Genomic DNA, 72,089 nt, shown 5'->3' with positions numbered 1-72,089 from the left:
GCTACCAATCTTGGCTTGTACTTAGGCGTAGCAGTAGGGGACGTAAACTTCTTTTTGAAGACCCATTTACATGGTAACACTTTCTTATCTTTTGGCAACGGAACAAGTTCCCAAGTTTTGTTCTGTTCAATGCTAGATATTTCACTTTTCATCGCAAGCTCCCACTAAGACTTATCACCCGACAGCATAGCCTCTTTGTAACAAGACGGCTCACCACTATCTGTCAGCAACACAAAATCAATGCCAGGAACAAAGCGCTCTGGCAGATGTGAGATCCTCTCTGATCTTCTTGGCTGACTACTAGTGCTAGGCTGCTCAGTAGCACTTTCAAGTTGAGCATTAACTTGTGGAATGTTAGGCATAAGAGGCAAGACATCACTGAATGTAACTTTGCGATATGCAACCTCCTTCTGCGACTGTTTATGCATCTTAGTCTCGTTGAAAACAACATCACTGCTACGGATTATTGTTTGACTCTTTAGATCCCATAGACGGTAGCCAAACTGACCATCTAGTCCATAGCCAATAAAGATGCATTTTCGAGACTTTGGATCAAGCTTAGCATGAAGCTCCTTAGGAACATGTGCGTAAGCCTCACAGCCAAAAGTCCTGAGTCTGTGATAAGAGACTGGGTGTCCCGACCATAACTCCTCAGGCACTTTGAAATGCAATGTAGCATTCGGAGTTCTATTGATCAAGTAAACAGCTGTCATCAAGGCTTCGGCCCAAAATGATTGAGATAAACCAGATTGTGACAGCATAGGCATTAGCCTTTCCTGGATCGTACGATTCATATGCTCTGCAACACCATTTTGGGCAGGTGTATATGGAGCTGTGAACTCCCTTTTGATACCCTTTTCTGCACAAAAGTCTGCAAATTCTTTGGAGATGTACTCGCCACCATTATTTGACCTCAAAGCTTTTACTGTCTTGCTAGATTGGTTTTCCACACTCAACAAGAATCATTGGAAACAGGAAAATGTCTGATCCTTAGACTTTATGGCATACACCCAAACTTTACATGTAGCATCATCGATGAAAGTAACAAAGTACTGTGCGCCACCAAGAGACCTCATCGGCATGGGGCCACACACGTCACTATGAACCAGATCTAAAGGCTATCTTTCTTTGTCAAAAGAGATATTTGTTGACATGCGCGTTTGTTTGCCATACATGCAATGCTCACAAAACATAAAATCAGAAAAGCATAAATCAGGTAAGTAACCCGAACGAGAAAGAGTTTCCATTGCTTTTCTGGACATCTCGTGGGCGGGCCCCGGGGAGTTTCTCCTGCCCGCAGTCCTGGGTGCTCCTCATTTTGCGCACGGGCGTTTGGTGTGAACACCCTAAGCCTGGGCCTAAGGTTTAGAGAATTCTCCAATTGTGGTTTTAGGTTTACCAAAGTGTGTCCCTTGCAATCCAACTCTGTTTATAGTGCTTGAAAACAGTGTGTGTCGATGGCTATGGCGATGGCAGCTGCTCCCCTCTCCTCTGCTGCTTCTGCTGCTGCTTCTTCTTCTTCGTCGTCGTCCCTCTGCTCTCGTGCCTCCTTCCGCACCACCACCCTCTCTTCCTCCCCTGCTCCTTCCTCCTCCTCTCCCCCCCCCCTCCTCCATGCCTCCAGCTTCAGTCGCCCTCGCCGTTCCCTCCGCCCCGAACCCCTCATCATCCCCGTCTCCCCCGACGATTCTTCCCGTGACCTCCCCCTTGGCTTCCCCTCTCATCACCTCAGCGTACGTTATCCCTGGTTTTGTCCCACAGTTGCTTCCCTTCTTCGATTCTCCTTTGTTTCTGCCCCTTCTCGTGCATTTCCATCCGAACGCTTGCCCGTTTGCGGGTACTTTGGAATCGCTCGTTGTAATCCCTTCGTTAAATTGCTCCCCTGCTCTCGTCAAAGCCGTTCTCCAGAGCCCCGAATCATTGGCTCGCGCGATGAACGATTGGCGTCTTGCAAGCACATCCGCTGGTGCGCTTCCCTCTTGAATGGTGCAAGAGGCAGAGGATTCTCCACGCAGAGTCTTGAGGGAACAACACGCAGAGATGTATGTATATATACATACATCTCTATATATATATACATACATATATATATATATATATAGAGAGAGAGAGAGAGGTATGAGTAGCTATTGATACTACATTAACTTGGGGTCTCCTAGAGAGGGCATCAGCCACTAGATTGTGTTTCCTATGGATATGAGCAATATGAAAGTTGAATTGTGATAGAAAATTTGCCCACCTCATTTGTTTATCTGAAAGTTTTGTTTGGGTCATAAAATACTTAAAGACTTTGATGGTCAGTCCTAAGAATAAAGGGTGTACCCATAAGATAATGTTTCCAGGACTCTAAAGCATGTAAAATAGCTAAGAGTTCTTTTTCATAAAGGCCTAGGGTCTTTTCCTCATTGTGCAACCTTCTACTTTCATATGCTATGGCATGCCCTTCTTGGAGCAAAACAGCCCCAAGGCAATCACCACAAGCATCACATTGGACTTCAAATGGGTTTGAGAGATCGGGCAAAATCAAAACAGGTTGTGTAGTGAGCTTTTGTTTCAAAGTTTCAAAGGCTTCCTTTTCTTTTGAGGTCCACATATACTTAATATGTTTCTTTGTGGAGTCATGCAATGGACCAGCTATGAAGGAAAATTTCTCTATAAAACGTTTATAATATGCACACATTCCAATGAAACTTCTTAATTCATGGAGATTCTTTGGTTCAGTCCACGCATTTATTGCTTCCAACTTTTTAGGGTCCATTTGGATCCCATCTTTGGAAATAATGCGACCTAAATATCTAATCTCCTTAAAAAGAACTCACTTTTCTTTTGATTAATATAAAGTTTATTCTCTCTCAAAACTTGAAATATTACCTGGAGGTGCTCCTTGTGTTCTTCCAAGGATTTGGAATAGATGACAATGTCGTCGAAGAACACACCAGTAAATCTCCTATGAGGCGTGAAAATCCTTTCCATCATGCGGTTGAAGGTAGCAGGAGCGTTAGTTAGACCAAAAGGCATTACTAGATATTCATATAGGCCAAAAGTAGTTCTGAAGGCCGTCTTTGGAATATCTTCTTGCACAATTTGGAAAATAAGTAGAACCTTGTAGCTTATCAAACAAATCATCAAAACGTGGCACTGGAAACCTATTCTTAACCGTAATCCTATCAAGTGCACGATAGGCCACACACATGCGGTATGTACCTTCCTTCTTCTGCACAAATAAGATTGGTGAGCAACAAGGAGATGAGCTAGGCCTTACCATGCCTTTCTCAACTAGCTCATTTACTCGCTTTAGAATCTCCTCTTGTTGAGCCTGAGAGACTTTATAAGGAGGTCTATTAGGTGGAGAACTCCCTGGAAAGAGTTCTATGAAATGATCATCATCCCCTCTTTTTGGAGGTAACTCACAGGGAATGTCTTCTATGAAAATATCTTCATTTTCCTTGAGGAATTGAGATAACTCTAATTCCTCCTTGGAGCTTTTGCTCTCACTACGAGAAACACAATCATCATTTACAAGATCTTTGACAAAAATCATGTAAACAAAAATAGAACTTTTCATCGATCTATCTAAAGCTTGACTATTTACAAGGGGTATAGTACGCCATTCTTCACAAGCTTGTATATACATATCTTTTTCCCGACATTTGAAAGTGATTTTCCTTTCAGGAAACTTCATGGAAACAGCCATGCAATCAAAAGTGGTGCTCTAAGCAATACATCTTCTCTCTTGAGAGGGGAAATATAGAAATCTTCCTTATCCACATAACCTTGGATGTGGAGCCTTAGCTTTCCAATGAGAGGAGTCACTGGAGCTTCTTGCCCTTTGAAAGGCCCATCCGCATCCACCAGAGAGAAGAGAACTCTCTAATCACACTACTAGAGAAGGAGAGAATAGCATTGAAAAGAAAGAGAACATAGTTGCAAATTATCATTGTGTAGATAGCAAATAACACTTATAATCACACACTGCAACACCATAATCATATGCATGCACAATTCATAATTCAAGCATACAATCCATGAATCAAACACTCAAAAGAACACCATTGAGGACTGGATTCACTTGGAGCCGGTCCCCCCTCCAAAGAAGCTTTGCATTATCTCTTCTTCCAAAAGGAAGAGATCATTACAATGCACTTTTGTACCTTCACCAAAACATTAGCAACATGGATATGGAAAATCACATGTGCTAGCTTGGGACCTTGTGCTACGTTTTCCTCTTCTCAAAGTTTCAATGGCTACTGGAGCCACGAATCCTTATGGAGAAAAGGACAGGATTGATGAGGCTTGGGCTTGGAACATGAGTTGAAAGTGTTCCCATATACTAGTACTTAGCTATGCTTGGTTGCACATTAACATAAGCTTATAGTTTGCATCAGAGTACTTAAGCTTGAGAGCTTGTTGAGAGCTTTCACTTGTACTTTTCCACACTCAATTAGCCTGAAAAATGAGCAAGATATCCTCCCTCTTTAAAGATTTCGATTTGAGGAGGTTAAGCTGGAAAGCCATTTTTAGCATCCACATGCCCTAGAGAGAGGTAGAGGCTAGGTGTCAGGCGGGGGAAGTTGCGTGCCAATTTCTTGGACTCCCATTGGTGGAATTAAATCCAACTTGGACCATGAGGTGCCCCCTTTCCACTTTTGCTAATTCTTATCCATGAGCCCCTTTTGGACGCCGCCCGTAAGCCGTAATTTAGCCTTTTAGGTCCCTTCAAAACCCCGTTTTTGCTTCATAAAATCCTGGCAGGATCTTAGGAAAATCTTTCATGCACTTTTGAAGTGGAATTCACTTTTTGGCACTTCTCTTGCCTTGAATCCACTTTCATAAATGTCATTTGTCCATCTAAGGGTGCTTTCATATGCTTTTTCCCATCTCAAATAGTCCTTTCTAGAGAGAGAAAAACTTGATAAACCTTTTTTGGTGTAACCTTTGTACAATTCTTTGGAGGCATAATGAAGCATGCTAATAAGCCATTGTGCTTCATTGGAATCACTTACAGAGATTCCCCTTTTCATAGATTATACCTTCATTGTGTCCTTTTCATTTTGACTAAGGCATAATCATTAACATATAATTCCCAACTCTTTTTCCCGGCATCTTCCCCTCTTAAATGGCCAGTTTAAGATGAGGAAAATTATTCTGGAAAGTCAGAAAATTATGACCCTATTGGTTGAGATTTTATACTGTCCAATGAGAACCCTTTATACATAAAGCAAGTGTGTGAGCATTATGACATGTGTAAACTTACTATATTGGTAAACTTCCCATGCCTAGAGAGAGAATAAAGTATTTTTATGTTCATTGGTTCAAGTGGCCAATGAAAGCTCTTGGCACAATTAAGGCTAGAGTGTGAGCATTGTGACATGTGTCCACTTTCTTTATTTGGACAATGTGATCTTTTTTCCCAAATCTTTCAAATCCTCTTGGTTGGAGAGAAGAAAATAGAATGGTTGATTGTTATTGGCTAGAAAAGGGTCTAGACAATGAGAGCGATTCTCTTTATGAGGCAAGGCAGTGAGGATCATGACATGTGTCCTAGAGTTTTCCTAGAGCCTTAGAGGTTTCATTAATGTATTTATATCCTTAGTAACAAAAGCTTTAATTCTTATTGGCTCGTAAAATTAGCTAGCCAATGGTTATGTACTATAGCTATAACAGGTGGTGTAGCATTGTGACAAGTGTTCAAAGGGTTGAGGCATACCTTAGAGCTACCTTAGATATTAGAGATAAGTGTGATTTAACTCAAGAGTCAAACTTGCTATTTTTGGTTAAGAGGTTGTTCCCATGCGAGGTACACTTGAGCCTTTAAACCTAAATAAATCATCCTAGTAAAGGTATATGAACTACGTCTCTTATGCATTGTGGCTAGCACTACCTTAGCCTAAAGGTCATAGATCTAGATCCCAAATGCCATCCTTTTAGCTTATGCTTAAATCAACTCAAATGTCTTTTTAGTGGTGACACTAATTTTTAGTACCTTGATGAACCTTCTTTGGTGTAACTTTTGTACAGTGGCATAATGAAGCATGCTATTAAGCCATTGTGCTTCATTGGAATCCTTACAGAGATTCCCCTTTTTTTTAAAATAGATTATACCTTCATTGTGTCTTCTTCATTTTGACTAAGGTATAATCATTAGCATATAATCCTCAACTCTTTTTCCTGGCATCTTCACCTCTTAAGTGGCCAGCTTAAGATAAGGAAAATCATTTAAGAAAGTCGAAAATTATGACATTACCTCTCTCTTGAAAGTCATAGTCGTCCTCGACTATGGTGTAGCGAGATAAGCCATTACTAAGTCCATTTTCCTTTTGGGTAGAGGATCCCTTTTAGCCCCTAGACATCCTTCTAGAGTGGGTGACTAGTCCACTTGGCACTTGAGAGCTGAGTGGCTGCCGCAAGTATGTCTTTCATATGGCCACATGTCATCATTCCAAAGTAGAGGGCAAGTCCAAAGTGGGTGACTAGTCCACTTGGCATTTGAGAGCCGACTGGCTGCCGCACATATGTCTTTTATATAGCCACATGTCATCATTCTAGAGTAGAGGGCAAGTCTACTTGGCACTTGGGAGAAACTTTCTGCCTCAAGTATGACTCATAGTATGCATACACATTTAAAACAATTCAAACATAAAAGAGTTAGAACATTTGTTCATTATAAAATAACATTCATGTACATGCTTTCTTGCTCTAAAGAGTCATTGTAAGCCTTAAGAAGGGTTAAACTATCCTTCAATTGGATAATTGCACAATTCACCTAGCATATTCAAAAGGATAATTTTCAAATTTAACAAGATACCTTCTAATAATCTTACCATTCCTTAGGATCTTGTCTTCATGTCATAAGATGCTTTCCGGTTAAAGGATTTCTTCTTGACCTTCGAATTCTAGAGGGCCTTCTTCAATAGGCTCACTTGGGGGTAGTCCTTTGTAAGCTTTCAATAGGCTTACATGAAAATCATTGTGTATAAGCCATTTTTTGGGTAACTTAAGTTTATAAGCCATCTCATTTATGGGCTTAAGAACTTGAAAAGGGCCATAATAGCTTTTAGCCAACTTTGCATAATACTTTTGTTGGCCCGTAGGTTGCCTTTTACCCGACGTAAACCTTAGACGAGCCTTTGGGAATTTAAGTAACACCCAATCATGTTCTTTGAAGGTCAAAGCTCTTCTATGCTTATTTGCAGCAACCTTTTTCCTTTCTTATGCAATGGATATAGCTTGCTTGATCTTTTGGAAGGAGTCCTTCAAATCACGACTATATTCATCTGATGCAAAGATCTTATCAAGTACCTTTAATATCAATGGGCATTTTGGTCTACCTTCTATCACCTCGAAAGGTGTCTTACCTGTACAGGTATGTATAGTGTTATTATAAGCATGTTCTACTAAAGGTAGATACCTTTCCCATTGATCTTTTTGATCTACATCCGTAACTTAGGCTTTTAGTAGATCAAGTATCGTTGAATTAGCAATTTCACTTTGGCCATCCGTTTGAGGATGATATGCTGAAGAGAAATTGAGTCTAGTGCCAAGATTTTCAAATAGGCACTTCCAAAAATTACTGGTCATTCTAGGGTCTCTATCTAACACTATTGAAGTAGGTAAGCCATGATACTTAAACACTTGTGATATGAAGAGGGTTGCCATATGATGTGCCTTAATAGTCTTTTTGACAGGTATAAAATGAGCTTGTTTACTAAACCTGTCTACTATTGTCCGAATTCCTGTGTTACCATGGATAGACTTAGGTAATCCAAAGATAAAATCCATGGATATACTCTCCCATGGTGAATTTGGAATAGGCAAAGGCTGTTGTAAGCCTGCTTGTTTCCCTCTATCATACTTTGTCTTTTGGCATACAATGCATTTTGACACATACTCATTTATGTCCATTTTCATTGTAGGCCAATAAAAGTATGTTTCCATGGCTTTTAAGGTAGCTTGAATCCCTCTATGCCCAGCATAAGGTGGAGCATGAGATTCGTACATTGTCTTTTCTCTAAGAGCTCTAGTTACACATAGCCTATTGCCATAGAGAAGATAACCATCTTCAAGCACAAATGGTTCTTCTTTCTTCCCTAGAGCAATGGCAGACATGACATCTCTAAAATCAGAATCAGTAGCATACTCCTCTATCATTGATGATAGATCATTGTGAGTGGCTATTTATACTGCATTAACTTGGGGTCTCCTAGAGAGGGCATCGGCCACTAGATTGTGTTTCCCAAGGATGTGAGCAATATGCAAATTAAATTGTGATAGGAAGTTTGCCCACCTCATTTGTTTATCTGAAAGTTTGGTTTGGGTTATAAAATACTTTGATGGTCAATCCTAAGAATAAAGGGTGTACCCAAAAGATAGTGTTTTCAGGACTCTAAAGCATGCAAAACAGTTAAGAGTTCTTTTTCATAAATGCCTAAAGTCTTTTCCTCATTGTGCAACCTTCTACTTTCATATGCTATGGCATGCCTTTCTTGGAGCAATACAGCCCCAAGGCAATCACCACAAGCATCGCATTGCACTTCAAAAAGTTTTGAGAGATTAGGCAAAATCAAGACAGGTTGTGTAGTGAGTTTTTGTTTCAAAGTTTCAAAAGCTTCCTTTTCATTTGAGGTCCATACATACTTAATGTTTTTCTTTGTTAAGTCATGTAATGAACCAGCTATAAAAGAAAATTTGTCTATAAAACGCCTATAATAATATGCACACATTCCAATGAAACTTCTTAATTCATGGCATCAATGCCACATAGCTAATTAACCCCTACTTTCTCAAGTTAAGTCCACCTTCAACCAAGTTTTATCCCTCAACCCTAGCTTATGCAAAATAGATCTAATGAGTGAGCTTTTGAAAAAATATAGGAGGCCGAAAGGCATCGAGAGCTAGAAGTAAAGTTTCAAAGTCTTCAGTTGTCATCCTCAAAAGAAATAGAGTCACTAAAGAAGGAGATTATTGACCGCATTGCTGAGCTGGCAAACCAAAAGACCGAGATGGAAGCACAATTTGATAAATTCATTAAGAAGGCAGACAATTATTCCACCTTGCGACACTCGGCACACAACATATGAGTTTATGTTAAATGGGGTGATTGTTTGTTGTTGCAGAGGATGGTATGAGATGCATGGTATACCAAAGACATCCTTTTACCGTTACAAGGAAAATTTTGAGTCCGGTGTGTGTCAATATCTGCATGGAAACACAAGGGTATTGAGCAGAGGCCTACAACATACTAGTGAGGCAAGAGCACTACTTGATGAATTTGTGAACATGAAGTCCGAGCCTGTGCCACACAAAATTAGAACAATGCTAGATGGCTCAAGGGAAACCAGGTTGTCGATTCCATCAATATTCAAACAAGTTGACATTTTAAAGGAAATCAATGCAACACTTGAGTAGTTGGGACATGAGAAGAGGCTATCAAAGTCATCGTTTAATAGAATTTGGAATAAAGAGTACCCACAAGTGTCCCTAACAAAGGCAAGTGAGTTCTCCAAGTGCACCTTTTGTAGTGGTCTCAAGGCAAAACTAGAAGCCAAAGACTTTACTAGCACTATGGTGCAGAACTCTGCTCTACAATGGCATTGCTACCGAGGATGACCGCCTAAATTACTTGAGTAATGTACGTGTTGCTTGCCACCGCTATCATTAAGCTCCAATCAATTGCTTGCCCACTATCATTAAGCTCCAATCGGTTGCAAAACCATTGGATAGGAGTAGCTTAAGTGAGAGCATTAGGTGTGTGATCCTAAGTGCTTCTCTAAATTAGAGGTTACAAGAAGTAGCTTTAGGCAAAAGCCACCCATTGAACGGTTGAGCATCTATCGCATTCCTTCTATTTCATTTCATGCTTATGATCATTTCTTTCATGTTTTCTTTGATGCTTTATGTTATTTCAATCTTTTTGCTATTTCATGTTTATGTTCATTTCATGCATTGTGTCATGCTTTCTATTTCCTTCTTATTGTAGTATGCTAGTGTGCATTGCATAGTATTGTACACTAAGCATACATTAACCCTTGCTAACAATCATTAACCTTTCACTAATTGAAAGATCCACACTCTTATGTGAGGAGGCTATAAGCTAAGGACCTCACCCTTGAGGTTGGCATACGTGTACGGTAGGCGAAAATATTTCCAATTCATTGACAAGATGCTTGTGTATTTCATTGCAATGTTAGTGAAAAGGGGGGTTGTACATAAATATGAATAAACCTACACTTGCACATAAATCTACACACAAGGTAGCAACTGCACACATTCTGCACATACACTCAAAGGCTACACCTGCACACATATCTACACCTACAAACATAAAGGCTTGCACATCAATCTACACATTTGCACCTACACACATAAAGGCTACACATAAATCTGCACATTTGCATCTACACACATTTTGCATTCTACATATACATTGAAATGCTGCACCTACACATAAATCTACATACAAGGTAGCACTTGCACACATTTTACATTCTGCATATGCACTGAAAACTTGCACCTGCACACACACATAGCCCATTTGCATTTGGACCTACACATTCACTTCACCTACACATAAAGGCTGCACCTACACACGCACGCGCACACACACACACACACACACACACATTTGCTTTTATTTTGAAAAGAGCAAGCACACATAGATATTGAAAAAGGCATTTAAAAAGGAGAAGAAGAAGAAGAAGAAGAAGAAGAGAGAGACAATTAAGTGGAAAAATCAAGAAACACATAATTGGGGATCTGAAGACTTATATGACCACATAATAGTAGCCTTTATACAAGCAAATCATGTGGAATAGGTCACAGAGATAGACACAAAGATTGAGGAATTTGGGCTCACTCTAGAAGGCAAGGCCTTGTCATGGTTTCAAATGCTCAAAGCTAGCATAAAAGAAACACCCAAAAGTGTAGAAGAAGACTTTGTATAGCTACTTTCTCCAAGATAGGGATACAACATGATGCTGTAGCTAAAATCTATTCCTTCAAACAAGTAGACTATGAGTCGATTAGAGATTGCATGAACATATTGAAGCAGCATGTTTCATGCTATCCAGAGATTGAGGTATCAAACAAAAGCAGATTGATCTCCTTGTTCCTGAAGGGACTTTGCAATTCAACTTGGGAGAGCTAAATCCTAAAAAAGAGGTTGATATAGTGCTCAAAAAACTTGGACAGATTTATCATCCAGCTTGTAGGCCACAACAACCTTATGTTAGTGTTACCAATTTCATTATTTTTGGACAATTTTTGACAACTATCTTTTGTGATTTTGGATATTTATTATTCCAAACATATAATTATTTAAGATTTCATCAAAATCAACACCTTTTTCTTGCTTAAAACCTTTAGCTACCAAACGAGCCTTGTACTTTGGTTTTGCATTGTCACTTGTGACCTTCAACTTGTAGACCCACTTACATGGCAAAGCATTTTTACCCTGTGGTAAAGGAACTAGCTCCCGAGTCTGATTCTTCTCAATAGAATCCATTTCTGACTCCATAGCTCGCTCCCACTTAAGCTTGTCATCTTTGCTCATGGCATCTTTGTAACAAGATGGCTCCCCACAATCCGTTAGCATGACATAATCTAAGCGAGGTACAAATCTCTCAGGGGGATGAGAAATACGAGTAGACCTTCTCAGTACCACTGGCTCTTCTTGAGTTGGCATTTCAGCCTCAATTCTATCTCTTGGAACCATTTGGCTCTCCACTAGTGAACCAACAGTCCTGTCCTCTTGTTGACTAGAATGGTCATTGCTAGAGCCTTCTCTTTGCACACTTTGTGATTCAACATTTGCCCTTTTTGGCAAGACAACTGGTGGCATGATATCCTGGAATGATAACTTCCGTGTTTCCACTTCTTTAAGCTGTTTATGCATCTTATTTTCATTGAAAATAACATCGCTACTGCAAACAATTTTCCTAGCTTCTGGATCCCATAGACGATATCCCATTTCGCCACTTTCTCCATAGCCCATGAAAATGCATTTTCTAGACTTTGGCTCTAGCTTGCTGCGTTTCTCTCTAGGAACATGCACATAAGCTTCACAGCCAAACACACGTAAGTGATCATATTTCCTGTCCAAGCCTCTTCAGGAATTCCACCATCCAACTTTGAATTCGGTGACCTATTAATCAAGTGTACAGCCGTCACCATAGCTTCAGCCCAAAACCCTTGAGTAAGACCCGCGTTAGAAAGCATACTTAGCACCCTTTCATTTATTGTCCTATTCATCCTCTCTGCTACACCGTTTTGTGCAGGATTACCAGGTGTAGTGAGTTCTCTTTTGATGCCACGCATTTCACAGAAATTCTTGAATTCATGAGAGACATACTCTCCACCATTGTCAGTTCTAAGGCATTTAAGCTTCTTTCCTGACATGTTTTCAGCAAATGCAAGAAATTTTTGAAAGCATTGAAAGGCATCATCTTTCCTAGCCATATGATATGCCCACACCTTCCTGGTCAAATCATCAATGAACGTGATAAAATATGATGCTCCCCCTAGCGATCTAACCAGCATAGGTCCACAAACATCACTATGAACCAAATCTAAAGGTTCACTTTTCTTCTTATTTGACAATCTTTTATGGGCTGAACGAGCATGTTTACCATAAATGCAATGCTCACACATAGAAAAATTTGAAAAATTTAACACAGGCAAATAACCCAAACGAGACAATGTTTCCATTCCTTTCAAAGACATATGGGCTAACCGGCCATGCCACAAAGAAGCATTTGGCAGCTCGGTTACAGCAATTACATGATTGCATACAAAGGAAACATGAATAGGATAGAGTGTGCCACACTTGGCTCCTCGAGCTATGATGAGAGAGCCCTTCTGAATCCTCCAAGACTAGCTACCAAAGGTTGTAACATAACCAATGTCATCCAACTGGCCAGTAGAAATCAAGCTCTTAGTGAGCTTCGGCACATGACGAACATTCTTCAACAGGAAATTAGAGCCATTTGGAAAATTAAACTGCACATCTCCTGCACCAACTATGTCATAAACATAGTCGTTTCCAAGGTGAACAGATCCACGCCTGCTGCTATCATAAGTAGAGAACCAACTCCTATGAGGAGTTACATGAAACGAGGCGCCAGAATCAAGAATCCACTCTTGACCACAGTTCTGATCTGCTGCCACCAACACACTTGCAGGAAGACTTGACGTGAACAGAACTTCACCATCATCTTTGTAAGTAACTGCATTTACCTCTTCCACCTTCTCTTTCCCTTTGTTGTTGTCTTTCTTCTCTTCCCCCTTTCCTTCCTTCTTTTTCTGCATATGCTTCCACTTGAAGCAGTCTTTCTTCACATGTCCTCCTATCCCCCCCCCCCCTCAAAATTGAAGTGTACAGATCCAGATTCAAAATAGGAAATGCAACATTGTAGTACAAACTTCTTGAACAAAACTACTCCTAAAAGGGCCTAGTACACATGGCACAACACAGAAATAGATACAATTTAAGTTGCAAAGGTGAATCATACACAATAATAATACAACATAGGTTTCTCTCAAAATTGAAGTGTATAGATCCAAATTTGAAGCCTGATGGGGGTTTGGGGGGTTCAAGGGGGTTTTGGGGGTTTTGGGGAGGTTTAGGGGGTTAGGAGGGGTTTAGGAGGTTTGCAGGGGGCGGAGAAGTTGAACCTTTCTTCCCCCCACACTCTTTTCTCAAGAAATGACTTAAATATTTAAATCATCATATTCGTTCGGAAGGTTTGTTACTTTGAAGCAAGTGAGATTCTTGCTCCCTTAAAAATTGACTCCATGTCTTGCATGAAATTCGTGCTGATTTGTAAAGCATAATTTGTCATAAGCTGACTATAGTTTTAAATATCTGCTTCCTAAAGCAAATGTTGCTCCAGCACGATTAGAATCTTGCTGTCGCTGAACTTTTCTCGTCTGATTAGTGCATTTCCAAAAGCCAGAAAATACTGATAGAACTACGCAGGATAGCATCTTGCAATAGAATTTGCATTTCAAAGTTCGCTCGTAAATCTGGGCGTTCACGTGCTATCGGACTTTAGAAAACTGGGATACGAAACAATGCACGCAGTTTTTTTGGCTTTCTGATGTGCAAGGTTGACATAGTTTTAACATAATTTTCCCGTAGGCGGTCTTCTCTCACCTACACTATGAATCCGAATCCCCTAAAAGATATAATTCTTGTAGCAATTTCGAGTTGGGGAAATATACAGAACGCGCGTTACAATCTCTCCACAGCTTTACCGACGCAAGTGCAATACCAACAACAATAATAAAGTTAGAAGAAGGAAGACGATTAAAAGAAGTCGATATCACCAGAGAAAACGATCAACATCTCCATTTTTTCCAAATATATTAGAATGTGAGCGTTCTGGCATATTCGCGAGCATGAACGTTTCTTTTCTTAGGGAAGCCGAAATGATTCAACTTTTTTTATAAGAATTACGGAATCCAAGGATGCGAATTCGATTTTATCATTGACAAGAACGAAGAAGATAAAAACAAGAAAACAACCGCAAGATGAAGGCAGAACCAGGAAACGATCATATGCGAGAGCTACGACAGATACCGTTCAGAGTCGACAGTTTTAAGAGGACCCTGGAAACCACAACAAGCAGGGACAGCTTCGGGCCTGAGTGCAACGACCTCTCCGCACATTTTCTTCAAATCGATCCTATCATGACCTTAAAACAGCAATTTCTTCACTTGTTCCTATCACCATCTCCTTGAGCGTCACGGGAGCGCAATTCAAAATGAGATTATGCCTAATTGGCTATTAAATTACGTTAAAGTAGCTTATCGCAGTTGTTTTTTGCTGAGAAAAAGGATTGATAATATTAATAACAAGGTGAATTAGATTCTTGAGGCCTTCCTTTTGAAGTGACCGGACTTCGAAGAGTAATGGTCATTGGACCGTTGGAATGGTCGTGTACACCATGAAGTGGTCGGACCAGTAGATGTAATTGCAACCGTGGGTAGGAATTCTTGATAGGTGGACGTTTGTCCAGATGTGGTCTATTGTGGAGCCATGAATTGTTGTTGGTTGCCTCATTATCTAGTGCAAGTTGTAAGAGGACATGAACACTTGCAATGTGCCAATTGTTTTCTTGTTTGTTTCGTAGCAGGTGTTGAAATCATCGACAATGTACGTGTTCATGGCTAGATGACCGTTTTGCATTCTCTGTTGTAGGTTGTGAATGAGTGTGTGGACACTCACACGTGTTGACTTATAGACATTGATGACATTCACGAACCCACATCCTGTGCAATCGAATGTAGTGTAAAGGCACCCGACCCCCTCGTTGTATGAGAATCTACTATCCAACAACAACATGGTATCCTTATAGTAGGTGGCGATGCCCAACCCAATGTTGCCAATCTCATGCTTGAACCGGGTAATTGAGCTTCGATGTACATGCTTTGTGCAGAGTTCTTGCATGCATAGGATGGATGCTGCACGAAGACTCGCACATGAAAGAATGTCATCTTCGTGTGCTTGGAACGACCTTGTGTTCAAGCATTGCAGGGTGAATTTGCTTTCAAATTGTCCTTGTGCCAAGAAGTCGACTTGCTAGTAGATGTTCCAGGCATGCTCTCCACGAAGTCGGTGCAATTCGTCTAGAACCACTTTAATGTGGTTGCCTTGGATAGGCTGAAGAATGTGTAAGGTTTCTGGGTTGCGTACCCTTGATAGAGCTGTGTATACAAGGCCGTGGGCCTTTATTACTAAAGGGTCTGGTCCATGTTAAGCCCCTGTGCCCTATGAATTGTGTGTACTACAACAGGTTGTATGGGAAATTGGTACGTCATAGTTGTGAGCATCTTTAGCTGCATTCGTGTAGAACAAATGGGGCACTAGTTCTTTTCGAAGAAATATGTTGTCTTGTTGACGCATTGGTGTGTCGAGCTCATAGTAGAAGACGTTTTCTTCAAAATGGAGGGCGCTAATGCTATTGCCGAGAGTTTGCATGAAAATATCCAATTGTCCTTCGTTGGGCTTGCTTGGCATAAATCTCCACAGAAAAGAACGTCGACGCCTCCAAATGGGAGGCTATGATTGTGCTTTATTTCACGCATGTGCATGTCTGCCACTATGAAAGTGTTTTGGCCGATCAAAGAGATTTCATCAAACACGATTAGCTACACATCATGGTACATGTGTGAGAGGATCTATATTTTCTCAATTGTAATGCTTTTGTAGGTTGATGAGAGCAAAGGCAAGTGAAGCATCGAATGTATTGTTGTGCCCCCTATGTTGAACGTTGCTTTTCATGTGTACGCTAGGAGAAGCACTTTTGGCAACCCAATGGAGCTTGAGTTTGCACACGTGTAGTACCATTGCAAGGCTTGGACAATTAGGAGTAATGTGAACGTTTTCCCTGTGCCGGCGTTGGCTGATAAGAACAAACATAAAGAGACCTATTTGTTGGATAGTTTTTTTAGCATAATGTCCTCTAGAAGCAATCGTTGTTTAGAGTTGAGCTTGCAAAGCTCACGAAAGTAGTCCTTGTTAGGCATTAACACATAGGTGAAGTTGCCTGTGTTTGCTTGCGTGGCTTTTTTATTTGTTTGATGGAGCTCAGTGCGAAGGTCAAACTCTGTTGCAATGGGAGGAAACCATTTGTTAGTGTTGTGGATGTGGATGACGTTGAAAGCACAATGCCATTGTGAAAAGGCAGCATGCCCTTGTTGAAGTTTTCAAAGTTGCGGTCGATTGTTTCTTTTTCGTCTATGTACAAGTCATGCCATGTGGTCAACTCATTGTCGAGCATAGGCTCCTCGATTGAGAAAGGCAAGTATAGCAGGCAGAGTTCTCTGTAGTGGTTTTCAGGATCTTTGGCCTTGTTGTAATTGTTGAAACGAATAATTTTTACTCTCTTACATTTAGCTACTCCACGTGCGCTTGTAGTGTACATACTTGCATATTGAGACAAGCAAAGGTTGTGTAATGTGCTAGTTCTGGCCTTATACTTTGCAATGATGTCTTCAAAGAAAAGGTCATAACTATTTGAATCCATTTTCTCTAGTTGTGAAAGTCGTTTGAGCAAAAATGTGTGCTCTTCAGACTTCAATAGGACTAGTGTTTATGTAGCAAAACTCCCTGATAGAACTAGTTAATGGCAAGGACAAGGTTAAATATGCTGCTTGCTGCGAGCTTATATGCTAAGTGTTCAGAATTGCATTTCCAATTTTGTGGATGTGCTCATTTTCTAGGACATCTACCTGAAGGCATTGGTCCATCGATTGTTTCATGGCGGCTTCTACAATCTAATGGTCCACTTTGGTCATGTATGAAGTGCAATATGCAGCTGCGGCGTGGGGACTCATCACGAATTGGATGTCAGTGTTGGCTTGCCACAATGTTGAGACTATTGTTTGTGTAAATATCTTTGGGTTGGCGATGCAAGAAAAGTGATGGTTGAATAACACTCGTTCTTAGGGCCATAATGTACTATTCCTCTGTTAGTGACAAGGTGTGTAGTAGCCCATCAAAGTCAAGTTCCTTTGTGTTGTTGTCACTTAAGAGAGCATGTATTTTACGATAGTTGTGCTTATGTTTGGTTGATTTTTCGCTTTCTTGGAGGGGTGTCAATATTGTTGTTGCTTTCATAGGTGGGCGTGGGAAGTGGAAGCGGCATACGTTACCATTTTTTTTGCAAGTTTTTCTGTGCTTGTGTTTTTTGATGTCTTTGTTCTTCAATGAAAATTTTGCAATGTCAGTGCAAATGTATTAATCCACAAATGACACGACATCCACATATGAGGATTCACCATATGTAGGTACACCTTCAATCCATAGAAGACCATGGTCATGTTGGCTGCCTCTGTTTTGGAATTCAGTCAACGAAAAAAAAGTAAAGCGCTCGTCCTAGTGTTGAGAAATCTTGTTTTAGGAATTGTTTCATTGCTTGGAACTTGTGAACATAGTACCTTGTGGTTGTGATTGGGTCACTACGAACTATTGATCGCAATGCCTCTATCGATGGAAGATCGATTTGATTGGCATGCAACGGATTGAGTTTGTGCAGGCAATCTACAAGTGGCTGCCAGTTCTTCTCTGCAGTAGAGAAAGTAGGTGGGCCTAGTTGTCTAAGCATTGCAAACAGGTTTTTTTTTGAGTTTGCATTTGTAATCAGCGGGCGTGCGAAGTCGTGAAAGCCAATGTGTGATTGTAGGAGTTTTTCAATGTTTGTATCTTTGGTTGCATCTTTTGCTAGTATTCTTTGTCCTCGCGGCTGTCCTTTCCTCATGCGCATCCAAGAGCATGATAAAACTTGTGCGACTAGCACTCTCATCATCTTGAAGAATAAGCTTTCTATGCACAATGCGAATCGCCTTTCTTTGTTAAGTAGCTCCCACCGTGCAATGTCTTGGTAAGAAGTGTGGTCTGGCAACTTATGTTGTCATGGGTGGCCATACAATTTTTTTGGAAACACGAGCTCTTCACAGTACTTATCTTTGAAGATGCTCAATGGGTTGAAACCCTCAAAAGGTGTAACGTTGATTACTTTGTCTTGAAAGTCAGCCACTTGCTAAGTTGTGTAAATACCATGGACGAGCGTGTCTATTTGGTTCTCCTCCTCTTGTGGATCCACAAAATCTTTTGCATCCGTGTGTGCTGCGGTGACTCACAGTTTGGCTAATGTGCAAGGCCCATTGTGGATCCATTGCCACATTAGATTCTTTGTATAGTGGTGTGCATAGTAATTTAGCAAGTGCCCTAAGTGTGAGTCTCAAGCTGGACTAAGCCACTCATATAGCTGTGGGTGAACTCAAGTTTCCGCTTCAGTGCAATGAAAACTATTGAACTATCGTTCAAGAAACGTGGCAAAATGCATTGAACTCAATCAGTATCAGCAAACACATTGACTATTGCCCCATGAAGACTGAATTGTCGTTCGTATGTGAGCTCACGTATTTGTGCGAATGGAATTCTAATGGAAATTAATCGTGCTTTGAGTGTGTTGAGTTTCTTCGTGAATTGTAGGTGTTGGGGCAAAGGCATATTGCTGGAAGCGTATTTCAAAACTTTGCTCTTCCTAAGTTGATTGTGTGACAAATGTTGCAGACAAGGCTTTCAGATGTATTGTTCGTTGCAACAATGCCTTGCGCGTACATGAATGTACTTGTGGCTATGGTAGTGCGATGCATTTTCTTCTTGAACTCCAAAACCCCACAACAAATGCACAAGAGTGACGGTGTATCTGCAACACTTCTAATAAACTTTTTGATTGCGGGGGTGTGACACACAAGGTGTTCTTCTGTGGAAACATGGCAGGATGGGCCCACTTTGTGGTTCGGAAGCTGGTAGTAGTTGTCGCACCAGCCGTAGTATTGTGAGGTGTGCAAACGTTAAGGATTTTCATGCTTTGTATATTTTTGCTATTATGGCTTGCATTGAGTGTGCAACACCAGGGAAAGCGGCCATGTAACATGAACCAATGTTCTTTGCAGTTGCTTGGGGCATTCTTTGAATGAATGAAAGCAAGATGGTATGATGTTCTTCGCTCCAGTGATTATAAATGTGCTTTCACATGCGACTGTTGTAGAGATGGCTTCATAGCAGCATGCCCAATCATCCCATGAGGGAATGGCAGAGTCTAACCAAGTACAACAGACTGAAGCTTTACATATAAATAAAGAGAATGCCTACAGAGAGTTGATTACTCAGTTGGGAGAGGCAACAAGCGATCCCTTGTTTCACAGGATGGTACCACCTCTTTTGAGGAAAAGCCAGAGAAGCCTCCCTCTGGAGCAGATCAGGAAGAAGTGGTGGTGAGTAAAAAGAGGAAAACTATAAGTCCTCTTCCCAAGAAGAAGAAGGCGAAGCATCATCACTCACAGTTCATCTAGTTCATCTTCATCTTCTAGCTCTACCTCTTCATCCTCGACATCACCTCCTTCTTCAGGATCTTCAGTGTCTAAGAAGAAGAAGAAGAAGTCCAGTAGGAAGGCAGAGACTAAAGAATTCAACGATGGAAAGTCGGTAAGATTTGCCACTTATAATGGCCAGTATGGCCAAGCTGAAAAGGCTATGCAGTTCATAAGGTAGTTTGATGCTACCTTTAGCCTGGAAAAGTTCAGTGAGCCCTCAAAGCTTGGTATGGTTGGTTTACACTTGACTGGTATAGCCAGTGCATGGTGGATAGCTAAAACAGCCAACTATGTAGCCTGCAGGAAATGGAATGACTTCAAGAAAGCTTTCTATAAACAGTTTATTCCCAAACAATTTCGGGATCATGTCCTTCTGGGTTGGGAGAGCATTCATATGGAAGCACAAGATACAGTTGAGTCTTACAACCAAAAATTTTGGGATGCACACTTGCAGGTTTCACCTTTCAAGAATATTTCTGACAAGACTCAACTCAGGAAGTACAGGGCAGGACTCACTCCAAAGATACAGGCCCAAGTTAACACCAAAGATATTAAAGAAATATCTAATCTCATGCATTTAGCCAATGTGCCTAGTCTCATGTACATGCAAGATCCTACTGGTGTGCCTTCACTACAGGTAGGGTTGCCGAGGGATAAAAAGCCAACGACCCCCAAGTTGGAAACAAGAGAGTTTCCCAAGGCCCAAAAGAGAAGATTTCAGCCTCAGAAGCCGAGGGGAAACCAGGTGCAAAAGCCCTATAAGGAAAGAGCACAGTTTACCACTAAACAGATTGAAACTTTCAAGAAAGAGGATAAATGCTTCAAGTGCGGCAAAGAGGGGCATGTGGCTGCCCCGTGCCCAAAAAAGCCTTCAACTTCGAAGGGAAAAGAGGCAAAGCCATGGGGATCGCAAAAGCCGATGGTAGGAGGAATTCCTGACATAATGGGTCATATTTCAAACCCAAAGGAACGAAAATTGTTGCTATCATGGGGCAAAGTCAGAGACCAACAAGCGCTGATTTTATATGATCCAGGGGCTACTGATAATTTCATATTAGAGGACCTAGCCCTGAGGCTGGGAATAAAGACGGAGGAGTTGGGCAGGGCTTTGGATGCCGATCAGATGTTCTGTGGGAACCCTGTGCCAGTCACTTCCTTGATGGGGAAGCTCCGTCTTCATGTACAGAGTTATGTGGATCAAGAAGACTTCTTCATTTCTCCACTGAAACATCATGATGTAGTCTTGGGTATGCCTTGGTTTCATTGCAAGGCAATGAAGTTGACTCGAGTGCTGGAGTTTGTACATAGGGGAAAAGTACATCGTGTGGTTGCTAGGAATAGAGGGGAAACTATTCCCATTGTATCAAATAGTTCAATTGGAAAAGAAATAAAGTTTGCAGTTTCAGCTTACATGATTTTTGTAAAAGAGAGAGATGTGGAAATGCATGCTGAAATAAGTGAGGCGGATCAAAATAAATTTTAGTTTCTTGAAAATTTTAAAGATTGTTTTTCTAACGCTTTGCCAGGGGAGCTACCCCCTAAGAGACCTGAGGATCATGGCATAGAACTCATTCCTGGCAACGAGCCACCCAATAGGCCTCCATACAGAGTTAGTGCAACTCAACAAGAAGAGATTACGACTCAGGTGCAGGACTTGTTGTCCAAGGGGTTGATTTAGCCCAATTCTTCTCCTTTTTGTTCCCCTGTATTGCTAGTACAAAAGAAAGATGGCTCATTCCATATGTGCATCGATTACCGCGCACTGAACAAATTGACCATCAAGAATAGATTCCCTATTCTGCGCATTGATGATGTGATGGATTAGTTAAATGGAGCTTCAGTTTTCAGCAGGATAGACTTAAAGAGTGGCTATCACCAAGTGAGGATACAGCCTCAGGATGTGCACAAGACAGTGTTTCGCACTACTTTTGGGTTGTATGAATATTTGGTGATGCCTTTTGGATTGACAAATGCCCCAGCTACTTTCAATAGGATGATGGATCGTATCTTCCGACCCTACAAACAGTTCACTGGTACCTTCTTCGATGACATAATTGTCTTTTCTAAGTCCGAAGAAGAGCATAAGGAACATCTTGCTATAGTGTTTCAAGAGCTGAGAAATTATCAGCTCTATGCAAACAGCAAGAAAAGTGAATTCTTCCTGGAAGAAATCCATTACTTGGGACATATAATATTCAAAGATGGGATACAAATGGATCCGACAAAGATCCGTGCCTTCACAAATGGCCAGAGCTGAAAACTGTCCATGAAGTTCGAAGTTTCCTAGGCATGTGTTCTTACTACAAAAGATTTATCGGGCATTTTGCAGATATAGCCACTCCACTTCACGATCTTACTAAGAAAAATGCAGCTTTCAGATGAGAAATTCCTCAAAAGACAGCATTCATCACACTCAAAGAGAGGCTGACCACGTCTTAATAGTTCCAAATTTGTATCAGCCATTTGATGTGGATTGTGATGCTTGTGGGGAATGTGCTGGGGCTGCATTGCATCAGAATGGTCATGTAGAGGCCTATAAGAGTAGGAGACTCCAGGATGCAGAGAGATATTTGGGAATCTATGAGAAAGAGTTATTGGCTGTAATCCATGCCATTCATACATGGAAGCATTATTATTTGGGTGCAAATTTTACAGTTAAAACAAATCACCAAAGTCTGAGATACTTTTTGACTCAGACAAAGCCTTTCAAGAAGCATATGAAATGGGCAAACATGTTGCTAATGTACCATTTTCAGATTGTCCATACTCCAGGAGTTCAGAACAGAGTGGCAAATGCCTTGTCCCGAAGACCCCAGGTCAACAATGTAACTATTGCTTATCATCAGGACCTAGAAGATATGAGGGAGCAATATGCTAATGATGCAGATTTTGGTGAGATTCTACAGCAAATGCAAGAGAGGCAATCCACCTGTCACTATTCCCTTAAAGATGGGTATGTAACGAAAGATGACTACCTATGCATCACCCAAGAGATGAGGAAAAAGATTTTGGAGGAATGCCATGCACCTCCCTATGCTGGACATAGAGGAATTACAGCAACAACTCAAGCACTAGAGAGGTATTTCTTTTGGCTAGGGATGCAGAAAGATAGACATTAGTTTGTTATTGAATGCCTTATGTGTCAGAAAGTGAAGTATGATAGACGGAAGGCACCTGGCCTACTTATGCCTCTTCCCGTGCCTCAGGCACTGTGGGAAAGTATTGCAATGGACTTTATTTTTGATTTGCCAAGATCAAAGTCAGGGAATGATGGGATTTGGACTATAATTGATAAATTCAGCAAGCAAGCTCATTTCATTCCAGTTTGTAAAACCATAAAGGCAGATCATATGGCTAAGCTTTTCATGGCGTAGATCTTTAAGCATCATGGTATGCTTAAGTCCATTGTCAGTGATCGAGATCCCAGAATGACCTGTCTATTCTGGAGAGCTTTATTTGATAACATGGGGACGAATCTGAATTTTTCTTCTTCTTTCCATCCCCAAACAGATGGTCAAAGTGAAGTAGCAAATTCTACAGCATTGGATATGCTGAAATGCTACATGGGTGACCAAGGTTCAAACTGGGAAAAGTACCTACCATTGGTAGAGTTTGCTTACAATAATACAGTATACAGCTCTACAGGAAAAGCCCCCTTTGAGGTCATCTATGGAAAGGTGATTTTGCCACCTATTTTGAGGACCAAGGATGAAATATTTGTAGCTGATCTGTTTGTGAGAGACCTCCAGACAGCTTATAGCCAAGTCCATCCGGACAGCAATTGAAAGGTCTCAAGAGAAACATAAAAGAGCTGCAGATAAGCATAGGAGATAGTTAGATCTCAAGGAAGGGGATTGGGTACTGTTAAAGTTCGAGAAAGCTAGGCTTCACAAGTTCAAAGGCAAACAGAAAGTGTATGCAAAGTTATCTTCCAGATATTATGGCCCTTTCAGGGTTACAGAAAGAATAAATGAAGTTGCATACAGGTTAACATTGCCAGAGCATTGGAGGATTCACAATGCATTCCATGTGAGTCTTCTAAAGAAATTTCAGGGGCCAAAGCCTACAGAGCCAATATCAGAGGATCCACCAGAAGTGGATGAGCTGGAGGAGGTTCTTCAACCAGAGCAGATCGTGTACCATACCGTATGCAAAGGCCCCCAAGGCAAAGAATTTTACAGATACCTTGTAAAATTCAAGAATTATACGGCATTAGATGCCAAGTGGATGGATGAAGACATGTTGTCTAATCATCCACAGCTTTTGGATGTTTACAAGGAAGCTTTTTAGTTGAGGTCAACTGAATAGAAGCCGAGGGGATGTCACCACAATGTAAATATCCTAAGTTAAAGTTTCTTTGAGCACTGGACAATGTTTTGCGACGTGTCGACCAAGGGATATACTAACCGAAATTTGTTTGATGCAGGGTCGGTCTGGCAGTCCCCCACGGTCAAGTGGTTCAAGGAAAAGCAAGGGTTTTTGCAGGGCGCTTTCTCCGGCCTGTTGATGGATTTGCAGTTTGAAGAGCCCAAACGCTCAAACATAGATGGTCTTTGGGGACTCGTTCAGTCTGTCAGAATGGTTTTCGGACAGATACGTAGGGCTTCATTGGTGAGTTGTAATAGGCAAGACGTTGATTTTGAGTTGGAGGCAAGAGAAGAAGAGGAGGTTGAAACACATGATCCGTCTTTAGCCCTCATTACACTTTGCTCGGGAATGGGAGCAGGGAGACAGGGGAGCTGAGAGGGGAGGTCGTAGAGCTATGGATAGACTATCCCTTGGAGCTGGGCAGGCAGCTTCTGGTCAGTTGTTAACTCCAAGAACAGTCTGCATCAAAAGGAAGCTAGAGGAGCTCGAAATTGGGATACAAGCGTCGTCTGATTTAGCCATTTCTCAAGCTCGTCCCAGGCGAGAATCAAGGGAGGAGATGGCTTCTCTGGCAATGGAAGGAGACCAGGGGCGGCCAGATGCTGGAGGTGACAGCAGAACTGTTAGCGATAGTTGCAAGCCTTCAAAGGCTGATATCGACTGTAGTGCAGGTTTCATCTGTGGAACTATTGTGCCTGAGTCGACTCCTATTTATGGTAGTTTGCTCAATCAAAGTTCTGAGAGTCCTGGCTGCAGTGCTGTCACAAGTTTAAGTGGGGGTTTCTTCCAGAAGACAGTCCAATTTTTTGTCAGGACATATATTGATGGCCGAACCATTGTTCTCCATGCAAATACAGAGGATACTATTGAATCAGTTCACAGGAAAATTGTTTTGAAAACAGGACTCCCAATTTCAGAACAACGGCTTATCTATTTTGGTAGGCAGCTGCAGCAGGATCAGACACTTTCTGAATGCCGGGTGACTAATGATGCAACGCTTCATCTTGTCGCACGCATGCGGAGCACACCTCTTCACCGGTCCTGGCAGTTGATCAGTGAATTGGTGGCCACTATTCGCCTGATTTGTGCCATGGGAGACAAAAGAGGACAGTCTGGCCTCAAGCTGATGCAAACACAGGATACCATTCGCACCAACGTTGAAGAGTTTTTGAGGATGGCAGCAGACTCACTCCCAGTGTCAGACCATATGCAGGTCTTCCAACTTGCAGGAGCAGCCTCAGCATTGGTCATCCTCCTCCTTTCAGGAGTTCAAACCAATCAGGAATGTGCAGAGGAATCTATCAAGCTATTTCTATGTGCCAATGATGACTTTTTGCCAGCACACATACATTGTTATTGTGCCCCCGTGCTTTTAGACTTTTGCAAATTGCTTGCAAAGAGTGCACCGTGTCATCACCTCTATTCTGTCTGTCGGAATGCTCTTGCTTGCCTACTAGATACAATTGGGGTTGCTCACGGAAGTACGTATTTCAATGAGGTGAAGGCAGAAAGTATCGTTCACGACTTTGCTCCATTTGTAAGTGAGCTTGCCTCGAAGGTTTCTTCTAGCTTGCGCTTCACAGCAAGGGCTTATGCAGAGTTTCCATTTGATTTTGCTCTGGATTTGAAGGAAGGGCAACATTTTACATCGTTTGTAGCACCACTCTGCAAAGCGATGGAGGCGTGCAGAGGCATTGGCAGCTCAAGTTCTTCAAATGATTCAAGGGACCCGTTTTTTTGCATGGATGAGAGGGCTAATGGAGTTGAAGGGGCTTCACCTAGAGACAACTTTTGTAGAGAGAGCACACTTATGGTGGGGGAAACAATTTATGATTTTGACAAGGGGTGTGCAGAGATTGGATCTTATAACTGGCTCTATACCATCTTCAAGGGACTGCTGCTTGAAATCGATAGTTGTTTAGAACAGGTTGAAAAATTGCATCATATTTCACAAATGTCAGTCATGGTAGCCACTGATGACCGACCTTCTGACGGGGCCTTTTTTTTAGTCGTGCTGAAAGGGCTCCATGCAATGGCTAAGCTGTATGAGGGGGGCATGGAGACCCTGCTTACAGTACTTTGTGTACGGTGTATGGCTTTGAATGTTGTGATCCGGCAATCAAGGTGGCAAGATGAGCATTTCTGGCTTCTCGAACATAAGTTTATGTTAGAATTTGAATCAAAGAGACGGCTGGTGCTAGGAATGTTTCCAGAACCACAAGATGATTATGAAGAAAGGCATGATATTTTCATAGATCGGGGTCACCTGCTATCTGAGTCATTTCACATGTTTGAGCAGGTGAAATCTGATGCTTTACGAGGAGGCATTTCCGTGGAGTTTGCAACAGAGGAAGCAATTGGACCAGGGGTTTTGCGGGAATGGTTCTCTCTGATATGCAGGGAAATGTTTAACCCTCAAAATGCTCTTTTTCTTTCTTGCCCCAACGATCGGCGGAGATTTTTTCCCAATCCTGGTGGGTTCAGTGTGCTGTTTCTGAAGGTCTTTTCTCGCTCTGTCCACATAAGTCTTTTGGTGCTGCTGAAATTTCTCAAATCACTGGCTGCCTGCTTTCAACCTGAAGATATAGTGAAGTTTTGGCTTTGAAAAGTTAGGAGCTTTCTTCATCAAGCAGCTTATACCTGGTGCATTTGAGAGAATTAGCTTCATTCTCCTCATTAGGTTTGCCTCTTGGCTCCCTTTGCCTCATAACTCTTGTTTGTTTCAGATTTTGGATACCCTTTCGTTTGCTCCGTAATTGGACTATGTTCTTTTAGAATTCTGTTGTGTTCTCAAAAGTACATACTTGTCAGTATTTGCAGTACATTCCACAGGCAATGACCATTGTTGAGATGATCATGGTTATGCCTTTGTTTTGGAGACGAGACTTTATTCACGAACTTTTCCCTTCAGCGCCAGGCTTCATCACATCTGAGTCTGTTCTGTGATTTTGAATAAATTATTGGAGACTCACGTCTTTTGTACAGAATGTATAAAGATTCATGTTCCTCCAGGCTATGTCTGGGAGCTGTGGATTATTACGGGGTATCAAGCTTAATGGATGTAGTAGTGCAAAGCAAAGTGTGCGCCCTTTTGTTCAAGTTTGAAATACTATATTTGTGAATAAATGCGGTCCTATCATCAAAAAAATCTTTTATATTATGCAACTGGTTTTCATAGGACAACTCTATCTAAGGTCCATTGCTTTCTAGTTTACCAAGAGAGCAACGGGAGTCTACATATCTTTTCTGCTTCTGGATTGCATGTGCACCCCAATGCCGGATTTGTTTTAATTTTTCTGTACCGTCATTTTGGGTAACAAATCTGTATGCAATCGATCTTTGGTCCCAATACTCTTTTTGACATCTGTATGACATATTTTGCAGCATCTGGTGTGAACCCTGAACATCTCAGGTATTTCCGGTTTTGTGGACGAGTTATTGCTTTGGCATTGATGCACAAGGTTCAAATAGATGTGGCCTTTGCTTTAATATTCTTTAAGCAGCTTGCTGGCGTGTCCATCTCTTGGGAAGATGCCATGGACGCAGATCCTTTCTTGTATGAAAGTTGCAGAAAGATTCTTGCAATGGATGCTGAATTTGTTGATTCTGATGCACTTGGGCTGACATTTGTGCATGAATTTGAAGAACTTGGAACATTAAAAACTGTTGAGCTTTGTCCGGGTGGCAAAGATATGTCAGTCAATAGTCAAAACAGGTCACTGTATGTTGATCTCTTGGTTCAGTGTCGCTTCATCGCCTCTATTGCGGAACAGGTGAAGTTCATCCGTGATGGTTTCTCAGATTTACTTGTCAATGGAAGCCTCCAGCAATTTCTGCAGGCTTTGGAACCAGAGGACTTTGATTTAATGCTCTATGGGAAGGATAGGGCGATTTGTGTTGATGATTGGAAACTGCATACTGAATATCATGATTATGGCAGCTCAGATTGTCAGATCCTGTGGTTTTGGGAGGTATGCCACTTTGAGCCACCATCTCGATGTTTGTATATTTGTTCTGACAAGCTGCAAGTAGTGAAGCCACACATTTCTGACGGATATATAAAAAGAATGATATATTGCATCTGACTAAGAACAATTTTGGGAGAGAACAAACCTTAAAAACACTAGGAAGCAAAGTAACTGCTCAAAGTTGACAGAGGAAGGAGTGAATATCACTTAGCAACAACAGGGAAATACTTTGATGGGGATGTGACATGACGTTAAACGGGAGGAGACATAACTTCAAATCTGAGATCGGCTGACCAGCACCAGCGTGCTCCTAGGGCCGACCCCCTACTGCATATAGAGGGCTGCCATGCAGCCCTATAAGGGGCTGAACCCTTGCCTCTACCTTGTAAAGAGCCATATAGGGGGCTGACCCCCCTGCCTATAGGCCGACCAGGCAGCCTAGGTGGCCGACTAGCAGGTCGGCCTACCTCTACCTAGGTCCTATATACATCCTGACGGGCAAGTCTGCAGCACCAAAAGGTGGCCTGACTGGCCCCCCATGTAGGCCTACAAAAGGCGCAGCAAAGGGCTGCCATAGCAGCTATGGCAGCATACAAACAGCCCCTTTGCCAGCCCTACGATATTGCCTGCACCCCTCCTGGGACATCTGCATGCAGCGCAAAACCAAGAGCTGCCCTCCAGACAATCACATCTGCTCCGGGGATGCTTGGATCCCCCACAAGAGCCTGGCTATCCATCATAGGGCCTGGCTATCCACATGCTCAGTTAAGCCCTTGACCCAATCCTACTCTAGCCTCTTGAAGGGCGGGATCCCCCACAAGAGCCTGGCTATCCACATGCTTAGTTAAGCCGTTGACCCAATCCTACTCTAACCTCTTGAAGGGACGGGCACATCCACAAGCAAGGCCCTCACTCTCTACCCTAACCATGGTACATCAAGTATGCAAAAAAAATTTGAAGTTTCGCACATCTTCAACTCATGGAATCTTAAGCATGTCTTAACATGCCAATGACCTTTGCATTTAGCTCATCATATGCATTTATAAATCCTTAAGTGCATGTTTATCTAGGATAGGCCCCTCTCTAGTGGCAAGCTTCCATTTTTTGTTATAGCAATAATGTTAGGTTTAGATGGTACATCAAGCAGTATTCTTGAAAACCTAAAAAAACACAATAGCTCAACTAAATGCATTTGTGTTGATGATGGAGACATAAATGCAAACCCAAAAGCACACCCTAGACTACACCCAACATACTGGTATAAGGAATTGTGTTCATCCAAGTTGTGCCATGTGTCACAAGGCTTACTTTACCAAAAATTTCTTCTTCTCTTTACATGCACACCATGGGGATTAGTAGTACCCTAGCTAATACTCCTACAAAGGCTCTAAGAAATGGCTCACGTGGACATGCTTGTGTGATTTCTTGTTATAGATATGCTCAATGCCCCACCCTCCTGGTAACCACCAGTGGTCCAAGGTGCTCAAGTTGTAAGGCCCCCATATGAGGAGAAGCCATGTATGAGCCCGGGACACTGGATGGATCTTGACTTGCATGTCAGATGAGGTCGATCAATGAGACCATTGATGGTAAAAAGGTGATTGTGTGGGAGCCCCTTGCTCTCGCTGGTGGGGGTTCGGGGGCGAGAGCCCTTGAGGCGACGGTATAGGGAATATTTTGTGAATATTCCATGGATGACTAGTCGGTTCCATCGACTAGGTTGACTAGTCGGCTTCACCAACTAGGTTGACTGGTTGGCTTCACCAACTAGGTTGACTGGTCGGTTCCATCGACTACCGCCCTCATAGCTATAAAGAGGCGACCTCCTCAGTACATTGTACCAGATCAGATCTTCTAGCAGAGATCTTCCAGCTAGTAGCTCTTCACCTAGTATCTGTCTAGATCACCATCTAAGCTCCAATGTGGGAGCACACGGGTAGACGGAGCCATCATCTATACTACATCAGTATTGAAAGAAAATTTGTTCGTCTCCAGTTTGCTGTGTACTCTCTATTCTTCATTCAGTTTCTATTCTACTTTGCCGTGTAATTTAATATGGTATCAGAGCACAGGCAGCTCTAAGGATCGAAGAGTAGAAGAGAGGCGAGGGCTTCAATAGCATACAGAGTGTTGGCAATAGGAAGTGGCTCGAGTTCAGCAGTTGCAGCTGAAATTGCCCCAGCTACACCAACAATCCAAGCATTGAGGATTCGCCCACCAGCCTTCACTGAAGGCAAGCTAAATGGTATGAACTACACTCTGTGGAAGTTTAAAATTACTGCTATTCTGGATTCATATGAGCTTTTGGAGACAGTACTAGTGACCTCCAACACCCCCTCTTAGCCCCTGGATGTAACATGATCTCCAAGGAGCTAGGTGCGCTGCCTGAACAACTGAAGGAATCCGTCTTGTGAAGTGCCATTGCTGAAGAACCCATAGGTACTGTCGAAGGGGCCCCCTCTTGGCATGAACCGTCTCAGCATGATCACTGAAAATCGGGTATGTTGCTCCCAGGCTGTGCAGGTGCTAGGCAACACTCCTTTAGTATACTGATATAATAGTCCAACTGATACATTCATCGGTGCAAGGTTTGTTCCAACTTGTATCACAGAGCTATTTATCCCCTTCTGAAGCCCCCTCTCTGGTCCAAACTCGTACGTTGCCTCCAGATCGATGAACCTTTGGGCTCTAGAAACAATGCGCATCAGCCTCGATCAAAGACTCCTTCACCACTATATCTATCTGGCAGGTCCCACTGCAACAAACAAGCAAGCACTCCTTCGAATGGAACCAGAATACCTGCTGGCAGCACATCCTACCTCATGTTACTAGAAGGCTGGAACAATCGACGTGACGGCCTCAGAACCTGCCTTCTGCTCACTAGTCCCCTCACTGATCCTCTGAGGACACTACTGCCAATAGTGACCTTTCTGGCCGCAATGGTTTACACATACATGAAGCCTTTAATGCTTCCCTTTCCTCAGTTGTCATCTTCTTCCTTCCCTTTTGCTCAGCTGACAAAGTCTCTGAGTGAATGCCTTAAGGAGGATTCAGAAATCTCTCCTCCTGGTGAGCACCATTGGTACCAATTCCTCCCAGGTCAACATATACATCCTTCCACTGGTAGAATGCAGAGTATTGAGAAGACAGGTGGGACAGCAATGTTATGGCCATGTCCTCGGATGATATCTGATTCCCGGCCTGGAGAATCTCTAACTTGTTGATGTGCTCCTGCATCAATGAAAACTTCATGGAATCTAACAACCTCATCTGGACTTCCTCTATATGGGAGAGGTTCTGTTGTACAAGGACGCCAAATGCTCCGAGATACTTTTGGCTACCGTCATGTGCTTCATGTGATGAGTACAGTTTAGGAAAATAAACGACCTTACCCTTGCAATGACCCTGTCCCAGAGCTGAAACATGCTCTCTACCTCCTGTTGCTGTGAAACCTTCCTCGTTAAAGACAGCAGAAACACTCTCATTTCTCTTCCTCTCTCCCTCTCTCAACAAATACACTAGGGCCCAGGAAAATCGTCAAGCTGGACCCCCCCGAAGGTTTTTATTCATAAGAGAGAAATCAAGTACATGAGTTCAGCGTGGAAGCTGTTCATTCATAAATCCAAATGTGAATTTCCATTACATGAGCTCTCAGGCTCCCCTTCTTGGCAACAAGCCACTTGTCAATTTCTACATTACTTTCCTAATCACATGCCACTAAGGGCAACTCTGGAGTCTTCGAAGCACTTGGTCATGCAAACCGCCTCCTAGACTCTTGTTAGGCTCCATTGCGCTTAGGAAAATCACTCTTCCTAGTACCTGCAACAATTAATTAATGCGCACCACCATGGTACCCATTAATTGTTAGTGCTTTGCATGCAAATAACACATTGTGGACTAATTCTAGTCACGGTGGGTGTCCCCACTAAACACATGTGCACACATAACAAATATAAAAAATATATATGTATTCTCTGGTTGACCAAAGTCAACGCTCTTGATCATAATTAAGGGCTTTGACCAAGGGTCGAGGCGCCTTAATTATAGTCAAGTCTCTCCAACCCAAGTTAGCACAACTCTCCAACCGAAGTTGGCACATCTTGATTAACCGTAGTTAACCCTCTTGGCACATGCCAAGTCTCGTTGACCGAAGTCAACACTCTCTGACCGTAGTCAGCTATGTGGTTCTCTGGTTAACCGTAGTTAATCCTCTTGGTATATACCAAGTCTCCTCGATCAAAGTTAGTCAATTCTCTGACCATTAAAAGAACTCTTTGACCATAATTAACACAAATGGAAAACTCTTTAATTATGATCAGATAAATGGTCAATTGTACTTTGACTTAGGATATTTACATTGTGGTGACATCTCCTTGGCTTCTATTCAGTTGACCTCAACTGACAAGCTTCCTTGTAAACATCCAAAAGCTGTGGATGATCAAACAACATGTCTTCATCCATCCACTTGGCATCTAATGCCGTATAATTCTTGAATTTTACAAGGTATCTTTAAAATTCTTTGCCTTGGGGGCCTTTGCGTACGGTATGGTACACGATCTACTCTGGCTGAAGAACCTCCTCCCGCTCATCCACTTCTGGTGGATCCTTTGATATTGGCTCTGTAGGCTCTGGCCCCTAAAATTTCTTTAGAAGACTCACATGGAATGCATCGTGAATCCTCCAATGCTTTGGCAATGCTAACGTGTATGCAACTTCATTTATTCTTTCTGTGACCCTGAAAGGGCCATAATATCTGGAAGATAACTTTGCATACACTTTCTGTTTGCCTTTGAACTTGCGGAGCCTAGCTTTTTCAAACTTTAAAAGTACCCAATCCCCTTCCTTGAGATCTAACTGTCTCCTATGCTTATCTGCAGCTGTTTCTCTTGAGACCTTTCGATTGCTGTCCGGACTTGGCTATAAGCTATCTGGAGGTCTCTCACAAACTGATCATCTGCAAATATTTCTTCCTTGGTCCTCAGGATAGGTGGGAGAATCACCTTTCCGTAGATGATCTCAAAGGGGGCTTTCCCTATAGAGCTGTGTACTGTATTATTGTAAGCAAACTCTACCAATGGTAGGTACTTTTCCCAGTCTGAACCTTGGTCACCCACGTAGCATTTCAGCATATCCAATGCTGTAGAATTTGCTGCTTCACTTTGACCATCTGTTTGGAAATGGAAAGAAGAAGAAAAATTCAGATTCGTCCCCATGTTATCAAATAAAGCTCTCCAGAATAGATGGGTCATTTTGGGATCTCGATCACTGACAATGGACTTAGGCATACCATGATGCTTAAAGATCTGCGCCATGAAAAGCTTAGCCATATGATTTGCCTTTATGGTTTTACGAACTGGAATGAAATGAGTTTGCTTGCTGAATTTATCAATGATAGTCCAAATCCCATCATTCCCTGACTTTGATCTTGGCAAATCAAAAATGAAGTCCATTGTAATCCTTTCCCACGGTGCCTGAGGCACCGGAAGAGGCATAAGTAGGGTAGGTCCCTTTCGTCTATCATACTTCACTTTCTGACACGTAAGGCATTCAGTAACAAACTGATGTATATCTTTCCGCATCCCTGGCCAAAAGAAATACCTCTCTAGTGCTAGAGTTGTTGCTGTAATTCCTCTATGTCCAGCATAGGCAGGTGCATGGCATTCCTCCAAAATCTTTTTCCTCATCTCCTGGGTGATGCATAGGCAGTCATCTTTCATTAGATACCCATCTTTTAGGGAATAGTGACTGGTGGACTGCCCTCTTGCATTTGCTGTAAATTCTTGCCAAAATCTGCATCATTAGCATATTGCTCCCTCATGTCTTCCAGGTCCTGATGATAAGCAATAGTCACATTGTTGAATTGGGGTCTTCGGGACAAGGCATCTTCCACTATGTTCCGAATTCCTGGGGTATGGACAATTTGAAAATGATACATTGACAGCATGTTTGCCCATTTCATATGCTTCTCGGAAAGTTTTGTTTGAGTTAGAAAATATCTCAGACTTTGGTGATCTGTTTTAACAGCAAAATCTGCACCCAAAAGATAATGCTTCCATGTGTTCACAGCATGAACTACAGCCAACAATTCTTTTTCATAGATTCCCAGATATCTTTCAGCATCACGCAATCTTCGGCTCTCATATGCTACTACATGTCCATTCTGATGTAATGCAGCCCCAACACACTCTCCACAAGCATCGCAATCAACATCAAAAGGTTGATAAAGATCCGGGACTACAAGAATAGGCTCTGTAGTCAACTTCTCCTTGAGTGTATTGAATGCTTTCTTTTGTGATTTTCCCCATGTGAAGGCTGCATTTTTCTTAGTAAGGTCATGTTATGGAGCTGCGATATCAGCAAAATGCCTAATGAATCTCCTGTAATAGGAGCAAAGTCCCAAAAACGGACTTCATGCACAGTTTTCAACTCAGGCCATTCTTGGATGGCTCGGATCTTTGCAGGATTCATCTGTATCCCATTCTTGGATATTATATGCCCCAGATTATGAATCGCTGCCAAAAAGAATTCACTTTTCTTGCTAATGGCAAAAAGTTGATGATTTCGAAGTTCTTGAAATACCAAAGCAAGATGTTCCCTGTGCTCTTCTTCTGTCTTTGAAAAGACTAGGATATCATCAAAGAAAGGATATCATCAAAGAAAGTACCCGTGAAATGCCTGTACTTTCGGAAGATGCGATCTATCATTCTATTGAATGTGGCTGGAGCATTTGTCAACCCAAAAGGCATCACTAAGTATTCATACAACCCGAATGTAGTGTGAAAAGCTATCTTATGCACATCTTGTGGTTGTATCGTGACTTGATGATAGCCACTCTTCAAGTCTATCCTGCTGAAAACTGTTGCTCCTTTGAGCTGGTCAAGCACATCGTCTATGCGTGGTATCGGAAATCTAATTTTGATGGTCATCTTATTCAATGCACGATAATCAATGCACATTCGAAAAGAACCATCTTTCTTCTGTACTAGAAGTTCTCTCTGAGTCGCACTGACTCTATAAGGTGGTCTATTTGGTGGCTCACTACCAAGCATTAACTCTATCTGATGATCCTCTGGTCTCTCTGGGGGTAACTCCCCTGGCAAAGCATCGGAAAAGCAATCTTTAAGGTTTACAAGAAACTGAAATTTATCTTTGTCTGCATCATTCATTTTAGCATGCATATCATTCTCTTTTTCTTTTACAAAAACCACGTATGCGGAAATTGCATACTTTATTGCTTTACCACATGTAACATCAGATACAATGGGGATAGTCTCCCCTTTATTCCTAGCAACTAAACGCTGGTTTTTCCCCCTATGGATAAAACTCAACACCCTCTCAGGGTATTCTATCGTTACTTCCTTTCGACGGAACCACGGTGTACCAAGTACAACATCATGCTGCTTGAGAGGAGAGATTAAGAAGTCCTCCTGATCTACATAGCTTTGTACATGGACACGAAGCTTTCCAATCAAAGGAGTAACTTGCACCGGATTCCCTTGGAACATTTGATTAGCATCAAGAGCTCTGCCTAGCTCTTCAGTTTTTATCCCTAATCTTAGGGCTAAATCTTTAGATATGAAATTGTCTGTAGACCCTGGATCAAATAGGATTAATGCTTGCTGATCTCTTATCTTTCCCCATGATAGCAAAAGCTCTTTTTCCTTTGGGTCTGAGGTACTCCCCAAAATATCTGGGACTGCTCCCACCATTGGCCTCGGTGGTACTTGTGGCTTTTTCTGCTCCTTAGAACCCGAAGGCTTCTCAGGGCACTGGGCAGCCATATGCCCCTCTTTCCCACACTTAAAGCATTTCCCATCTCTGCGGAATTCAGCTATCTGTTCAGGAGTGAATGGGGATTTGCCTTTATATGAGTTTGAAAACTAAGTACCCCTCGGCTTCCGAGGCCGAAACCCTTTCTTTTCAACCTTGGGATACTCTTTCTTTTCTGATTTTGAAAAATCAGTTTTCTTTCTTTCAGCACGTCCTGCATGCAAGGATAGTACCGTGGATGGATCTTGTAACGGCACAAGACTAGCTACTGAAGCTGAATGCCTAAGGTCTTGAATGTTCTTTGCTCCCAAAGCATTCACTACTGCCTAAATTCTTGGACTGAGACCTGCTTTGTGCTTTCTCATTTGGGTTCCTTTGGAGATCTTTTTGAAAGATGCAACCTGTAAATAGGCATCACAAAACTTTTGGTTGTACACATCCACTGTATCTCCTGCATCCATATGCAAACTGTCCCAATCTTGAAGATTATGATCTCTAAACTGTCTAGGCATAAACTGATGGTAGAAGGCTTTCTTGAAGTCCTTCCACCTCTTTGGGGCGGACCCATCTGTGGTCTGTGCACTCCACCATGCACTAGCTGTCGCTGTCAAGTGCAAACTGACCATTCTTAACTTGGAGGATTCTGAAAACTTTTCTGTACCAAATGCAGCATCAAATTGCCTGATGAACTGCAATGCTTTGTCTGTATGACCATATTGTCCATTATAGGTCATAAACTTGACAGATTTACCTCCCTCTTTGAATTCCTTGGTCTCTCTGGAAGACTTACTCTTCCTAGACTTCTTGTGTTTCCTTCTTTTTGTGGATGGTTTATCTGATAAAGAAGAAGATATAGAAGTCGAGCTTGAGGTAGACGGCGAAGGACTGGGAGATCGGTGATGATGGCATGATGCCTCGATCTCTTCCTGCTATGAGACCGTCCCCTATGAGATCTCTCTCTCTCTCTCTGGCTGTACACGAGAGTGTGCCTTTGGCATTGGCACATCATAAGCCGCATTAGGCATATTTTCTACTTGAAACAAATGCTGAGCTCTTTGATCCCTTCTGAGATTTTCCATCTCTTGCATACGAGTGCGTACCATCTGCTCAAATTCTTGCTGATTTTGCTTCACACTTCTCTGTCTTGGATGTGCATCCCTATCTTGTGAATCCCACTGGATAGGTGATTGGGCCATCTTACAACTCGTCTGAGATCTGCAAGTTTCTCTCACACACTGTGTGTGCAACTGATGCACGCAACCTTTGCTTTTCAAAGAGAAAAATTACCTCATCAAGAGGTGTCTTGCATTCACAATCTATGCCAGTACCAGGCTGTCAACTCAAGGCATATACCCACAAGGTTGCCAAGGCATCAACAATTTCTGGCTGCTGCAAAAAGCACTGAGTATGCATCTGATTCCCTTTTCCTGAGCACAAAGGCATGCATTTTCTCTCTTTCTCCAAATCTCTGATTTTCTCTGATTTCTAACTTTTTCTGACAGTAAATACTCTCTCAGATAGGTGAAAACTGCTAGCAGAAACAGTCTCTGCAACTGTCTTTTTTTTTTTGGGGACAGTAACCAGATGGGTAACTACTGGTTACTCTAACCAGACTGACTGGTTCTGGTCTGGTTAGTCTGTGACTGATTTCTACTTTTTCTGACAGTAAATACTCTCTCAGATAGGTGAAAACTGCTAGCAGAAACAGTCTCTGCAACTGTCTTTTTTTTTTGGGGGACAGTAACCAGATGGGTAACTACTGGTTACTCCAACCAGACTGACTGGTTCTGGTCTGGTTAGTCTGTGACTGGATGGTTACTGTCTGGTCAAACTGGCCAGACTGGTTCTGTTCTGGTCTGGTTTGGTTGGGCCAACTAACTGGACCTCTGACCAAAGTCCAGCTAACCAGATTTACACTAACCACGGGTTAGCCACCTGTCTGCCACATGTCAGTGCCACATCAGCATCTGAGCTGGCTGCCACATGTACTGCCATGTCACCTGAGTACTTTGCCACCTGACTGCCATGTGTACTACCACGTCAGCACCACGCGTGTGTGCGCCACGTCATCTGCTGACCTGCCACGTCATCTGCTGCCTGGCTAGGCGCCACATCAGCGCAGTACATGTGTCTGCTGACCAAGACTACCTCTGCCACGTCAGGTTGGCTGCCACATCAGCGTAAGGTCAAAGACCTTGGGTGCAGGCGACGGAATTCTGAAGACCATCACGCATCGCACCTTCACGTCCGATGAGAAAGAAGAAAAGAAATCTCCCGTCAGTGCTCAACGTAATCGGCCCACCTAATCTCCATTATGAACCTTCCGTCGAGCCACAGACCTGCTCCATGTATGCCTTCATGGAAACCTCGCTGATCGTTGCGCAGATATATGACGGGACCACCCATGCAATCCAGAGAAGAAGTGCCCCGTTTACTCTCACGCCGTTTGAGAACCCTCCCGTCTGACATACGGTTGAGTCAAGCTATCCTCTCTATCACCAGCGCTCCGTCCATGTCACCGGGCCCTGAGCATCGCTCAACAATTCCCCATCACGCCCGTTCCTCAAGAAGGCTTTCTTGTGCCCAGCCAAACTTACAAATCCTCTGCTGCGCTACAGCTCGAGCAATCCATTGCCTCCCTATCCACTTAGAACCCACAATCTTATCTACAACGTTTTTACTTGCTCAGATCGTCTCCACCTGGGAAGATAGAGAGCCTATGCTCCGATACCAATGAAACCTTCCTCGTTAAAGACAACAGAAACACTCTCATTTCTCTCCCTCTCTCAACAGATACACTAGGGCCTAGGACAATCGTCGGGCTGGACCCCCCCGAAGGTTTTTATTCATCAGAGAGAAATCAAGTACATGAGTTTAGCGTGGAAGCTGTTCATACATAAATCCAAACGTGAATTTCCATTACATGAGCTCTCAGGCTCCCCTTCTTGGCAACAAGCCACTTGTCAATTTCTACATTACTTTTCTAATTACATGCCACTAAGGGCAACTCTGGAGTCTTCGAAGCACTTGGTCACGTGAATTTCCTCCTAGACTCTTGTTAGGCTCCATTGCGCTTAGGAAAATCACTCTTCCTAGTATCTGCAACAATTAATTAAAGCGCACCACCATGGTACCCATTAATTGTTTAATAACACATTGTGGACTAATTCTAGTCACGGTGGGCGTCCCCACTGAACACATGTGCACACATAACAAATATAAAAAATATATATTTATTCTCTGGTTGACCGAAGTCAACACTCTTGATCATAATTAAGAGGCTTTGACCAAGGGTCGAGGCGCCTTAATTATAGTCAGTCTCTCCAACCGAAGTTGGCACATCTTGGTTAACCATAATTAACCCTCTTGGCACTGGGGTGGCAGGATCCTCCCAAGAGCCTGGCTATCCCCATGCTGCCATAGCAGCATACAAATCTGCATGCAGCACACAACCAAGAGCTGCTCTCCATACAACCACACCTACTCCTGGGGCCCAAGAGCTTGGCTATCTATCACAGGACCTGGCTATCCACATGCTCAGGTTTGCCTCTGAACCAATCCTACCTTAACCTCTCAAAGGGTGGACACACCCACAAGCAAGGCCCTCACTCTTTATCCTAACCATGGTACATTAGGAGATGCTGACCTCCACCTTCTTTCCTGTATCTGGCGATGGTCTCATGGTCCAATTACTTTCTGCACGGTACCCCTTTTTGTGGCTGATTCGGACCTGCCTTGGGATTCCTATTATTGGGAATAAATCCTCTTGGTTTGTTCCAAAGAAACCTCCATCTTTTTCGTTTAGACTGTGGTCGATCTCTTCTTGAACCAAATCTACTATCACCTTTCCTCTTTTTTTCAATTCCAGGTAAGGAATGTGTTTATCCAAAGCTGTCCACCATATATTTTGGACCCTGAGTCTTCTGAAAAAGTACAAGGGCCCTGAGCCAACTGCATCAATTTTGGAAGAGCCAACGGAAGTGGATGTATTGATGGAAATTCTTGAACCAAAGCAGATTGTCTAATTCAAACGGAAAGAGGGGCAGAGGCAAAGTCTTACGCTGCTATCTTGTTAAGTTCAAGAATTATTCGGCACTTGATGCCAAGTGGGTTGATGAAGATTATTTCTCAGAATATCTGTAGATCTCACAGATGTACAAGAAAGCGTTTCAATTGGGGACAATTGAATAGAAGCCGAGAGGATGTCACAAAGTGATATTTTCCCCTAGAAATAATGAGAGAGTATTTTACTTTTGACTTTGGTCAAAGAGAATTGTCTGTGTCAAAGTGAGTTGACTTTTGTCAACTAGAAAAGTTTTACTTTTTGATTGTGTTTGCTTGTTGGGGATGCCCACAGAGGACTAGCATTAGTCCAAAGAATTAGAATGCATGCATTGACTAACTGCTAATGGGTGAAGATGTTCTTGGTGGTGTTTTAGTTGTGGCAGGTGCATTTTAAGGGAAAAAGGCATGCAAATTGGATGTCCAAATTGCCAAAGGGAACCACGCATTCCAGATTGGTATTTTTAGCAGGATTTGCCACAATTGGCCTTCACACCTCTACTACTCTGGCAGTTTGACCCCAGATATTTTGTCGTATGCGGTGATCCCTTTGTGAGCCCTAGTTGAGGGACGATTCAGGCATGAGCTACAAGGATCTATTCCCATTTTTCAAAGTCACAAGCCACGGCGGAGCACTTCGGGTCGCCAGGGCAAAGCGTGGCACGGTTGGCACGGTATCCACCTAGCAACGAGTTTAGAAGAGGGGAATGTCACATGCACTAGGGTCAAGCCTAGGTTGCAGTGACAACTGGCTGCCTTGTCAGCCAATCGTAGATCCCTACGCATCATACATGGCAGGTTTTGGGCCCTCCAAAGGCAGCAACAAGCATCAAAAGTGGGCTGGGGGAGGTGCCTTTTATAGGCAGCCTCCGCCCCCTCTAGGTCGCCCCTAGGGCTGAGTAAACAGCCCGACTAGCCCAGCGTGGCTGGTCTGCCAGTTAGGGCTGGTTGGTTCGGCCAAAACAGGCCCTTCTAGGCCCTATATAAGAAGAATCACTTTGGATGAGTCAAAATTGGCTCCTTGGCATCGTTGCTATGAAATAAAAATCTCTCTCTCTCTCTCTCTCTCTCTCTCTCTCTCTCTCTTTGACAACGTCTTATGGGCGAGGTTTGGGGTCTTATTTCAGCAGTGTAGCTCCATCTCCCACATGTCACAGGTAGGGCAGTGGTCCAGCGCAGTTTGTATGCCGATTTGGCAATCATGTACAATAGTAGTCAGGGCATTTATCCCATTAGTATAGTAAAGCAGTGTACTATAGCTAGGAAGATCTCTGGTGTCTGTCATGCTTAACTTCTCTTTTTATGTTCATCTATTTTTCGCACAGCTAGTCCCTGCATGTTACATTGGTATCAGAGCAGTATGGTTCCTTCTAATCTAAAATAGGTTGGAGGGAGTCTTGGCAGCAAAGCTCAGTTATGGGGACCTAGTTAGCAGGGTAGAGAGAATATTGTATTTTGTCCCTACCTCGGACTAGTGGTAGTACCATATTCCATTAGCCTCTCCCTTTCTTTCTTCATCGTGCATTGGTCCGGCTCCCATCTTCACCCTTATGGGTTTACACTTGCCGGGCAAGGTTAGAAGGGAATCCCCCCCTCCCTTTTTGGCAGTGATTGTTGCAGTAGTTGATGGGCCTACCGGCATTCCATCACAGAAAATCAAATCTCAGGCAAGCATTCAAGGAGCAGGATCATCTGTTGAGCAAATCGGCTTCTTTCTAGAGCAGCGCGAGAAGGAAAAGAAGACAAAGGAGGATGGAGGCGGCCGTGCATTGATCCAAGCGTCGTGTTGACTTAATAGCATATGAGGTCCAGTGCAAGCGAGACCGACAACAGATGCTTTTACAAGGTCAACAGTTCCTCACAACCTGCTCACAGTTCCTCTCTTCATCCATAGCTACCCGTGTAGGTTCATCATCCACTTGGGGGTCTTCCACCCTAGAACATAGTGTAGTAGACTATCCTTATGCAGTACCCAAAGACAGTCTTTCATTAGCAGCAGGTGATCCTTTATGTGCTCAGAACTCTTCCATCTCCGAACAGAGTTCAATTGACTATTCTGACATGGGCTTTCCTTGAGTACTCAGCCTAGGGGCCCATTCAGTTTTCGTAGTAGTTGCATGCAGTTCCTCAGGGTCTTCCACCCAAGGGGGTTACTGCAGCCAGTTCCACAGCCGGCTCTCAGTAGTCCTATCCTTGGGGTGAATTCAACTCAGAGAGTACGCCTAGACGATGAGCCTCTTGGGTCTACAACCCATGGGGATCATCCAGCTTCAGCAGCTTATTCTCTCGGGGTTTCCATGCAAGGGGATCGTTTAGTCAGTGCAGTTAAGTCAGATGGATCTTTCACTCATCCAACAACTTCATCATATCTAGTTGGTTGCCATGAGTCTTCCACCCAGGCAGCTCAGTCAACTGGATCAGCTTGATCAGGGGAGCAGATAGTTTTTACAGCTATGTCACTCCAAAGTCAAAGTTTCAGTTGACCATTTATTTGACCCTAATTAATCAGTCTTTCATTTATTTAATTATGTTCAAAAAGTTATCTTTTATTGGTCAAATTATTGACTTCGATCAAAGATACTTAACCACGGTTAGAAAGATTTTGGCTTATGCCAAGAGAGTTAACTGCAGTTAACCAAAGAACCTCTGACTCTAGTCAGAAAGAGTTGACTTCGGTCAACAAGACTTAGCTTCGGCCAAAGCATGCTGACTTCGATCAACCTAGATCATTACCGACTCCGATCGGAGAGTTCTAGCATTAATTAAGGCGACCCCTAGTCAAAGTCCTTAATTACGACTAGAAGGATTAGCTTCGGTCAATCGCAAAGTTAGTTATTTTTATGTGCACATGTTTCCTTGGTGGGGATGCCCACAGTGATTAGGTTTAGTACACAGATTATTATTTGCATGCAAAGCACTGACCATTAATGGGTGCCATGGTTGTGCGCTTTAGTTAATGGTTGCAGGTACCAAGAGGAATTGAAGACCCAAGAAATATGAAGCTGAGCGAGCGATTAGGAGTTGTTCGCGTGACCCAGTGCTACGAAGACCCCAGAATTTGCCCTTTGAGGCATGTAATTAAAGCTAGTGTGGAATTTGGACAAGTGGCATGTTGCCAAGAAAGTATGAGCTTGTGAAGCTCTTGTAAAAAAGATGTACGTGCATTTTGTTTTTTAGCCTTGAGTTGAAGCTTGTAAATATTTTTCTGAACAATAAAATCCTTCCGGGGGGTCCATCCCGACAAGTTGTCCTGGGCCCTAGTGACTTGTAGAGAGAGGAAGATAGAGAGTAAGTGTGAAAAGATTTTGCTACTCTTATTCTCCGTAGTGGTTGTCGATTGCAGTTATCTGTGATGGGTCTCCCATCCTTGGAGACATCTCAGCCCCATCAACAGTTGCAGTGAGCCTCTTGGGTCCACCACCCGAGGGGGTTGTCTAGTTCCCACAACTAATTCTATTGTGGCTTCCACCCAAGATGCAACAGATAGGTGTGATGGGTCTTCCACCATAACTCTTTTATTAGCTACAGACCATTCCTATGGGGCTTCCACCCTTGAGGCTCCATTGGCTACATCAGCGTTAGTCGGCATGATTCACATTTCACCTTCTCACCAAGAGTGTTCAGGACTAGTGGGCTCAGTTATTGGCCTTGATGCTCAGTAGGAGAGGCTGATTTGCTAGGCAGAGACCGATTCTCTGGGCTGAGGCTCATTTGAAAGGGAGGCAAGAGCTAGGTTACGGAGTCATAGGAGCTCAAGCTAGGAATGAATCCTAGAAGAAGGCTGGCCCTTAATTTATAGAAGAGCTAGGAAAAGAAAGCACTCAAAAAGCTAGGGCTAGAAATAGAAAGGCTTTTCTAAAAACAAGAGATCTTGAGAGAGAAGCTAAAAGCAGAAAAGCTAGGTGCCCTTTTTGGGAAAAGCAGATAAAAGTAGCTTTTAATAATTTAAAATCAAACTTTATTCTAAACCACTCTACCATACACAACATTAGTTTATCTAAGGCCAGGGGCTCTAATTAATCCCAAAACTTAATTGATTCATAACTAGCCATAGACAACTTCAAATTTGTAGAGAGCCATTGTTTGGCCTGCATTTTGGGAGCAAATTTGGGGCTTTTGCATTTGTTGCAGAGAATTGCACAAATTTGGGGCTTTTAGTTCATTGGCCCCTTTCAGGTGCAATTTCTTTTAGAAATTTGGGGCTTTTGGCATACGGATGCAATTTGGCAATTGAAAGGCCATTTGGGAGATTTGCAAGCAGTTCTAGACTCAATTTGAGTCAATTTGCAGACTTTTGCCATTTTTTTGCAGATTTTTGGGCATTTGTAGAGCATTGTGGTGCATTTCAAGCCTTTGATAGGCTATGACAGTATTTGTCACTGTGGGCAGATTCTCTTTGGCAGATTTTGGCTTAGGAAGGGATTTTACTTGTTCAGTTTGCTGTGTTTTTTAGTTTATCCGGCAAAAATGGCTCAGAACAACCCCAATGAGGTGTTTGGAGTCCTCACACAAGAGGAGGCACCAACTACTTCTTGTGGAGTTTTATGGTTTGCAATATCTTGGTTGACAGACATCTTTGGGATTATGTTAATGGAGATGATGCAAGACCAGATTCTGTGGCTACACCTGTCACTCCTATTGCTGGAGGCAGGGGTAGAGGTCAAAATGCAGCACAAGTAATTGGAGCTGCTGCTCCAGTGGCTCCCACAGCAAAGCAGAAAAGATGGGATTCTAGGGATGCACAAGCTCTATCAGTGATCTCTCTTTCTGTCAAGAGGCTCATTATACCTCACATTCGGTCATGCAAGACCTCAAAGGCAGCTTGGGAGATATTAGAGAGTATGTTTGCAGCAATAAATGATGCCAGAGTTTCCTTCCTGAAGAGAGAGCTTTCTCATACGCACATGAATGAGGGACATTCCATGAATACTCACCTCACAAAGCTTCAGGATTTGAGGGAGCAGTTGCTGAATATTGATGAAGTTATTCCGGATTCAGAGATGATTACCACCACTTTGAATTCCCGAGTCCTATCTTCGTTTCCACACCTCGCTGAATTTGTCATTGAGGGGGGGCAGCAATCGTCTCTCTTTTCACGAGTTGGTAGGACTTTTGTTGCAAGAAGAGCAGACACGAACAAATATGGCAACACGGGCTGGCAAGCATGCCATGCTTTCTAAGTTTAAACCAAAGGGAAAAGGGCAACAAAAGCCACATGCCAATCAGCCCGCACATCAGCATAAAACTGATCTAGGACAGCCCTCTTATAAGGCTAAGGGTAATGTAGATAAGCCTAAAAAGAAGGGCATTTGTCGCTACTACAAAAAAGCCTGGTCATTATATTGGTGAATGCAAGAAGCACATAGCTAAAGAAAAGAAAAGGGATTCAGGTATGGCTGTGTCAGATGCATCAGCTCCTCATGCACATGATGGGGGAGATGTTACAGCCAACTTTGTGGAAGAGCAGATTTTTCAGTGGGTAGTTCAGATGCTACAGCCACTATTGAGGATGATCTTTATGCTTTCTTGACTTGTAGTTATGATCCTTCAAAGACTTTGTATAAATGGATGCTCAAGTATGTGTGGGTGTGTTGATTTGTATGTGTGAGAGCATATTTTTATACTATGGTCTACACCCACTGTTGAGCGCTGATGACGTCAGTGGGGATGTCATAGTAGCTAGTCCCTGCTATGCATGATGGAGTTTATGGTTTTCAACCTTGTGAGTGACTATCATGAGATTGAAACTGCACTATGTTGTGTTTTTAGAGGATGAGTTGGGGAATGTTCTTGGATTCATCTAGGTATATGATTCTTCGAAGGATGCATGCTCTCTCAGTGTCAATGAGACACTGAATACTTGATATTTTGATAGTGGTACTTCCAAGAAGAGCCTTTTTGCATCTCTGCATCCTCCACTTCCTAAAAATAAGGTGACTCATGCAAATAATTCTTCTTATTCAGTGTGTGGAGTGGGGGACATCATCCTTACATCCACTGATGGCACAGATTTCAGACTTTCAGATGTTCTCTATGTGCCAAGTATAAAGAAGAATTTGCTTTCAGTGTCCTCTCTCAATAGAGAAGGATTTCAGGTTATATTCGATGATGCTAAGTGTGCAGTTAGAGACAAAGAGAATGACTATGCTTTGATGTTGTCTAGCACTTTGTATCGGGGTCTTTTTCAGCTTGACATATATGAAAAAAGATCCCATTGCTGCGATGCCGAATGCAGTTCAGCACATAACCATGCTGAATTTACAATTCTAGCTTCTTCAGATGATGTTTTTGAGGGGATGCTTCCTATAGCATTTGGTTCCCCACCAGAGGCTCATGCTGAAAATCAGAATTCACAGCAACCTTCTAAGGATCCACATGCCTCGATTTAGCCATAGGCTGATTTTGTACCTCCTCAGGGTGTGGATGAAATTGTCAGGCAAGAGATTCAAGAGATACATGCAGCCAAAACAGTCCCGAATTGGTTGCTACAGACTCTCAGGGAGAGTAGGCTTGAGGCCCCATTTCCTAGCAGGACTCGTAGTGCAGTAAGGCACGCAGGGGGGGCTCTTTTAATTGAGACAGCTTATGCAGGTACTCTTCTTGATGAAGAAGAACCTGACTCTTTTGAAGAAGCTAAGGATACTGTGCATTGGATGCATGCCATGCACAATGAATTGCAGGCCATTGAGAAAAATCAGACTCGGGGTGTTATGGATTTGCCACCAAGTAAGCATGCCATTGGTACCAAGTGGGTTTTTAAAGTGAAAAGGAAGCTAGATGGGTCCATTGACAGGTACAAGGCAAGGCTGGTTGCCAAAGGCTATGCACAGAAGAAGGGCATAGATTATGAGGAGACTTTTGCTCCTACATCCCATTAGACTTGGGGTGTTATGGATTTGCCACCAGGTAAGCATGCCATTGGTACCAAGTGGGTTTTTAAAGTGAAAAGGAAGCCAGATGGGTCCATTGACAGGTACAAGGCAAGGCTGGTTGCCAAAGGCTATGCACAGAAGGAGGGCATAGATTATGAGGAGACTTTTGCTCCTACATCCCGGATGACCACCATAAGGTCAGTTATTGCCATGGCTGCAAATTTTGTTTGGAATGTCCATTAGTTGGACATAAAAACAGCTTTCTTATAGCCCAAAGACAACACATTGGCAGGCTGTAAAACGCATCTTCCGTTATTTGCAAGGCACAAAGTCTTATGGCTTGATGTTTCCTAGGGGGGGGGTTGACTCGCAGATGCATGCTTACAGTGATTCAGATTGGGCTGGAGACTATGATACCAGGCAGTCCACTAGTGGTAATTGTTCTTTTTGGGCAAAGCTTGCATTTCTTGGCTGAGCAAGAAGCAATCAACAGTGTCTACTTCCTCATGTGAAGCTGAGTACAGGGTAGCTTTCGCAGCGACAGTTGAATGTGTTTGGCGGCGACTTTTGTCCACTGATCTTCGTCTCTTATTGGAGGGTCCTTCTCCAATTCTCATTGATAGTCAGAGTGTTATAGCAGTGGCAAAGAACCCTGTGTTTAATGCTCGCACGAAGCACATTGAGGTTCATTATTATTATGTTAGAGAGAAGTTGCATGCAGGGGAGATCAATATGATCTATGTGTCAACACATGACAATGTTGCTGACATCTTCACCAAAGCACTTCCATGTGAGAAGTTTGAGGCATTTCGCAACGCCCTAAACTTATCTCCATTTGGTGATTGATCACTACCTTGCACACCACATTGGCACTGTAGGGAGGTGTTAGAATTATTATCATATTCTAGGCAGTGGCCAATGTATTGTAATAAGTAGACTAGGGGCACTTTTCCCTCTATGAGGTTTTCCCCCCTAACCACAGTCTAATCCCTAACTATAGTTAGTGGATAAGATAGGGACAAAACCCCTCACTTTACTTTTGTACTCACTTCATTTCAGTTCACTATTCAGCAGACTTACGTTCAGCTCACTCTCCCTCTCACTCTTGCTCTCATTTTGTTCACAAGTTTGGTACCTTACCTCAAGGACTGTTTCTAAAGGGGTGTTGGTTCATATGTTGGCAAGTTTCTGTACATGAGGTTTGCCGGGCAACTCAAATCGGAATGAAACTCGGATGTATAGCCAATACAGAAAAGATATATATCTTTGCATTAAGTAACTACATGTATTTGAATTGTGTTCCACATTAAGTATCTTATGATGTCGGGGTGAATCTTCCACTGGGGAGTAGTGTTGGCCTTAAGCAAGCAACCTACATCTACAATGTACAAATCATTAGATGCAGGGCTGTAATTCTACGAAAACAGCAGATGGAACTGTGGCGGCTGCACCCTGCTACCCGAGTTGCTGCTTCTCCTCCCTCGCCATAGCCTTATCCTCCTCCCGCTGGCTTCCTCCACCTCCATCCCCCCTGCCTGCCGCCCTCTCCTCCTCTACCTCCCGCCATCTCCGCCACTTCCGCCCTCTCCGCCTCAGCTTCCCGCCACCTCCTCCTGCACCTTCCCCTCTGTTTTTGCCAATGTCCCCCGTGCCCTCCTGTCATCTCGCCCTCCCTCCACCTTCTCTGCCCACCTCCAGTTCCTCCTCGCGCCTCTTTCTTCAAGGGCTCTCCCTAGCCTTTGTTCGGGTGAGGCAGCTTCCTTGCCCACCGTCCAGGTGGCTTTTTGTTTCTTTTTTCCCTTCCTCGTAGCGGGAGTTTTGTGCTTGTTTGGAGAAAGAAAATCTTGGTGGTGACCCTTGGTCTGGCCAGAGGGGCTTTATGGCAGCAGCCTCAGCCGTTAAGGTTATCCTTCTCCAGCCGACAAGCAACAGGTGCAGCATGCAGTCCAGTGACTTCAGGACAAGGCAGTTGAGGGCAGAATAGTGGGCCTCACTCCCACAAGGAGACAAGTGAGAGAGTGGATCCAAGCTAGCTTGACACTAGTAGGAGACCATATCTAGGATGTCACCATCTACGGAAGAGGCGTCTTCCTCATCCAATTGAGCTCTCCTGCTATCACCTTGACACTTGTTGTGTAGAACCCCGTCCTCCTTGGCCCGCATCTGGTGTAACTTTTCCCTTGGTACCATGGCTTTACAGTGGAGGACATGGACATGACACACCATGTTCCCCGATTCCCGGTGACGCACACTAGCTGCCTCTAGATCTCGCGCTTGGGGAGAGCTTATAAAGTTTGGCCTTTTTTCTACTTTGGGGGATTTGAAATTGTATATCTTAATCTATTTTATGCGCTATAGCACACAAATGTGTGCTATATTGTATGTCCCATCACGATAGATGTACCCTCAAGTTTCATAGATTAAGATATACTATTTCAAATCCCCCAAGAGAGAGAGAGAGAGAGAGAGAGAGAGAGAGAGAGAGGAGTTATATTAACATACACATCGAAAAAGAGTAGCTATTACATCTCTGAGTGCCAGAGAGTCAAGGAGTACACAAGGCATCTCAGCTCGAAATTCGTTAGCACACTACTAGGTAACTAGCTCACTTTCCTTCCTTCCAAGCTTCCTTTACTTAAGTCAATTCTGCATTTCTTGCCTTGAGCTGAGTCAGGGTGAGCTCATCTGAAATCGATGTCCTGGTGCCTCTCAGCTTGTTAGTTTGTTTAAGGAACCTTGCTCCTTGCTATCTTGTGTGTGTGTGTGTGTGTGTGTGTGTGAGAGAGAGAGAGAGAGAGGGATCTCTGTCTATGATTGTGAAATGACGTAAACCTGGTGATTAGCAGGTTGTGAGCAGCATGACAATGGCACAACGAAGGCGGCTACTCTTCTTTTCAACCTCAGTGGCTCATCTTCCAGCTGAAGGATTTTCTGGGCTTTCTTCGAAATTCCATATTCACAAAGCACACACAGACACAACATGGTTGCCCACAGCGCACACTTGCTTTTACCAACTGGTTCTGCCACCCTATCCCTCCTCTGCCATAATGCATGCAAAACTGCATGCGGTCATTGAAGGCCATCTTTTTGAAGGATTTGGTTTTGCTTGATTGAGCAATATGATGGCTGTTTTAAGAGAAAGCAACTGCATTTGTACTTGCCAAGGTTTAGCATATGATACAAGTCTTAAGGAATTCAGTGTGAAATGCAACCCAATCCTAGGTGCAGGCAAAAACATGCGGATCTCCTGCTGCAGCTTAGGAATGGCATACAATATGATTGTGGGTCATCAATGAATCATCCTCTTTCAAATCAAAGCACATATACATCTTCTTAGCTGTCCAAAATTTTGGGAGTCTCTGGACCACAGGATTCCAGTTATAGTGGTTAACAATGATTTGCCATATCCTTATCCTGCCATGGTCATAGATCATCCCTACTATCTTACTATGTTCCTAGGCAAAATATGTACAATGATTGAATACGCTGTCTGAAGTTGGCAGACTAAATGTATAATCTGCAGAGAATGACCGCTGATTCAAGATTTGGCACCAGTGTATAGGAGTATCTAATCTGAACTGTGATAGACTAGCTTTTGTTGGTGATTGCGTGAAAATTTGCAAGCACAAATGCAGGGAAGGTTTGTATTCAAGGTGTGCAGCAATGCGTTTGTTGAAAAGGAAATTGATTGAGGCAAGCATTGCCTGATCTGTGGAATTATATTTGTCTTTTGGTACTTGGTTCCGATCATTCTCACTGGAGCTTTTTGCAAGTTCTAAGGTTTGTCTCAACTTTATATGTATTCACAAAACATATCTGAGATCAGCCTTATGAAATTGTGAAGAACTTGTCTCGTAAACTTTTAGAGAGTAAATAATTGTGCTTTCCGCAAGTTTTATCTTTTCCTTGTAAGAAGCCCTAGTAGCCTCCTCTGTCAATCTCAAATGACCCTCAGAGTAGAATTGATCATGAATTAGTATCTTCAAAGCTTAAGTGTATGCTCCACTTGTCTCACATTCTTGTTTGTCCTTTAACTATGGTTTTCTAACTTGAAATGCCAGGGATGACATCGTTTGGACACCATGGCAAGCTAGTTTATTGTCTATGGTAAGGCAAGTTAGATAGGCTTTATTAGTGTTTTTGTGGTCTTGCTACAAGAATTAGATATCGCCTTGTAACTGAAGTGTTTGAAGGTAGATTGGTCCAAACATAAGAATTCTTATCACATGGCATCTTTTGATGTCATCTACTTTAACACGGAGCTGCATCCATGTTTAGCTGCAACTTGTTGATTTTTCAAGTATTTTGTGCAAAGGGAAGAAGCCTTGGAACAGTGCAATGAGGTCCTAGGACTAGCACACAAGATAATCCAACAAGAACTCACTACATAGCAAGTAAAATTTTCTTTCACTGGAGCACTATTTATCAATAGTGACCGCTAGCCCATAGATCTTGAAGAGTCTCACATAGACTTTAATGCAATCCCCCCGTCCTCTCTCTCTCTCTCTCTCTCTCTCTCTCTCTCTCTCTCTCTCTCTCTCTCTCTCCTCCCCCCATAGATTATGAAGGATCTCACTTAGATTGTAATTCAATCATCTCTCTCTCTCTCTCTCTCTCTCTCTCACATGATAAACCCTCCTTGTGGCAAGGAGAATTTGATGGAAGTAAGGAAGAGATAACAATGATTATTGGTATATGCACAAAGCTTAGGGTGCTGTGAACTTCTGTCAAAAAGATGTGTAAAAAATAGATAGGGGGCTATATGGAATGCCACTTAAAAAGGGATACACAAAGCAAAAACCACAACTAAATTCTTCACATTTTGGGGGAGTAGAAGTGACGTTGCATACTTTCTCCTTTGGATTCCTCTGACAATGTCATTATTAAGCCTAATAGCCGAAGAGTAACGAGCAAGAGAGGGTCGGAATGACTAGTATGCATGTTTGATACTTGCAAGCTTGAAGCATATTCACCTCCTCTCTTGGTAAGGGTTGTCTTGGTTGATTTGGAGGGGGAAGAGCGAATGACACGAGATGATCTTGTTACCGTGGGGGTCGCAAAGTCTTTACTAAGAGTGGTTTACAAGTAAGTGTGCTATTATAATTGTGAGCAATGAAGCTGAGTGAGGAAGACATGGTTGATAGTTTATGGTGTTGGTGTTCCAACGATGTTGTAAGATTCTATGCATGAAGCGTGCTTAGTTCGTTGTGCATTGACGCTCTTCCTTTTTGCTCAAGGCTTGGACTAAACTTGGCCTTCACATGGCTTTGTCATTCAAGATTCTTATGTTCTACCTACGCTTGGTGTGGATATTGTGCTTCAATAGTTCATATTGATAAGAGCATGTAAGGCCATCTTTTTCATTTTGTTTAATTTAAATGTATTTTAAATTAATGAAATTATTTTAAATTAAATATAATTCAAAACATACTATAATTTGACTCAATCCTAAACTAATTCTAACTAATATATTCTATCCTAATTTTATTTCCTACATTCTAATCCTAATACTAAGTAACCTTGACTGAAGGCGCATGCCATCTTGGACGAGGACCTCTCCAAGGAACCTCAACGAGCTGGAGCAGGTGGATAGCTAGGTCCCGTGCAACCTATGAGGTAGTACCAAGGGGTGTTGAAGTAGTGCAAAGGGGTGCACAAGGCACCATCACCAGCCCGCAAGCTTCTATAGGTAGCTTTCACAAACCAATGGCAAGGAAAAGGATACAGAAAGGGGCAGGAGGAGAAACATGCAAGAGCCAAGAGGGGACGAAAGGGGCAAGCAAGGTGAAACAAAGCTTAAAAGATAGAGATGGAAAGGAGAAGGTGGCAGAGGGGTTAGGGCAGTGCGGGGAGCAGATCATCAAAAGGTGATTTGTTACAACAACAATTTGTAGTAGTGTCAGTTGTGAGGTTCATTTATTTATGCCTTGTATCAACCAACACATGGATGGAACATATAGCTTTTGAAAGCACCCTTTGTCTTGTTCTTGTTCACCAGCCCAGCTAGTGTTTGGATCATCTTCTAGTCTAAACCTCTGGCTGGCCTTTTGTTTTCTCCTTTTTCCTCCCTCCCTTACTTGCTCTAGCTAACAATTTAATTGCTTTGTTTTGGAGGAAAAAAGTCTTGGTGGTGACCTTTGGTCTAGCTAGAGGGGCTCTCATGGTAGCACCCTCGATTCCCGAAGCCATCAAGGTTCTCCTTTCTCCGATAGATAAGCGATAGTTGAAGCAAGCAATTCACACACTTTAGGATAGGACAGTAGTGGGCAGAATAGTTAGCCTCATGCCTACGAGGACAAGTGAGGGATTGGATTTAGGCGAGTTTCGCACTAGATGGGACCACATCTAGGAGGCCACTATGTATTGGAGGAGTCTTATTTCTCCAACTAGGCTCCCCCACCACCTCCCTAACACTTGTGGACAAGAGCCCTATTCTCCTTGGTCCTCACTTGGTCTATCTTTATCCCTTAAACCACGGATTCATGATGGAGGACATGCACTCATGTCCCTCGCTTCCCGGTGATGCTCTAATTTTTGAAGCTCCCACAAGAGTACAGAGCCATTGTTCCTTCCATCAGATGGGATTTTTGTAAATTATTAGAGTCTCCCATAGATTCCATGGCTTTAGTAGTGGCAAATGATGGTATGGCTCACAATGGTCGTAGAGAAACCAAAGTCCCTTTCAAAGTTGATGCTCCTAGAGACCCTTGAGGGAGGCATTCTTTGATAGAGATTATAGGTTTTTGGGTTGCTAGGTCAGTGTCTTCATTGTAGATAGATGGGCCCCCTAGTGAGGGATTGTACCAGAGGTCAGAGTTGGGGCTACCCCTCCATAGGTTGATGAAAGGCAGTGAAGGGATCCATAGAGAACTAGGACCTAGCAGCCCCATAGTAGCAGTAGGAGACCTAAACCTCATGGGTGGAGCCCTCTCAGGGAAAGTGGACCAAGGTGGGGAAAAAAGGAAAGAGAACTAAGTAACTGGGCTATGAAGAGTCAAAGATAGTGGGCCAATCACAAGAAGAGAGCACACGCAACCTCCCACTCTCAAGAGTAGTTACGGGATCCCCTAGTAGGCTTACCTTCACCTCTAAGGGGTGTACCAGCCACTTCTCTAGGAGACTCCTTAGAAGCAAGGAGTTTGGGCACCCAAGTCCCCTTGTAGTTGCAGTAAGTTATGGGTGTTGGGGAGGTTTTAGAGGTTGCTGCTCGTCTCACATGCCCTTTCATTGTAGTAGAGGAGGAGGCCTAGAGCTCCAAGTCCCTAACACATCAACAAGTCTCCTTTGGGCCATTGATTATTGATAGACCCTCTCCCCCCCTCTGCCCCCTCCCTCGCCCCTTTCTTAGCTCTTAGACCTCCTCTTCCCCCACCCCTCCTACTGTTATTACTCTTTTCACTTGCCCTTCCCCCCTACTACTTTCCTCTCATCATAGTAGCAAGGTCACTTGCTTCTCCCTCCCCCCGTGCTTTCCCCAACCCTATTTCTTTGCCCTCGAGTAAGGGCAAAGGTGGTCCCTCTCCCCCAGCCTCTTCTTCACTCCAACAATCTACTTCCCCTCCCCTAAAAGACACTACATCTTCATAGACACTAGGGAAAGGGGTTTCATTCTCCAAGCTTTTTGTCCCACATTTACATACTGGGATCCCTTTGCCAAGGGACTTTTGGAGGTTGAGGCCATGGAACTATCTTGAGATTCCAGACCTATACCCCATGCCTCTAGAGCTAAAAATTTTACTTTTACAACCCCACAAAGGGGAATCGATTAGTGTGGTGGGCTCCCGCATGTACCCTTTCTGGGTTCATCAGTTTGCCTCCATAGATGTGGAGAAGTGGACTCTAACGATGTTTGATGGCCATGATGGAGGACCAGTTGTATCGAATGATGGATGAGTGGATGGGACTATAAGAGCAAGATATGTGGCTAGTTTATGTGGCCTCTGCTCATTTCCAGCTCATTTTTTCCCCAAAGAGGAGTGATTTGCCTATCGCCTCAGGTGGTGCTCACGCAACCACATTATTGGATGCTTCAGTAGTGTGCTCAGATGTTTGGGTGGATATTTTCTTCATGCTATAGTGGTCATGGAAGGTGGCCATTGAGCCAATAATCATGACCCTGGTTTGCTCTCCCTCCATAGAAGTGCCCCGAGGAGGATGGCTTGACACCGCAATTTTTTAATTGTCCTTTTTGTTGATTTTGGGAGCTTATCTCCACACCACTCTGCTTTGCTTGCCAAGAGATCTTTGATTTAGGCTCCCTCCCATAGTCTTTGAGTCAAGGCTCCTAATTCCAAAGGGAGGACATAGATCAGACATCAAATGATGGCAACCAATCACCCTACTAGACACCACATACAAGATATTGGCCAAGTTCTTAAGCTTGCAGTTAAGGCCCCACATGCCAGACATTATTCATGACATGCATACAAGTTTTGTCCAAGAGTGCAGTATCCTAGACAACATTTTCACCTTTTGGGAGGTAGTGCATTGGGTCAAGGAGGAGGAAAAGCCTCTTGCCATCCTTCTCTTGGATTTTGAGAAGGTGCACGATAGAATGGAGTGGTCTTTCTTGGAGGGCAGTGTCTGGAGACTGGGTTTCTCAGAGCAATGGGTCAGAGGATAGGTCTTAGCCCTTTATGCAAGGAGTTCTAGTTAGATGATCATTGGAGGGCACATAGGTGAGGCCTTCTCTCTTTTGTGTTTGGTTCAATAGGGTTGCCCTCGTGCCCCTTTCTTCTTTCTCTTTGTAGGCAAAAGCATTAGGTTATTTTTTGCGCTCTTTGGCAATCAGCCTCACTGGGATGAGACTGATGATTTGATAGGAGGAGAAGCTTCTAAACTCAAAGTTTGTAGATGATGTAGCTTTTTATGTGGAGGGATCAATTGTAAGCCTAAAGGCCATCAAGGGGCCCTTGGCTATTTACTACAAGGCCTCTATGGCATGAGTCAACTGGACTAAACTATTGGCTTCTTCAATAGAATAGAGGAGGCTTAGAAGGTCCGTGACTAGGGGGCTACCTTTGATTTTTGATGGATTTCACAGGGACAGACAGTGAGCAACCTTGGCTACCAGGTGGGTATTGATATCTCAATAGAGCAACAGATTGCCCTAGTTTTGGAGAGTGTGCAGTGCAAGCTTCTGCATTGGTGTGTGACCAAAATCTCCCTAGCAATAGGGTAATGGTAGTCTACCAAGTCCTCACCATGGCTTGGTGCATCACCTGTTGCTTGTGCTTTTCCATTGAGGGTGCATGGGGAATAGCTGAGATGCTTGGTGCATAACTTCCTTTGGGTTGGATCATATGACACGCAGAATACTAAAGCCTGAGTGGCTTAGTAGACAGTGATTATGCCATAGGCCGGTGGTCACTCTTATATTGTGGATCCAATTTAATTTTGAAATTACTAGGCAAAGTAGCCTATAAGTTAGAATATTGCTAGAAGCTAAACATACTCCTAATACGGGGAGATCCCTTTCTTGTTAGGGGAGCCTCTGAAAAGATCCATTTGTGAGACTGTTACCACTATCCACCTATACGTTGGGTGTTTCCAAGAAGACCCCACTAGAGGAAGAGCTTTTAGGGATCCATGCCTAGAGTAAGACCACATAGCACTAGCTTTCCTAGAAGGGCTCTACTTTGCATCTCTAGGTCAAAGATCCATAGGTTCACTAAATCAAACACAAAGCTTGAGATTTTAGACCCGCTTTGAAGCTATTTCTACTTGAGGGCCACATCAATCATCCTGCACTGCTAGCCCCTTCTCCTAGGTTACTATTTGAAGCTAATGGGTCTACATTCCTAGGATATTTGTCTCCTAAACCTCATGATAATGGGCCTCTCTGGCCCAAATTTTTAAAAGCTATACATAAACTAGCTCACTTTCCATAAAGTTCCTAATTTCTTGAAGGTGTATTTTGTTGAGTTAGCTTGGCCTTTGTTGGATTAGATTTATCCATAAGGTTTAGACCTTATCTTTGTGGAATGGATACTTTTTTTCATACGGCTTAGACCTTTATTAGATTAGCTATATCCATAGGGTTTAGACCTTATCTTTATGGAATGGATACTTTTTTCCATTTTAGGATGACCCCATTACCCATTTTGATATAATATTGTAGCGCTCCACATTCCACAGTCCTATACATCTTGTATTGCTATTTCGATAGTATGGATTTAAATCATCCAGGTAGACAACAAAAAAGAGCTTTATAAGCATAGTATCCTCTATATATAGGACTACAATTGGGCTATAGACTACACCAACCATGGCCCACATTGCACCAATATGGTTGGATCTCCTATTCCACCTACAAGATCATATACATGAGACTCTATGATACCCAACATACAAAGAAAGTACCTACCTTATAAGTACATCACATGTTGCAAGGGAGTGATCTAATTGTGCCCATCACTTGGACTCACACACATACATGGTCCCACACATGAGGCTTTGAAGTACCCATCAAAGTTGTACATGCTAGTCCTACATGAAAAGACATGTTCATTTGAGATTGAAACTATTTTTTTTATGTACAGAGTTGTGCTTGAAGCAATATAGCTAGCTGAAAATGTATCAATCTCCCCCATCCTTGATCTATTAGCTACATAGTATTGTAACTCTACCCACCACCAGCTCATAATATACCAATCTCCCCGTCTCTAATATACTAGCTATGGCCTTAAACCCCTCATCTCTTATAGGACAATTCTTGTCCCAACCATCACCACTTGATCCGATGTCAGCAAAAACAGCTGGTGTTATTGGAGTGCTCCTCATCTTCCTATTGTCTCTGCTTAGCTGCTACAAGCTTAGCTAACCATAGCCTCTATTTTTGGGTCATATGCTTGTCCCTCCACCTCTCGCATCATATCATAGACATTAAGTTCTGATATATCTACTAATTATCTTTGTTATATGACTATAGACATGACTATTCTTACTACATTTGTTGAGATATTCAACACATGATGCTATCTCAAGGAGACATATACTGAGGGTGCCCCAACCCTCAGCTACCTAGCCACTCCTAGGAGGCTCATTCCCAAAAGTGGATCCAAGGTATTTGAGGTTTCTATCACCAAGGCTTTTATATGCCTTGACATTGAGTTTTCTATCACCAAGGCTTTATATATGTCTTGACATTGGACTACCCCCTTCATATGAGTAAGTCCTTGTATATTTGCCACATATGAGGTTTTATTTTAGCCCTCCCCCATGTCTACACATTAGTCCTTGGTGTCAGTTCTACTCAATCAGATTTCTCTAGTATGTTGCAATCTCTACTGATACTTTATGCTAAGCTTTTTTTCTGGTCCTTAACACTTCTATTTGCATTTCAATCCTATGTGCTTCTATGCTTTTGCTCTACTCAAGCTGCATGGATTTTTTTGTTGGCTTTTGCTGAACCTATGTTAGCTGCTCTAGGCTTCTTTCACGTTCTTTTTATGATGTCAACAACTGTCCCACTAGGACCAATGTGCTACAATCCTTGCATTAGTTCATGCCAATGGAGGAGTGTTTGGGATAGCAAGGGAAACAAATTGTAGATCACAGGAGTGGTTGGGATAGCAAGATAAACAAATTGTAGACCACCCACACTCACATGGCCATGTTTTAGCTGGCTTTCTCTTGGAATATACATGGCTTTGGCCCTGCAATAATTGTGGGACTGTAGTTTCAGTTTAATCAATCACACAATTGCTGTTAAAGCAGTTTGCTAGCTAACTTGGTAGCCTTAAACATCAATGATGCCACCACCTACCAAGGCGAGGGCTAGAGATTTGGTTCCTAGAGTAATAAGTTGAATTGGGGGGCTATACATCTCAGTTTCTAGAACATGGCCATGGATGTTTATGATCAGGGTGGTTTGGATTTCCTTGCAAATGGGAGTTTCATGATTGGGATGATCTTGAAAGTCTATGCACTAGCCCTATCTCATAATATAGAGCCCCCTTTTGGAGATGACTCACCAAATTTCTCCCACACAAAGACTTATGGATTTTTGGAGACTATAACGATCTAGAGTTTGAGGAGGACAAGCAAGGAGGAGCCTCTTTTTCATCACCCCCCCCCAAATTACAGCATAGTATTTAGAAGTACTCCATTTTCTTGGTCAACAACCAAGATCCATGGAAATAGGTAGAGCTTTCCAAGCTCACTTGTTGCCTTTCGTACTTGCTCAGCCAGAGGTCACAAGATGGCTTGTTTCAGCATCTTGATAGATTCTATGTTGGGAATTGGGTGATGAAAAGAGGTAGAGGAATCAGTGGTATCCTAGCCAGGAAGAGGAATCACTATAGCTAGGATGACAATGTTAGAGCATTGCTTGGTAGTGCTTTAGTTAGAGTAGCCACTACATGAACTCCCTCAAGAAGGGGTGCAAACCCTCAATTCCTTATCAAAAGAGGAGGAGGTTTAGCATCCCATAGTAGAGATCCATAGTAGTAGCCAATCCTACCCCTTAGGAAGGTTGAGCTAGCTGGGTAGCAACAACAATCCAGAGGACTAGCGAGGAGTTACAGTCATAAACATTGTAGAGGCAACACTCCCTTCATAAAAGGGGGAGAGCATTGAGACATGACTTGGATTCTGTAGAGACACTTAGAGAGTAGGGCCAAAACTCCCAATGCCTTGTAGACATGTAAGAGATTGTGTGCCCTAGGCCATGGAGATCCATAGAGTAGAGTCCTCTCACCACTCCTATAGGACACAATGTGTTTAGCATGGGGATAGGATGAACGAGCAATTCTTTTAGAGCATTTTCCCATGGTTAGCAAGGATCAAGCTCAAACGGCTATGTCACAAGGGTGACATATCCACTTGGACCCTGGAAAGATTTTGGAGGTAACTATGGCCTTCTACTACTAGTTGTTCTAGTTAAAGAAGGAGTCCATGTACGTCCTCACCCCTAGGACTCTGTGTGGACAGATACCCCTTCCATGGTCTCCTAGGGTATGAGTAGATAGTTGGAGACCTTGTTCATATATGAGGATCTTGTGGAGGTCCTCAAGGTAATCCCATTATAGAACTGCATTGCCTAACCCTTGGCTTTCTTCAATTGCTTTTGGGAGTGCATTCATGCTACAGCTAGACTTTTCTTATCCTGAAAGAGGGAGATTGTTCTAATATCTAGTAGTTACATCTAATCACACTTTTGGACATTACTTACAAGATCTTAGACAAGGCCTTGAGTATGTAGTTGTGTCCCATCTTGTTGACATCATCCATGACCTCAAATAATTTTTATTCAAGAGTGCACCATAGTGGGCAACATCTTCACCTTATGGGAGGCAATCAATTGGACACAGGCAAAGTCTTAGCCTATTCCAGTCCTTCTCTTGGATTTTGAGAGATCTTATAAAAGGTGGAGTGGCCTTTTATTTGGAGGGAGCCATGAGGAGGATGGCTTTCTAAGAGCAATGCATTGAGGGAGTTGTAGCCCTACATTCATGGAGTGCTAATTAAATGCTTATTGGGGGCCATGCAAGGGAAGACTTTTCCCTTTCTCACTCAGTGTAGCAGGGCTTCTCTCTAGCTTTTTCCTTTTCTCTTAATGGTAGAGGCTTTGAGGCACTTTCTATGTTCCTTGAATGGTAGGCCTCATTGGGATGTGCACCTACTGATCCATCAAGAGGATGATCTTCTAGACTTAAAGTTTGCAAATGGCACAGACCTATTTGTGGAGGGAATGAAAGGGACCCTAGAAGGAGTTCAAGTGCCCTTGGGATCTAATAAGCATTTGGGGGCAGGAAACTAGATCAAATCTGCAAGAGGTTTAAAAAATCATGGATTGGGGCCTAATTTGGGTTCTACTAGGTCCCACGAGGTTAGACAGCTAGGTACTTAAGCTTCCAAGTGGGCGTTGATGTTTCAGTAGGGAAAATTTTTTCCCTTTTGTTAGAGACTGTATGGTGCAAACTTTTATAATAGAGCTCAGCCAAAACTCTCCCTAGTGGGGTAGGAAATACTACCTGACCAAGTCCTCTTGGACACACCTTGGTACATAAACCTTGGACTAGTTTTTCACAAAGAATGAATGGGATAGCTCAAGTCGTTTACAACTTTGTGTGGGTAGGATCTCATGGCATGAGTAATGCTATAGCCAAGGTCACTTGGCAGACAATAACCTTGCCCTGCATAGAGGGAGGACTTGGCAATATTGACCCAAAGATGTAGAGTAAGGCCCTTTTGCGCAATCTAGTAGAGTGTGTGGAATCACTCTAGGCTCAAAGCCCTAGAAACTCTTGCTTCAACAAGGGCTTATTGGGGACATCTTTTTCACATGTGGTCAATGGCATTAGTCTCAATGGTAGATCTTCTCAAAGGCCCTTGTCACTAGGAAGGACTCACACTTAATGAGGTTTTGACATAGGGTTTGGAAGAACCTCTCAAGTTGACTAATTGAGCCCAACCCTTGGTGTTGAGAGGAATTTGAGTGTCAACCCCTTGCATGGCATCTAGAGGTTCAAGATCAAGAGAGGGAGATAGTGGCTGCACATTAGTTAGGCATGGTGGGATAGTGCCATTAGAGTCATCTGCACATTGAGATAGAGGCATGGCAAAGAGCCCAAGTAGGGTAAGCATATGGATGCTAGAGAGTCACCCTAAGTCTTGGAGGGATGGAATCCATAGAGCCTTAGCTCCCCCACATTGGTATGGGTAGCTCTTCAAGATAGGGGTGCCCCTAAGGATCCAATATACTCTACCAGCATTGAGTCCTTATACCCTTTTGCTTCATGATTTATAGAGTGGGGCTAGGGGGGCTTCTCAAACTAGAGCCTGATGGAGACCCACAAATGGATGGGGCCCTAGACCTTATTGAATAGCAAAGGATTAGAGCAGTGGGACACTTGGGTAAGGATATGGACCATCAATCTAGCACTAATTACTTCATGGTAGGACAAGACACAACTTACCACTAATTACTTTAGGGTCGGACAAGACATGGTACTGCCAATGGCTGTGGGAGGGCCAACCCCTTTGTGAGCTATAGTGGCATCTGAATGAGTACTTAAAGAAATGTGTGAAATTTCCTTCTTCTAGTGCATGACTTGCATTGCTCATTGCCTTTAGTTGGAGACACCTACTTAGACTCCTTTGAGAGTGATGTTGGATTGAGAAAAAGAGCCCAAGGAGGTCCTCCATATTATGTTCATGCTTGTGAACTGGAACTAGCCACATGGAAGACCAATTCTTTTGGATTATTACCCACATTGATCTACCCATCGTCCCCTAATGAGACTAGATGCACATTGATGGGTGGTGCCACCATTGCAAGGCTACACCATAGCACAAAGGAGTTAACAAGGGACCCTCTAGATAGTGATGACTAGGACACAAAGGATGCAACAAGACTTTACCTAGGGCATGGAAGCTTGGTTAATGGAGGGGAGTCATCCCATTGGCATGGTCACCCTATCTTATAGGATCTAGGGAATGAGGCTCTTCATGATTAAGGTATAAGATGCAACTCCCCGTTCTTGATAGCATATTTTTTCTTCCCTAGAAGGTAATATTTGGGAGAGGGTATCCAAAATCATTGATTGGAACATTTGGGTTGCCTGTTGTAGCATAGTGATGGGAGGACACTAGGTGCTCCTTGTGGTAGCTACCCTTGTTGCCATTTGGTAGGACACCATCTAGATCCTACATGCTACATGGAAACACATGTCAGGACCTTGAATGACCATTGAGAGGTGGGCGCATTTCTACAAGGCTTGGCCTATTGGTGTGTTTTATGTATTCATAGAGTGAGTCATTTGCTAGATGAATTGTCCCCTAGCCTAGACATTGGCCCCTATTTTAGAGATTCCTTACGTAGCGAGCTCAATTCTCTAAAAATAGGCTTGTTGACATCAGGATTTTCTCCTAGTGATTCTCCCACAATCAGTGCCACATAGAAAGTTCTTTTCTCTAGACAAATAAAAGAAATCTATTTTTAATAGGTTTCCATTTATTGGAGGTCTTTAGACATTTCACATCTTTTGGATTCCATACATATGTTCAAGAACATAGGAGGGCATTATGGAAACATATAATCAGCAAGAAGTATAAAATAGCTACAAAAAAGATCTTCAAATGGCAAATACAAAACTTACCTATTGCCAAAACAAAATAGTGATGATGAATAGCTCACATATGAGGTGACTCCATGGATCTTACCTAAGAATGAATATCAACTAGTGAAGGATGAATGGTAGCCAAAATAACACCTACTAGATATCAATCATCCTTTAGTAGTAATGATGACAATGTATGTGGTTTAAAGAGACATGATTGGCATAATATATTATAGGTTGATGTCCAAATTCATAATATTATTGGTTTATCCTCATAAATAGTTTTATCTCACCTACTTTTTGATTAATTTGTATGGCATCATATTTTGCCATTGGCCATCAAGGTTGGTTGATTAAAGGTTTTTGTGTAGTCATTTATCAACTAGGACACATTGTGAGTGAGATAAAGCAAGCATGTGATGCCCATATTTCATGCCATAGGGGAACAATGCACCTCTCTCAGCATCAAAGTTGTATATTCCAAGTCTAATATCAAATATAAAATTTCCCTAAATTCATCATAAACCATGTAAAATTTAAATTAAAGATTATCTTTATATCATCATATACTATGAGTCTAGAAGTGAATGAATTTCCCCTACCACAATAAGCCATTATGAAATTTAAATATAGGAAAATTTTAACACAAAGGGTCCTAAAAGTCTCAAATTATGGCTAGCTCCACGATAATATGCATGCACCCTCTTGAATAATCATGACAGATGATGGAGAGAACAAATAATGTGCATATCCACATTCTAGATAAGGCATCTCCAACCACATATTCTTTGTGCTGCTTATAGTCCATGACAAAATCATGTGATTGCACTAAATCCAACCACCTCTTTTTCTTGGTTAACAAGTAAGGTTTCTCAAGAAAGTATTTGACCACCCTATGGTTAACTAATCTTGACCTTACTCCCATATAAGTAGTGGTGCCATACAAGAAGAGTTAGAAGGGATCACCATCTTGATCTTGCTCCCATACAATAGGTGAGGGCAAAGCTAGGGAGGAATTGTCATCTTGAGTCACCTCACTAATATGAAACAAAAATCAAAGAAAGAATTGGATGTTGGAGAAAAATTCATGCAAGGTGGACAAGAACTAACTTTAATGGTAATTCATGGCATGAAATTGCAAACCACTCTTATAAACTTTCAAAAAGCAATTCATAGCATGAAATTATAGAGCTCACCAAAACTCTATATAAAGAGAAATTGCAAGATCTGTCGTAGAGACAAAAGAGAGGGCATATACACCATTGAGAATGGTGTAGATTGCACCATAGAGATATTGCATAAGGACAAACCTAATCCTAATCCTAATCCTAAGGGATAAACACGTATATATTTCAGTTTCTTTGGAATACAACATAGTGTAGAGTTTGTAATCTCTTGTCCACTTCTTTCTCTCTCTCTCTCTCTCTCTCTCTCTCTCTCTCTCTCTCTCTCTCTCTCTCTCCGTCTCTCTCTCTCTCTATCTATCTATTTATCTATCTCTCTCTATCTATCTATCTATCTCTCTCCCTCTCTCCCCCCCCCCCTCTCTCTCTCTCTCTCTCTCCCCTTGATCCTTTAACATGGTATCAGAGGCGTAGATGCACTATATTTTTTAGTGAGAGTGTAAGCCCTTGCTTTGTTAAGAATAAGCCCTTGCTTCCATCAAAGCACAATCCTTTCCCTTGAGGAATCTTCATCCTTGTTGAGATCACCTTGTAGAGATCCATCCCCTCTTTGTTTTGAGACAAAAACCTATTCATTTTACACTATGGATCTCGCTAATGTGTTTTTTAGTATTTCTATACATTTTGAGCTCCTTAGTGAGTGTTTTGTGAATGTTCACCAAGTTTATGAGCTTCTTTAATAGAGATAGAGAGATTTCACTTCTATTAACAAATTGTTATCCCACTATAGGTGATTTTGCCAATATCTTTGCAGCATTACAAGCCCTAGTTTAAATGGGGGTGTTGTAGCTATAGCATTGAAGAATTGGGAGAAGAAAAACTATGCCTTTGCCACAACACAACAAACTTCGACAAATTTCTACATCAAAGAAGGCAACAGGCAACAACTAAACCTTAGTAACAAGTAACAATAGACTCATAATGAAAAGCAGATAAAAACTAAAAAGTGTCAATGATGTAGTACATGGATATTTGATTTAGCAAAAATCAAATACGACACATAACTAGGTAGCATACTACACAAGAGACACAACAATGCAACAAAAGCTATTTTGTATGCCAAAGAACTTCATTGTAAGATTTGTGATACAACTCTCTCAATAAACCACTACACAAAGACCATCAAACTCAAACCAAAGATATGCAAACATTGCTTTAAATATGGAGGTCAATCTCTCACTACCAAGCCTGCAAGGTAGGTCGAAATTTCCTCATATATTGTGTGGTTATCCTACATTCATATATTATTTCATTAATTTGCAAGCATGCACATTGTGGGCGGTTTCAAAAGACTTAAATCCAATTGAGTTTCCAAAAAGGAAACTAGATTGTATGAGCTCTAACTAGTGTTTTCAACATACAAGAGCCTATATTAGTTTTTTGGGCAAAAGAAGAGCCTATATTAGTACAACCTATTAATGGTATTTCCCTTTTGTAAGTGTTGTTACTTGATGATGGATGATCTTTTTGAAGAGATTTATGAAAGTGATCAACAGATTGCTCATTTAAAAAGGCATAACTAGATGGTTCTATGGCTTAAGGATGGCTCATTCACGAGTCTTTACTTTATATCAACAATGAATAACTAATAAATATAGATCTAATATTAAGTGGGACAAGATTTTCCATGCACTAAGTGTGCAAGATGTATCCCCCCCAATTAGAGGGGAGAAAGTCATCCCCCCTAACTAGAGGGGAGAGTGTCATCCATGATGCAATAGTCAATGAGTAACATGCTAAAGTGGTTACATCTTGACATTTGGAGATCTCACATATTCTTATCATAGATCAATGTATGTGCAAATTATGCTAGTAGGTCTAGTTAAGGACCCCAAGATTATGTAAGGAGAGACTCGACCTTTAAGATACATAAAGATAAAGCTAAAGAGTATGTAGAATCCCTTGAACACTCACTTGTAAACATGGGTATTAGCATCTAGCTACCCTTTGGGTTACTATGAAAGAAAGCTAGCTCAATGGACAAACTTTTATTGTTACTATGTGGACTTTAGGAAAACCTTTTATACTATTCCCAAGACGTTTTCATGGGAACGTATGGCACAACTTGGCACATCCAAAGAATATTAGATTATAATGGCATGCCTTTATTGAACATGTATGCTCAAATCACAGGATAGGTTCTTTTGTCCATTCAGTTAGAAGAGGCAATTATGCGGGTGGCAATATCTAAAAATGTAATAGGACCAACATTGGGAAAGCATCTTATCATGTTGCTCTTATATGCTAATGACACTATACTCTTTGCACAAACTAGCAGCTTATTAGTTAATGTGTGGAAAACAAAGGTCATGGTAGTCCAAACCAATAAGCCAAATCTCTACCCATGTTTCACATATAAGTATTACATAATTGAAATAGTTAGCTCATTGAAATACTTGGGTATTGCCATTGCCAAATTATGGATGGAGCGCACATAGAATGCCAACTTAAGGCATGATGGACCACCTACATGTTTGAATCTAAATGCAACTCAAGTAACCTACAATGATCCAAGTTTTTATGTATGGGGGGGGGGTATCATACCTCAAGAGTTTTAAAATTTTAAGACGTTGAGAAAGTGCAAAAAATGTTCTTGAGATGCACTTGGGGGTCAAGGCAACTACCCCTTACTCTTTGATGCTTCTAAAAACTGACATGTAACACATTGAGATGGAGGCCATCATGAGGGTGTACAAATATGTGACTAAGGTTAAGAGAATGGAAATGCATCATCTATCATCACAGTGTGCTTGGAATGTCAACTGCAAAAGTACAAAAGGCAAACTAAAACAAGATTCTTGCTTTTAGCTGGGTGCAAGACATCTAAAAATGGTTTAATAGATGGAATGTGGAGATGCTACTATATTTACCATAAGAGTATATGCTAGCTATAGACATTGAGTCATATCTTTTGGATGTTCTTAAGCTTTAATGGGAAGAGGATGAAAATAATAATAAAGTAGACTATATGCACTCACATCATCAAATAGGTTGGTTAACATATAAAGCAACATCATATCTCGAGTCATAACTTCTAGATGATCTTAAGCTCAAATCAGAAGAGGATATGCTAGCTATATACATTGAGTCATAGGATGAAAATAATTGTAAAGTAGACTATTTGCACTCGTATCAATCAAATAGGGGAAACATATAAGGAAACATCAAAGTGCATCCTAATTTTCTTTTCTTAGTGGTTTGGTAAACATCTATGTTATTGTTTTCGTTGGGCTTCTAAAAAGTCTTGAATTCCATTGTGTTTGAGTTTTCTTTGAGTCAGTAGGAACCAATGGCCTAACCCAAATCTAGACCCTCGCTATAATGTAGAGGAAAGTCTGATTTAAATCAAATGATCTTTGAATAGGTGAGGTTTTAAGTGATGATACTCAAACCAATGTGTTTTAGCACATAGACACTTCAAAGGGAAGCTAGATAGAAGAAGGTACCATAGACTAATTTTGTTTGATTTTGTATGATGTAGTATGGATTCTAAGAATGGATTTAATGGGGAGCTAGATAGAAGAAGACATGCATGATTTTGTCTGATGTAGTATGGATCCTAAGGATGGATTCAACAGTTGGTGCTTGTGTGACACCCCTCTTTGACAAAGATTCAATGATCTATCTCAGCATAGATTTAGGAGCAAAGATGTTGATTGATGGTCCCTCTATGCGGGATGACTCATTTGTGCATTGAGAGTTTCTTCAAGTCAAATGAACCATTCTTGTCCCATGAGTCCCTGTGGAACTCGAGAGCTAGGAGGTGAAAGAAATGAAGAGCCTTCGGCACTTAGTCATACAACTAATGAGATTTATGCAAGTATCATGAACACTAATATGTTGCTAATTTATTTGTCTTGGACAACTCTCGAAACCTCAGGCACACTATTGATCAATATGAGGACAAGGACTATGAACATCTGAGTGGAATTTTGGGGATTATATACCTTGCTTGTGTCATTCCTTCCTTATTAAATTAATATTGAAGCTTTGAGGTGGGGCCTCCTCAAAGGGGGGTCTTTAGGTCCCTATCCATCAAAGCTATCAAACGTGATCCTTCAATGGTACCATGTGGGTGTCACCTTAGGAGTTTGCGATGTGGATCTAATCTCTAAGCTTGGTAATCAAATGCTAACTTCTAGCTTATCACTATATTTATGTTACAAGCCTATGCTGATGGATCAATCTTGAGACTTGAGTGCAAGGCAAGACATGTCATTGAATGTACTGCAGCTATGTCAAAAATCTTTGCAAATCTATGTCATCTCAAGACCTAACATAATGAACTAAGATAGGACATATCATGTAGGCTACAAGGCTATGCTAATGGATGAACCTCAAGATCTGAGTACAACAAACTAAGACAAGACATATTATTAAATGCGCTACAACCTTGTCAAACTATAGCTAGGGTCTGACTCTGTGTGAGGCCATTGATTCCTACTAGCTCATAGGGCCTTTTCTTTTCTTTTCTTTTTTGCAAAGAAAAGAACCTTCTATTAATGCTTGAAAGACTTCATACAAAACAACAACCCCGAAGGTGCTGAGTATGGGAAAAACCAAAAATGCTGAAAGAAAAAACCAGCCTATTCTAGAGAAACCCAGCTCACTGCCTCGAGGATCTCTGTATTGGGGCTAACAGCCAGGTGGGGGGGACTATACAACCAACGAATCCCTCGCAGAGTGAAGATGTAGAAAATTCCTACAGTCCAAGCCAGAATCAAGTGCAACTCGCGAACATTGCCCTAGAGCCTTGGGTCCCATGCGCCTAGGTGGAGCAGAGGGTGTAGATGATATCCTACTAGTTGGGGACTAAGGTAGCCGAGGGTGGAACCAAATGCTCACCCATCATTAGACTGTAGTAAGCAACCCAAATGTTCCACGCAATGATACTAGCTACTACCTCCCATACGCTGTCCTTCAGAGAAGAGGAGCAATGAGGCTATCCTCTGGAGGGACCACCTCATGGAGCTCTATCCTCTAAATGCTTTGACCATGTACCCAGTAAGCTGGGGATATCTCATCAATCTAGAATGCGTGTCCTCCCTCAGTCAACCAAACCACCATCCCCCATGTGTAGGTCCCTCTGAAGGCTCTACATACAGGTCATAATCCTTAGGGCTCCCATCCAAATCCTCTCTGTGCTACAACAGCTCCAGAGGCAGTGAGGGATCATCTCTAGAAAACCAGCAGAGCAACAATGACACTACCAACCACAGGCCAATGGGCAAACCTCCATGGGTAGCTAACCAAAAGAAGTAGGAGATCTTCCTCGGCTGCAAACTGGACCATAACCATGTCAAAACCTGGAACGAACCTCTTAGGGCACTCTCTAGGCCACCCAATGCCTCTCCCTCAAAGGGGTCCACATCAAAGAGTCCATCTGAAGCCTTTTGCCAATCTATGTGGTGTAGGAGAAGAAGGGCACCTCATCCACCTTCTCAAAAAGGCTACTCTTGGAGGGCCAGAACCACTCTCCCTGATCCAACTCTCCTTGATCCAACTGGACCTCCCTCGAGGGCCTACCCTCCCAAAGCCATACGTGCCATCTGAGGGCATCCTACTATGGGATACTGGGAGGATCAATGTGCCACTCCTTCCCCAAACATCCCACCACTCTAATTATCTGCCAATGAATCCCATCCATCTCTGGGTCTCTCTCAATGAGTGTCTAGAGTAGGCTTCCAGGTCGTACATGGAAAAAATTGGGTTGCATGCTGCCTTGCTGCATCATCATCCTCAAGGGTACATGAGTTTGAGAAAATTGGCCCAACCATCTACTATTCATCCACATGTGAAGTCCCTTCCACTAGAACTCAAGGATGGCTAGGTCAATCTCTCTCATCCATTGCTTGGTCCCTTGCAAATGCGCTAGAGTGCCAAGCCTCGCCTTTGCCTCCATGGGTAATTTGCTCCATCTACCAAAGGAGCTAGCTAGTCCACTATCCCATTGTGTCCAACCAATGTGAGTCCGCTGCTCAAGAATACGCCCCTCCTGATCCCTAATCTCTAGGTGCCAAATAAGGGGCTGATGCTCAAACTCCTCTCTGCATCTGGGCTAAGCATGAATGAGGCCCCATGCTAATCTCTGCCAGACCCTATCGAGGCTCCTCATCAAGGTGTCCTTGGATAATTTTCTAGTATGCATTCAGTGAGGGTGAAGCCAACAACGGAACTATAATTAGCTGGGTGTCAAAATGTAATAGATCCATCTTTTAGCTAGATATTTGGTTCCCCCAAAAGTTGAGATAGAATAATTTTCATATCTTCCGTAATGGATACATGAACTCTTGGTGGGATAAGAATCACCGTTTGCTAAGCGACCCGAGCTCTAATATCCTCGTGCCATCCGATCTTGCCCAAAGAAGTTTTGAACCAACCGACAAAGCTATCCAATGCACCCTCTATTGAAAACACTAGTAGGAGGCAATATACCAGGCCATGGCAAGAAGGACCTTGTTTCCCACTAAGGCACGGCTTGCTAGGGAGAGTTCCATCGAGTTTGAGTAGAGAAGCTTGCGCTAAATACTCTCGAGGACCGGGGCAATCTGTTGCTCTGCTGTAATATCAATACCCACCTGGCATCTAAGGTATCTCGCTATCTAGCCCCGCGGTATCATCAAAAGCCAAAGTCACTCCCCCACTGTCAAATCTCATGTGTCTCAGAGCCTATGAAGAAACCTATGGATTTTGTCCAGTTGATCTCCACACCCGAGGCCTCATAGTAGATAGCCATGGCTCCCTCAACTCTCTCAAAACTTGCTATGGTGCCCTCTAGGTACTATGTCATCTACAAACTCATAGTCTAGCAGCTCCTCCTCATCTAATTGAGAGCCTCAACCCTGTGAGGTCCTCCACTAGTGATCTCAAGTAGTAGCCCAAAGCCTTTGCCACAAACAAGAAGAGAAAGAGAGTGAAAGCCCTGGCGGATCGAGTGAGAGAAGAAAGGCCTTGCCCATGTGTCCACCGATAAGCATCTTACCAAAGCTCCCCACATAGAGTGTAGAAACTCCTCTGATCCATTTGTCTGAGAAGCCCAATCTCTGCATAGTACCCTCCAGGAAAGACCACTCCACCCTATTGTAGGCCTTCTCAAAATCCAACAGAAGGACAACCAACAATTGTGAATCCTCCCTGGACCAATCCACTGCCTCCTAGAATGTGAAGATGTTGTCCAAGATGTTGCACTCTTGAACAAACCCGGTTTGTGTGTCGTGGATGATGTTAGTAAGATCCACTTAGAGCAGCCCCATCGAGGTTTTCCCTAAAAGGGGGTCTGCATTCCAAAGGACATCTTGCAGGATGAGGAGATTCAATAGGTCATGGCAGAGAGTTGGAAATAGTTAGAGACGGCACCTTGCAAGGGCTGGGCTTTGTGGGTGGCTGATGCAATGCAAAGGAGAAATGAGGAGTTGTAGGCTCATGCCCTTAGGTAGAGGAAGGCTCTTTAGGAGCACGAGCGGGCATTGCAGAGACACTTCCCCTCCATAGAGAGGCTCAGGGAGTGGGGCCCAGGATCGAGTGGCTGGTTTGAGACCGCGTGCCTTGAGCTTCAAGACATAGAGATTCAGCGGGCTAAGTTCTCCTATCACTCCTCTTCAGCCCGGTGGGTACAGTAGGGGGACATGATGATGAAGCAGTTCTTTTAGACCACTAGGCCTCAATCGGCAGGGATGCAGTTACAGCATCTATGCGATCTCTGTAGGGCATCATGCACACTAACCATTAGGAGATTTTAGACCTAACCACCACAGATTTTTACAGCCAGCTCTTTCAAACGGAGAGGGTGGCTCCAGCTTGTCTTGTGGCCCATGAGGTAGTTTGGGATCACAATCTGACAGTAGTCTCGCAGGATTTGTGCAATAGTCTAGAGGAGCCTTTCACGGATGAGGAGCTTTGGGAAGCCCTCAAGGCTCTCAC

The 72,089-nt window shown here is 42.6% G+C and overlaps 1 protein-coding gene across 2 annotated transcripts; it reads left to right on the top strand.

Moving 5' to 3' along the window:
• Positions 1 to 24,311: 24,311 nt before the first annotated feature.
• UPL5 (ubiquitin protein ligase 5) lies at positions 24,312 to 50,218 on the top strand. 2 transcript variants are annotated; one of them, XR_015543095.1, is made up of 4 exons: positions 24,312 to 26,723; positions 27,634 to 28,220; positions 43,003 to 43,204; positions 49,768 to 49,898. XR_015543095.1 is itself a non-coding variant. In XM_087393343.1 (3 exons), the coding sequence occupies exons 1-3, from the start codon at positions 24,644 to 24,646 to the stop codon at positions 50,029 to 50,031; spliced, it is 2,931 nt and encodes a 976-aa protein (XP_087249469.1). In that variant the 5' UTR covers positions 24,312 to 24,643; the 3' UTR covers positions 50,032 to 50,218. The 2 variants fall into 2 exon arrangements, 1 of the variants encoding a protein (XP_087249469.1); XM_087393343.1 differs by lacking the exon at positions 43,003 to 43,204 and having other exon boundaries at positions 49,768 to 50,218.
• The last annotated feature ends 21,871 nt before the right edge of the window (positions 50,219 to 72,089 follow it).

The sequence above is a fragment of the Dipteris shenzhenensis genome, chromosome 22 (assembly GCF_047967505.1).
Source record: "Dipteris shenzhenensis isolate YYH24624 ecotype China chromosome 22, Dip_SZ_1.0, whole genome shotgun sequence".
Lineage (NCBI taxonomy): Eukaryota > Viridiplantae > Streptophyta > Polypodiopsida > Gleicheniales > Dipteridaceae > Dipteris > Dipteris shenzhenensis.
Note: the sequence above shows the minus strand (reverse complement) of the source record. Positions and strands in the feature narration are given on the sequence as shown.

Bases quoted from the DNA above. Each gene is read 5' to 3' on its own strand.
- UPL5 (XM_087393343.1), top strand. From the start codon at position 24,644: ATGGATAGACTATCCCTTGGAGCTGGGCAGGCAGCTTCTGGTCAGTTG. The intron at 26,724-27,633 runs GTGGGTTCAGTG...CATATTTTGCAG, and splicing joins GAGATTTTTTCCCAATCCTG to CATCTGGTGTGAACCCTGAA. The intron at 28,221-49,767 runs GTATGCCACTTT...GGTGATTAGCAG, and splicing joins AGATCCTGTGGTTTTGGGAG to GTTGTGAGCAGCATGACAAT.